Genomic DNA, 71294 nt, shown 5'->3' on the forward strand with positions numbered 1-71294 from the left:
AAAAATATTTAAAGTTTGTTAAAATAATTTTAAAATAATTATAAAAGCTTGTCTGATAATAGTGTTTAAATATGTTAAATCTTAAATTCTAAATTTTAAATTCATACTAAGTTATATTAACTAGCTAATAACTTCTACATGGTGTAACAGAACCTTCTTTTAGTGTTCCATTTAGTCACGCTTCTTTGAATATGATAATATTTTATTTATAATACAGATATTTAATTTTTTGAACCAACTAATTTTGAAAGTAAATAATTTGACTCTATAAAAATTTTCATCGAAGCACTCATAGAGACTAGCTAAATAACTAACATTCTTAGAATTATCACGCATAGAGACTAGCTAAATAACTAACATTCTTATAATTATCGTCTGAAAATTACTATAGTATAATGCTACTCAAATTCAACCTTTAACTATTTATTTAAATATTTAAAAATTTAACCATTGCACCATTATCCTATAATATGATAATATAGAATGGGCCTATTATCAGCCCAACTCATTTATATTTTGAAAATTAAACGATCTTTGCATCATTGTTATAGAAAAAAATATTCCATTTTTTAAAACAAATAATCAAAAAAGGATATTTTATTTTTTTAATCTTGAAAATATATTTATTTCTGTCTACAGCATAGAATAAAATTATTTTATTTTATTCAAAATTATTGCATTAAATATTATAATATTAAAAAAATTATTGAATTAAAATTGATCGAACTTAATCAAATAGTTTCAATTTGATTAAAATTATTTCAACACTTTTGTAGTAGATATGACAATAGCTATTACAGCACACTTAAAATAATTTGATAAAAATTTACTGGTATATATTATAATAGTTATCATCTTAAAATAACTGTTCCACGAAACCTGTACAATGTGAACAATTTGATCAAAATTATTGCAGTAGATATATTTACAACAATGCTAAAATTGAATGCTTTTATCATGAAAAATACGATAAAAGCACTATTTTCATTTTTTTTAAAAAAATAAATAAAAGATGTCCTTTTTTTTTCCCAAATTAGAGTAATTAACAAATAAATATATATATATATATATATTAGTTTTAAAGCATGCCAGAGTTCTTTTTCCTGATTTTTTTTCTATTTTAAATAAGATTCCTATACATATAATATTCTTTTGTGTTTTTATTTCTGCATCATATTATTAATTCTTATTAAATCAATTGTTTAATTAATTTCTAAAGTATACATTTAAATTCTTAAGAGTAATAAGTTTTTAATTTATATCTGCTTTTCATAAAACAAAACTGCATAAACTCATATAATTTTTTTTTAAAAAAATGTTTATTTACAATAAAAAAAGTTCAGAATATATCGAATTTAGTTATTGTAACCGTGAAAAATAAAAATTCATCACCATTCAAATCAGACGGTGGGAGTTCGTCCTGGACCGATCGCCTTGATCATCATCAACATCATCATCATCCGCATCAGAAGGCATCATCGTCATCGCTTCCCAATCACGCGCTTCCTGTGTCTCGCATCCATCAAGCCCCAAATCAGCGGCGGTGATCGCCGCCACTCCCTCACCATCGCCCGCTAACCGATTAGGGTTTCCGTCCACCGTCGTTTCCCGCCGGCCGCCGTCTCTCCCTCCGCCTTCACCCCTCGATGTCGTCGGACGCGAACCCCGACAACCTCGTGATGTACGGAAACGACGCCGACCCCGGCCCCGGCCCCGGCCCCGGCCAAGGAGCCATGGAGGACGCCGCGGGTGCGGAGAAGATGGAAGCGGCTCTTGCCGTTTCGTCCGATCAGGATCACCTCACGGATGCGATGGATGCTGCCGCGCCGCTCATGAGCGTGGCCTCAAACCAGCTCACGCTCTTGTTTCAGGGAGAGATTTACGTCTTCGACTCAGTCTCGCCCGAGAAGGTCTGTTCCTTATCTCCCATTTCTGTTCTTCCATGGTGTCTGTGTTCTAAAGCTGGCTCGAACGATAACTTATGTTGGTGCTAGAGAACAACGCTAATGCCGTAGTTTGTGCCGGTGAGCCGCTCCTTGTTACAGTGAATAGTAGGAATGCCGAACTCTTTTGTTGCCTTCTTCTCATGACAGTGCTTCAAGATTTCATATTAATTGTCTCTGATAGAAATGTTGCAGGTACAAGCCGTCCTGTTATTACTTGGGGGAAGTGAAGTACCTACTGGCACGGCTGGTGTGCAATTACCCACTCAGCAGGATGATAAGGTCTTCCCATATTGATTCACTCAGTATTCTTGATGCTAAGGGTTTTCTCTATCCACTGATATTAACCAATGCTTCAGCAGGCTTATGACTATATACTTCGTCGGACAGATATTCCTGCAAAAAGGATTGCTTCATTGATAAGGTTCCGTGAGAAGCGGAAAGAAAGGAATTTTGATAAGAAGATCCGGTATACTGTACGCAAAGAGGTTGCTCTCAGGTATTTGTTTTGTTTGTGATTTTAAGCGAGATCACTTTGGTATAAAATGTAATTGGTTGCAAATCCTGTACCATACCATTGTTTTGGCTCCTTTTGGCTTCTTTATTGTGGTCTTTTGTATGCTGATGTTAGAGGATCTACCACCGCCTACCAATGGCGGATTAAAATTTCAGTTGAATTGGAAATTAGTATGTTTGAATAGATTTTAATCAGCCCTAAATGGAGTGACATTTGGACCTAGGATTGATTAATTAGATCAGAAGAACCTTTCTCATTTTAACTTTGTTTTTCTTTTCCAGTTATTAGAATCTGTTCTAAACAGCTTGGAGTCTTGTTGTCAAGGATGAACTGATGGAACACTGATGTGCTAGGAATGTTCTGCTTTGGGAAGAAGTAAACTATTAGGAGAATGGCACCACACGTTAAATGAAATTTATGTTTTGCATTTTTCATGCATCGTATGACACAATGGAATTACATTATTGCTCTTTAACACTTCCGCAGAAGCCCGAAGGAAAAGTTAAAGTCAAGGAGAAGTAAATATATCTTGTTATGAAAAGGGTCATTTGTCTATATTATAGAACAACAATGGGTTATCTTCAATACCTATTTCTAAGAGTATCTCCATCTTACTTTTTCTCAATATTATGTTATGTTCTTCCTTACCACATCAACAGCCAGTTCAACCACAGATGTGTCAATCAGATTGGGATCTGATCAGTAACGAAGAATGAGTAACACCACAGTTGCATCCTTAAGAATTGAGCCTTAATTCTATTTGATTTTTTTTTTGAAAACATTACTGTGTCATAATTGTTATTTATTTTAATTGAAAGAGTTCTTATAGAGGGTTCATCCACCATGTATCAAGTATTAGGAATGCGTATATTTTATTAGACCATTTTTGTAGGAGTTTAAAAAGAAATGTAAACCCTGTATATGAAATATTTCCACATTAATAATGAAGCAAGTTTAGTCCCCAACAGTTAGTTCTCCCTTGTCTTCTTCCAAAAATATCAGGATTCTCATCTCTCAATGGATCTAGGAATTGTGCATCTCTCATCTACCAACATCCAAGATATCTCCTCCCATAGTATTCAATACTGTTTTTCTGGCCTTCATGTAGATTAATGTAGCGGCCATGGAAATATGTTTGGCCACTCTGTGATTTCGATTTTTTGTTGTTGATGATTGAACATATTGGCATAAGTGATTTGGAAAGATATTATTTTTTTGGGCATATATAGTGCTTTGATGGAGTGGTTTGTCAAGTATTCAGTACTACTTAAAGTATGATAATTGCAATAATTGAAGTTATTCTCCATGCAAAATGACCTGGCAGGATGCAGCGAAGAAAAGGTCAGTTTGCAGGCAAAGCTAATCCAACGGATGGAGCATCAGCTTCATCATTTGTTGACCCAGATCAAAGCTCAATTCATGAAGATCCTCCTAGAGAATCAAAGTAAGTTGCAGATGAATCTTTCTTTCTTTTCATAGTGATTTTAAAATTTCATTCTAAGTACTTCAAAAAAGTAGATAAATTTGCATTTCTATCATCTTGATTTCCTGGGCTGTTCAGATGCCAAAACTGTGGGATTAGTGAAAAGATGACTCCAGCCATGCGTCGTGGGCCGGCTGGACCAAGGTCGCTTTGCAATGCTTGTGGATTAATGTGGGCAAACAAGGTCTCATTGAACATTAATTTTCTCTATTTGTCAAAAAAAAAAGATTTAGTCTTCTTCAAAAATTACTAAAGGGAGAAAATGTGAACCACACAACTCCTTATCTAGAATGTGTGACTTTCCATTGATTCACTTAGTGAAGGATGCATGAGTTGCTACACTTCAATACTTATTCCTTTTAAAGACATTTTGATAAGGTCCTCTTATATCTGCACATTTTGAACCTTTTAGTAACAGGATCGTCTGAAATTATCCACTTGACTTCATCTTGATTCTTGTATCTCAGTCACATGTGGCTCAAATATATATATTTTTTATATGGCTACTGTTATCTTGCTACACAATATTGTTCATTGTGATCTAATTAATAAAATTGACTAAATCATGCTAACTTTCATCTATATGAATAGTATGGGATGAATAATATTACCATTAATGCCATGTTTGTTGCTAAACTGTAGTTCTGGCGGTTCTTTTTTGGATTTTCTGCCATTTCAAACTTGCATCATTTTCTGTAAGTGTTTGTTTTGATGTGACTCGTGCAAATGTCACCCATATGAGCATCGATCTTAACTCTATCTGTAATAGTACTTTCTAATTCTTATTAATTAATGTTAAGAATATTTAAGGACATTAATTCAAAAATATTAAAACTTTGTTACGTATCAATCTGACCCTACAGAGTTTGGACTTCTGACTTATAATATATCTTTTAATATTACATTCTGTCATAGTTGATTAGTATTCTGATATTGTTTATTTTACTATGTATCTTATGGCATATCAATGTTGTATTTGAATATCGATATGAAATTTAAGCTTTGTTGTCTCCCAAGTACCTATGTCAAGGATCAGATACTTTTGTGTTAAGTCCTCGATCCCCACTTGTTGAAATGCTGTTTTTTTTTTTCTTGAATACACTTTATAATTTCAACTGGTCCTCTATGAATTTATTACCTGGAAGATTTTTCCTTCTAATTCCCGAGGATACAACATATAAGGCCTTGTTTCAGATGCTAACCTTGATCTTATTCTCTGCAGGGGACTCTGAGAAGTCCACGAGCCAAAATAGGTACTGCAAGCACTGCCATTCCCACTGAGCTTGTAAGCCCTTATTTGAATTGAGTAGCTAAAAGATGTGAAGGTGGCCGATGCTACACTGTAAATTATGCTCTGTCCTTATCTCTTTTTTTTAAATTGTTTTTCAGGGTCAAACAATTGACTCAGAATTGGTTATTATCAACAATCAACATGCTGATGCATCTAATACTCATAGTTCTGCGATCTCCAATACTGAGATGTGAGTATAAAGTGTGTTGAAACAACTATAACTAAATGCTAATCACTAGTTACTTTTGCCTGTCCTTTTTATGGTCGAAGAGTATCAAATTTGATTGTGTTCCTACCAAATTATTATGCAGAATAGGAGATGGTGTAGAGTTAGATGCAGAGCAGGCAGACATGGTAGACGAGCTAAAGGCTGAATTATGATGATATAAATGTTATGTCCAAATAACAAAGTTGATCTCTGCACCTCTAGCTTTTAGATTTGTTATGAGCTTATAAATCAGTGACATAGGAAGCTGGTCATATACGCAGATGAACTAGTATGGATGAACATCCTGCTTCTTTCAGACCTCTTCTAAAGATTCGAGAGTTAACATCATTCGCATCAGGAGTTCTATTCATTCCAGCTGAGCCTTAATCTTTATAGTTGTAGTTCGACTAAAACTTAATTGAAAATTCTCTTGTATCCTCTTTTTGAGTAATATAATCATCATGTTTAATGTTAATCGAATAATTGTCAGATTTTAATGACTCTTGGTTTATAGGTTGTAGCAATCTCAGAATTGAAAATGTTTCATTCATTGTTTGATCAACGACAACTCGGAAGTTTTAGTTCTGGTTTTATTTGTCACTCGTTGTTTGGATTGAGATTTGTAATGAATAAAAGGAACGGTGACGACCCTTTGTATTATCCATATTATTTTTCTCCTCAAGGTAAGAGATATTTATTAGTATGACTAATAGTTTGCTTTATAATGGGAATTGCTGTTTTTTATTTATTTATAATGAAAAAGTGTTTTCAAGAACTTGATCTATCTACTTCTATTTCCAACAGCGTAGTCCAATATTTACGCTTGATACCGGTGTACATAATTTATCTATGGAATCGGTTAGAATTGAGTTTTGATTTCTGATTTAGCCTTATTCAATGTTAAAACTCCGATTGAAACTTATGATTTTTTTTTCCATGTAACATTTTCTGATTACGTTTTCTCTTCCAATAAATCATTTCCCATCTTTTATTCTGTTATTGAAGTCAAAAACCCCAATGGACAAACAACTCTCCAACAAAACTTATCAATCAAGTGGCAAAACCAATGACCAAGCACGTCCAAAATACTCCAGATGCTTTCCCCCCTTAAATAGGATTTTCCAATGATAATAACTACACATGTAGGTGAAGAGCTATTAAACCAAAATATATTCATTCATATAATTGGTTCGAATTGATTATCATCTAATGATCAAACTTTAATGTTCATAAGTTGGAGGTTTACACTGGTAATTTTCATGAAATCAAATCAATTACCCCCCAAAATTAATTGATATAAGTAACAATTAAAAAAAAAGTTGGAGGTTGTTTGCTGCAATAAGATGGAGGTTGTTGCCCAGGGGTAATGATGTAGTGACAAAACACCTTCTTAATTCAAACATATAAAGATGAAGTTTTAATTTTGACAAATTACTAAATGAATTTGTTTTAATAGACGATTAACATAAGAATGTTAGTTGATGGGATATCCGCTATGAGTACTTTTCTATTTATCCTGATGATCAATATAAACTTTCGTGGGTTCAAACCAATCACCCTAAGAATTAGTCGGCAAAAGCTAGATACCTGATGCTAACTAAAACAAAAGTTGGAGGTTGTTACTCCCACCGATGTAGCTAAGTTGGTATTCGAGTGAGGAGTTGTCACAATAAGTCTTGGGTTCAAATCGTAAGATTTACCTCGTGCTAGGCCCTCTCACCTAGGAGGTCACTCAACTGGCTGAATGAGCCATCGTGATTTACTCCCTTCCAATGTGGTTGGAGCTATCTTAGAGGGGTTTCAGGGCAGGGGTTAGCATATTTTTCACCACAATAAGTCGGAGGTTGTTGCTCTCGGATTATGGTGCAGTAGTAAGACACTAAATCAGTTTTTCAAGTATCCACAATTTGATTCCCAACTATGATATATTGTAGGATATTTTCCTCAAGTGAGATGACAAACTTAAGATATTAAGTTACTAGACCGCCCATTACGAATACTTTCAGATTTACTCTAATAGTAGATAAAAATTTTTCGTGAAGCTAAATCAGTAATTCCCATGCTTAACCGGTAAGAGCTAGATACCCGATGTTAACTTTAAAAAAATTAGAGATTGTCCAATGCGGTCAATGGCTGAATGAGCCATCGTGATTTACTCCCTTCCAATGTGGTTGGAGCTATCTTAGAGGGGTTTCAGGGCAGGGGTTAGCATATTTTTCACCACAATAAGTCGGAGGTTGTTGCTCTCGGATTATGGTGCAGTAGTAAGACACTAAATCAGTTTTTCAAGTATCCACAATTTGATTCCCAACTATGATATATTGTAGGATATTTTCCTCAAGTGAGATGACAAACTTAAGATATTAAGTTACTAGACCGCCCATTACGAATACTTTCAGATTTACTCTAATAGTAGATAAAAATTTTTCGTGAAGCTAAATCAGTAATTCCCATGCTTAACCGGTAAGAGCTAGATACCCGATGTTAACTTTAAAAAAATTAGAGATTGTCCAATGCGGTCAATGGTTTGATTTGATCGGTCAATGGTTAATGTTCATAATTTGGGTAGACAAGTCATGAGTGAGTTAGACAAACCTAGTTCGTTTTGATTTATTTTATTATTATTATTTTTTTTAATACAAGTCTGTTATATTCAACAAATCTGCCGTAATTGCTGCTGATGCCTTCCTCATACTCATCTTTTGTCTTCTTTTTCCAAGTCAACCCTGTGAACCTCTTCCCCAGACCCACGCCACGATTCTGTTAATAACCAGTCGTCTTCCTCCTCAGTCAACTGTGCATACATTCGAACTGCCTGATCGAATCGAGCACCTGCCTCGGATATTCCCCTCATTTCTCGCTCACTCTTCCCTTATTTATTAACACTCGTCCTCCAATCCAATTTGTCTCCCCCCATCGCCAAAAAAATCAGGCATGGGGCAGAAGAGGGGAAGAGGAGCTGCACACGTAATTACAGCTTTCCTCTCGCTGGTGGTGACGGCGGCGATGATGGCGGCCGGCCGCAGTGAAGCGGGGGCGACCAGTTCTTACGTGAGGACGCCAGGGAAATCCGAGGACATGCCGGCCGACGCCGATGTCTTCGCCGTGCCTCCGGGTTACAATGCTCCTCAGCAGGTGCGCTGCTTAATTTTAATGAAAGACATGGTAATAATTTTCAGCCGCCATTTAAAAAACGAAAGAGAAAAAAAAAATCAGACAGGAGATTGAATTTGATTGATTTGTTCTTGTTTTAACATCATTTTCTCCCTATAACTATGTTCATGACAATCTACAGATTGTTTGCTGTTCATAATGTGAAAAATATGATACTTTTTTGCATTCAGTTTCATTGAAACTTCCCTTGCCGTGAACTTGCACCACAAGTCCACAAGTCTAAATCTTCATCAGTTAGCTATCTTCTTTGTCTTTTTCTTTTTATTTTCGAAGGTGCACATCACCAGGGGAGTCTGAAGGGAGATGCAGTGATCATTTCATGGATCACAGTGGATGAGCCTGGATCGAGTGTGGTTCATTATGGCACTTCTCAACAAACCCTCAACTACACTGCCAAGGGCAAGTACACTACCTACAAGTACTACAACTATACATCAGGATACATCCACCACACTACTATCAGGAAACTGAAGGTAGTAAGTAATTCAATAAAAAATGTTTAAATTGGTACTAAGTTCTTCTTTACTCTGCAGTATGATACAAAATATTACTATGCTGTTGGAGTCGATCACACAGTGAGGACATTTTGGTTCACAACTCCTCCTGAAGTGGGTCCAGATGTACCCTATACCTTTGGCCTTATAGGTTATTGATCATTTTTTTTTTAATTTGCTTTGGTATCACAAGAGTATTGTGAATATGGCTGTTCAATGGTAATACATCTAGTTATATGCCTTAAAACTTAGTTGATGTGCAGGGGATCTAGGCCAGACTTTTGATTCAAACACCACACTCTCGCATTATGATTCGAATCCAAACGCGCAGACTGTGCTCTACTTGGGTGACTTGTCCTATGCCGATAACTTCCAGGATCAAGTCAAGTGGGATAGATGGGGTCAGTTCATCGAGCGAAATGCAGCCTACCAGCCCTGGATTTGGACTGCAGGGAATCACGAGATAGAATTTCTTCCTAAATGGGTATAATCAATTGTTTTTTTTTTTTTTGAGATTTAGAGAATTATAAGGAATGATGTTGATTTGTAGGGTGAAATCGAACCTTTCAAGTCATACTCCCACAGGTTTCATGTACCCTACAAGGCCTCTAATAGCACAGCTCCATTTTGGTACTCCATTAAGAGAGCCTCTGCCTACATTATTGTCTTGGCTTCTTATTCAGCATACGGTATGATTTTTCTTTGTAATATATGACAATTTATGTCCAATAATTATAATATCTCAGTTATCAATAAATGACTTTCACCCTCCGCTATGATTGGAACTTGGCCGGGGTCGTCAACCTTATGGAGGTCAACTTCTTGACTCTAGGGCCCTATGGAGGTCAACTTCTGCAAGTCACTCATCCCTTTCTTAGACCTAGACTATTCCCTAGGGAGAAAAGAATCTAGCAAATAGGGATAATTTTCTAGTTTTATCCTTGAATTTCCATAACAAAAAGATTATGCATCTTACTAGGAAAGCAAACATATCAATCAATTTACCTATAACAACAACAACAACAACAACAACAAACTACTTCCTACCACAGCAAAGACAAAGAAGACTACCAAGCCAACATTTTTATCTACCATGTATTCAAGCGATTCTAAATAGAATGATAAAACATTATAATAGAGCAAAATGAAACATGGCAAATAGTTTATATTTGATAATCTTCGATAATTATTTATTATGGTTAACATACTATTGCACTCTCTGCCCTGATAGGAAAATACACTCCTCAGTATCAGTGGCTTTCAGATGAGCTAAAGAAGGTGAACAAGAGTGAGACGCCTTGGCTGATAGTGCTGATGCATGCACCATTTTACAACAGCTACAACTACCACTACATGGAAGGAGAGAGCATGAGAGTCATGTTTGAGCAATGGTTTGTGGAAAGCAAAGTTGACCTTGTCTTTGCTGGCCATGTCCATGCCTATGAGAGAAGCGTAAGACTCTCATTCATTAGTTTTTGGCCTTTCAAAAATTTTTAAAACAAAAACTTACCAGTATTTAAGAATATTAAGTGTCGAGTCTGTTGCAGTTTAGCGTATCGAACATAGCATACAACATCACAAATGGAGAGTGCTCACCCATTGCAGACCAATCAGCTCCTGTTTACATCACCGTGGGTGATGGAGGAAATATTGAAGGCCTTGCCAACAAGTAAGAGAATAATAACTACATGCATTTAGTGACTAAATGATCAAGAAACTCTTATGTATTATTATTATTATTATTTTCTATGTGCAGCATGACAGAGCCACAGCCAAGCTACTCTGCTTTCAGAGAAGCCAGTTTTGGGCATGCCATCTTGGAGATCAAGAACCGAACCCATGCCTACTACACTTGGCACAGGAACCAGGACGGCAATGCAGTGGCCGCTGACTCAACATGGTTTTACAGCAGAACCTAACATTAAAAAGATGGCAAGGATCGGGAGCTATGAACCAATATGCTGGTGTTTTCTTCAAAAATAAATAAATAAATATGATGGTGTTTCATTGGCCATTTGTTTGTTTTTTTTTTTTTTTACATTTTTATTCTGTTTTGTGATTTCTTCCCTATCAGCTGGGTGCATTTTGTGGTTGTCTTTTGCTATCATATCCTAGTTGTTTGTCTTATAATTTGGTTGATCGTATGTTCAGTTGATTACATAAATTACACTCATTCAAATAGGTACTAGAACTAGTAGTCATCCTATTATCATGGGCATAATGTTATAAAAGGATACCAACTCAAATATTCTAAACATGTTCATACGATGCCTTAAAATGTTAGAAGGGAGAACAAGATGCAACACAACAAGAAAGTGAACGAGAAAGAAGAGACCCACCAATTAATTTAGGTTGATAACTTATTGCATAATATCACAAATTCATGTGCATGAATGAACAAAACAAAAGACGATCCAAACTCCATATAACGTTTGAGTTTCTCTGAGTCTAAAGATTGAAATGTTGCTAACTTTTTTGCAAATTTTTCAGAGATTTACTTCATTACACCAAAGACATACATCCATATCATCTAAAACACAAACTGAACTTTACAGTGGAGGGACCTCGAGATTTTGAACAGTTTGGAGAACTCAGTAACTTTTTTTAAAAAAAAAAAATGCAGCAATAAATGTGATGAAAACAAACAAGATCCAGCCATACACAATAACTTATTTAATTATTGTTTACGATCAAAACTTAAGCAGATAGTTATGACATAGGCCCCGATCAACAAGGGGCCTCAGTATGAATTTGTTCATGAAATTAAAACAGGAATATAACTCTCAGCTTCCATATCTCTAGCAATTTTTTCCTATTGATATTTACTAGACATCACTGATATAATTTCTGAGATCATGTGGGGAGAAGCATTGCACTATCAACAATATCAGAATTGAATCACTTGTACCGGCATTGTACTTGTCAACAGAAAATGTAGATACTACAACAAAGAGCAGGTACAAGGATCCAACCGAAAATTGCATGGTCCATTGCTTGAAGCAGTACTTGTATTGTCAAACTAAATGGTCAAAGACAGAATGACTGTCATAAAGCATGTGAGAACAATGTTGTATGTTGCTAATGAACCTTGCACATGGATATCCTGCAACAATTGCAAAGCAAAGGAAGAAAATTAGCAAGTCCAAGTAATGAAACCAGAGTTCTTGATAATGCAAATAAATATTAGTAATTCACATGTCTCAATAGTGACACTTCGAACCTCTAAATTAAGATTCACAAATATGTAATGAAATTCTCAACCTCTACATTATGCCTCAAGGCCTAGTGATTGAAAATGGTGACAAAGTTGATCAACTGTGTTGTCTCAGTTGCTGCTCCAAGTAATTTTCCTCAACAATCAACTGGAACTGTGACATTTAAGTCTTCCACATGTTAAAGATTATTGTCAAATAGAGCACTATAAATACAATAACATGTGAATTTCCATATTGTTTGGGTAGAGTATGAATGATGGATTAAAGATCCAAGAGAACAACACTAATTGTTTGTCACAGTGTTGACATTGTTCTAACGTAGATGTGGCTATTTAGATAATGCGCCAGAACTTTCAGATTCCAGACTGGCTCACCTCATCTTGGTAATCTAAAGACACTATCAGGCGTACCACTTTTTTTGGTTGGTATAGTAAGTTCCTAGTCAAATGGTAAATTATATCCTCTAAAGTTATAACTTGATTCATCAATTATGCTTGAAGTATTATTGAAGTGTCTGATTATAGATTGCATTGGTTTTGTTTTAACATATCTTCAGCATTGCAACTTCTTCAGTGTTTAGCAAGGCATTCGGGATTCTCAGTTCCCAGAGACAATCTTGTTATAATTTTCTTTTAAAAAATATAAATAATTTATGAAACATTGAACACATGCTACCTTCAAAGTTAAGTGAGATGGAGATGCAGATGAAGACTTCAGTCCAGAATAGCCAATATCATACGCTATGCTCCCATTTGGCTCGAATAGCCCATAGTGTTTCTCAGAATTCGCTCCAGTCTTCGAATCCTCATTGAACAAGGCAAAAATATATGCTTTAACCACGATTTTTGGCCTAAGTGGTGTCCCTTTCTTCTTGAAAAGGCGCTTACGAAGATTAAAATTGTAAGTCCTTGCATTCTGGAGGTTAGCTCCTGTTTCATTGTCAGTACTTGCAGAAGCCCATCCGGTCTCTGATATCCTGACTTCCATCTTGTCATATCCAGCAGCTTCCAGAGCAGCATAAGCTGCATCTATTTGAGCATCAAGCATGTTGTCATAGTGTAGATCAGTCTTTGGATCATGCACTCCATTATTGGACAGGAAAAGAGCATAATTGATATCGATATTCTGAGGGTCATATGTGTAAGCCAAGAATGGATATGCGTTAAGATAAAATGGACTACCAATCTGGGAAAAGAATTCCAGGATGGGCTTCATGTAAACAAGGACATCATCTTTAAAAATGCACGATGAGGGAGGAAAGGAATTAGCAAAAACAGCCTGTGAATGTGGTGTTGACAACTCAATACTGTCTGCTAATTGTAGACTCTTGAGAGCATTATAAACATTCTTTATGGCACCAACAAGAGCTTGAGCAAGTTCCTGATCAGTACTTCCCAACACTTCATTCCCCACTACAATCCCTCGGATACGGGTATCAGGCAAAAATGATTGCACATTAACCTTGATCCAGCTAACAGCATGTTCTTCATTGACACTCATTTCTCTCAGATACCCATTATTAATTGCTACAGTCAAATCAAGCCCAGACCCTTTGAATGCATTGAGCACACTGGGATCTGCATCATAGATTCTCACATTCTTTATCTTTGCTGCTTTAAGAAGTGTGACCACTCTTTCGGGTGATGGTAAATTGTCTGCAATCCTGCCATAGTTTATCCCGTAGGTTCCAGTAAATGCCAGAACCTTAGCTGAACCTTTATAACAACAGAGACAAACAACTTTTTACTAAGACAAGTTTGCGCTTATGTTTAGAGAAAAATGACATGAGTAGCAAACCATCTAGTACTAAAAAATATAAGTTAGTTTATATGCTACTTTCATCCAAAGAATCAAAGTCAAGAACTGCTAGCACAATATGAATTGTAAGATTTGACTGCTGAATTAACAATATCAATCACCATATCCTAATTAGAGTTCAATACTTCTTGAGTTGAATGCCAACTATTCCTTACTATTTGTCTGATGCAAAGTTAGGATCCACGTTCCCATGAATAAAAACTCATCAAAGGAAGAAGGAGAAGAAGTGATAAGAAGAGTCTTTCTGCTCATCTCAATAAAAAAAATGAGAATCTAACAGAAAGAAGAGGGAAAACGAATCATAATCGAGGCCGTGTAAAGTTACATTGAAGCAGCAAGAAAACGAATCATAATTGAGGCTGTGTCAAGGAACATTGAAGCAGCAAGAAACTAGTGTCATCTCAAGGCGAACTGGCGCCGCCCCTAAAAGTCGAAATCAAGTGACGAAATTGAGATAATTTGCAAGCAAATGAGAAAGTTGAAGGAGAAGAAACCAACCACAAAGAAGAGATACGCACAGGACGCAGCAGAAGAAGAGCATCGGAATCCTCATCGCTTCTTTATTCACAACAAAACGCAGGAAGGGGGCGACAACGCCGGCGAAAACTCCAAGCGCGGAGGTAGAGGCCGATAGTACCCTAAGCAGCGACAGGAGTCAAAATAATAAAAGCTAGGTTCTTGCCTCATCCGGAGGCATGCCATAGACCAGATTCCCGTACTCCTCAGCCAAATCGCGGTCGCTGCCACCAGAAAAACCACCGGAGCACCACGAATCGAAACAATAGTTAAAAAGAGAGAAAGAGGGAGAGATCGGACGCGTTCGAATAAGCAAATCGAACTTCAGATCCACCGCGACGTCTTAACTTCTTGGTTTCTTGGGTTGGGTCATGCAGTGGCGGCCGTTACTTCGTAGACAAGTAGCAGGCGGCGGAGGCGTCGTGGATTGAAGGCGGCGAGTGAGAGAGCGATGGTGGAGAAATAGGCAGAGGAGGAGGAGGAGAGGAAAGGAGGGAGGAGGAAACGACCGCGTACCCACCACCTCCCTCTCAAAGTTCCACCTCACACATCGCCGCTTTCGCGATCATCCGGTCCGCGTCGTGACTCACCACCAGCACCAGTCGAAACCGATTGGAGGATCGTGAATCCATAGCGGCACCAGCAAGCTTCACTTTATACATTATTCACCCTGGACATTGAAGAATATCAAAACTCCTCCCCAGAAATTTGAAATCTCTGTCATTCCGAGTCCTACCGGGCACCGGCTACCGCCTACCGTAGGAGAACATATTTCACTCAACCCCAATTTTTTTCAAAAAAATCACTTCACCTGCTGCAGTGCAGTCCAGCAGTCGCAACTTCATTTATACAAATTCACCCGATAATTTAAAGAATATCAATTCCACCCCTGAGATTTTGAAATCGGTTCCCTTTTACCGCTGAGGAAACATATTTCAAATATCACCAATTTTTATCCCCCCCCCCCCCCCCCCAAAAAAAAATCAGCATCGCAAAGGAATATATTAACTGTGATTATTTAAAGTCAACTATATAAATTTTGTTTCACCATTAAATAACAAAGAAAACGTATCAGACGAGCACATCTCCATTGAATTGCAAGTAAACATTAGAACTTGCCAATAGCTTCTAAGGCATGATACCAAAAGGCCGAGGACTTGTTATGGGAATCAGATGATGTGCTACATCCAAAAGATTTTCCAGGTCAACTTTAGGGTAGTGCTGAAGGAGCTTCAAGTTCGATATGAAATCGCCGGACAAGAGATCGCCTCTGACGCATAGCAACATAGCGCAACACACTCGCAGTAGCATATCCTGCATCGTGCTAGTTAAAGTTAAAATGTTGCAAAACTTCAATGATGCTTTTGAGGTCAATGGTACTATGGAAGTGTAGTTAAAGCATCGAAGGGCACCTACTTGCACCCCGGAAGGATGGCTGAGAAGACAATCCCATATCCTCATGATAGATGAGAGTTCAAATTCCTGGGTTAGTAGCAAGGTAATCCACCTGAATGCATAGAACTGAGGATTCATCTGCACATGAAAAATGGAAGATAAAATACTATGCTATGTGCATTAAAATAGTTAAGCAGTGCACATGAACAAGACACAAAATAACCTTTTCTTTTCTTATGAGCATATATGGAAAAAGAAGGCCTTCTATTTCGGCGAAGGTGAATTTCTAACCCAAGGCAAGCTTGGCAACAACAATTAATGTTTTTTTTTAACTCTCAACCAATCAATAAGTAGTCTGCACGAGCTACCAATAACATGTGCTAAAGAGAAATGGACAAATGAAGGATTGGATCATTATCAAAATCTTTAACTGCTAATTACTGCCAGCATATTTTACATGTTTGATTTAAAGCACCTCAACGTGCTCATTATGTCTTTGCTCTTTCTAGACAGCGGCGCCTTATAATTTGATAGCTTTGTTACTTTTCGACAATACACCAACACCTTGATATCCTCCATTTGCTCTCAACTTTCCAACTCTTTAAATCCACATAGATACATATTGTCTCAATCATCCTTTAATCTGAGTATATTGTTGACTTCTTGTTGTGATACATGGCATACATGAATTAAACTAAAATGCTGCAGCCGATGGATGTGTTTTGAATCTTACCATCCGAGCAACAATGTCTGACTTCTTGACGATTGAGACACAAACATTATAGAATCTCCACATGACAGCACGGAAAATAGAAGAATGTGATTTATCAAATACCTTGGAGTTATCAAGATGTCGCCAAAGTTCTTCATCATTGGCTTTAAGAAGTTGAGAAAAATGCAGGAGAGTAGAATGGATTCCAACAGAGCTATTATCTAGTTGTTGACAGAAATGGTCCACAGAGCCACTCAATAGTCGAACAAAGCATTCGAAACTATCTGCTTCAACAGCTGACTGAAAAAAAATGCACAAGAAACACCCAGTCAGCTTCTTGAGCTCGCAGAAGAAATATCAACTATGCACCCATCAAAAATCAAAAAAGAAAGTAGTTTCATATGTGGTTCCAACAAATTGCAATTCACTATGTCAATTCAAGTTCTCTTAAAACCCTAACCAATAAAGGTACCAACGTCTAACATAAAGTGGCATGATTTCATTGTTTTAAAATCAATGTTCATAATCTAGACATGAAAAACTCATACAATGATATCAAGGTGACAAGGTCTTAGTTGAGCAATAGTTTTCTAATTTTTGACTGATTAGAACCAAGCATCGACAGTAAAGCTGAAAAAAAAACAGAATTAAATTATGTAGTATGTAGTGTACTAGCAGCTTTCTGAACGAAGAACCAAGCAAGAGGAAGGTTCACCTACAGCATCTTCGCCTTCTGGGTTCATACGAAATACATAGTATAGCAGGGCTAAGACCTCATTCATTCCTTGCACATAACCAATTGCTGGATTCATTTTAGCAAATAGAAGAAGAATATTCCTCATAGCCTCCTGTCATTGAAACATGATATCCAATCATCTAGTTGATGAATTAGTTGCTAAAATCATAGATCATAAAAATAGCTACTAGGTTCTTCCTGCTAAAGGAGGAATTGCCAGAGAAAAAGTTCAAATCTTGATGTGTTCGGTGGAGATCGCGATCAATTTGCTCAACAATCTCTGCGTCCTAGGTAGCATAAAAAGCTTAGCTTCGATTGGCAGTCAGCTTAAATTACTGACAAAACAGGATAATAACCTGGGCAAATCAAAGTACCTTGAAATATTGATTCCAGAAGCTACCATTTGCAAGGCATAATGGATGATCCCCATTTGAGATTTCACGCCGGCAAAGCAATCCACCAGTATCATTATCTTGACAATGTCTAGTTGAATTTACCAACTCATCCTCAGTGGAATGTTCGGACTGGCTAATGAAACTTATAGTTAATAAAAAATTATAAGCTAAAGTTTTCCCACAGATAAAAGCACAAAGATGATCAGGAGAACTAGTGATAAGGTCGACATGTAAAAAGGTCAAACACTCACAGGATTTACTAAATGTTCTCTTTTCAGTTCAGAAAATCTTAATCTGTTCTTGACAAGTTCTTCTTCCCATAAATGTTTCTGAGTGGGTAAATAGCCCAACAATAACTGCTTCACCAAGATAACGAAACATACGTCAGTCTAAAAAAAAGCAAATTTACAAATTAGACAGAAACTATCAACAAAGACAATGGATTTCTTCTGTTGTAGTATTGATGGGTAACAGATTTGAATCACAGCATGGATTATGAGCATTCTAAATATGGGAAAGATGCATCTTGTTCTGCAAATCATAGAGCTGCCCTTTGTGTTACTAGATAAACTGTGATTTAAAGGATGAACTTCTAGTTGGACAAGCCTATTGCCTCATAATGGGAAAGGAAATAAGGAATTAACCCTGTCTAGATGGCTAAAGTCTCGGAGGGCAAAAAATCCCATTGAAATGTAGGTTTTCTCCTAGCTCCTCATTCAAGACAAACTTCCTTGCAGGATGTTACATGCTTCATGGGTTCTGTTTGTGATTTTTGTAGCATGGGTAGGCACTTGACCATTTTCTAAAGGTTACCCTATCATATAAGAGGTTTCACACTCTTCTCTATTTGTCAAACAGCTGGAATTTCATTCACTCCCTCCGACTTGAGCCAGAACAATGTTCAAACCCAGTGGTTTCATCATTAGCAGTCACACCAAAGTGGTGGCCACCCATGTAGACTTCTTCCTTAGCTGTGCAGATGTTGTATGGTCTCATCATCAGAACTGCATGGTCGATTTGGACTAAACGGAAGAAAGGACTGAACGTGTATCCAGGCATTCTGCCACAGATCATAATTTGTTGATTTGTTCTTAATGCAAGTGTGCGCCCCCCATGAAATAGTTTTGCACCTTCACCTTAGACATAGTTCCAAAATACCTTCAAAACATTGTTTATAAGAATGGTTATAAATCTGCTAGGTGTCTAATTGTCCAATTCAATCTTCATTTGAGGTATTCTGACTTTCATCTACAGAGATTGCTGAAATTATATCTAAAGCAGTTGGACCATATCATCGGATGTATGCACAAGAATTGCAAATCGTATATATACATGAAGACCTACATTTATGCATATATTGTAAGAAAATATTAAATTGAATAGAAATAATAGGGTAAAACCTTCCAAACAATTGAGCGGAAATCTCTATCAAGGTCACCACAGCAGGCAATTGATTGCAACACTTCCAAATTTATGACATTCTGGGAAAGCTGTCAAAAAAATATTGTTTTATGGAAATAATCAATAATGTCCCTGTATCCAAATAACAATATATCCTTAACCTGGATATACTAATATTCATGTGTTCATTCAAATCCTACGCAAGCAACAACAATAGTTTGGAAAGATTTCTGACAATGAACACTTGATATTGGAAAACTTACAAAATAAAACATATGTTTCTAAGCTATCAAAAAGCAAGCAAGATAGCAAAGAAAATGATATGTTACAGCTTTAGTATGTTAGGTTGTATGTATTTGAAGTTAGCACATAAGAAACTGTTGATTCAGGCTAACCAGATATCTAAAGCATTCTCAAATAAACTTGAAACTAAATAAGTGATGAGTGATCCTGAATACAAATATAGATACGAGTCATCATGTGTTGGTATTATTTTTGTGAATAAACATCTATGTTAAAACTATCACGAAAACCAAGTTGGAAATTTACATGGATTAATATGAAAATATGATTTTATTTCCCATCATGTTGTATGCACATCTCACTAATTTAAACGGTTTAATGAAGTGGCAAGTTTACTGCAGAAACGCAATGTTGGATGGGTAGTAAAGAAAGTTGGAACTTTCATGTAAAAATAAAATTGAGTTATTGCTACTTTCCCATGTTGTATAATAAATTCATATAAAACATGTCCAGAATCATCATGCCAAATCACCGAGAATATTGATGTACCAAAGTGGAAGAGTACCTGAAGCCATAATCCTGTAATTCGTGAGAACGAGTGGTTGATCTTTCAGATCTATGCGTTATTCCTCGAGAGCCCTTTCAATTATCTCTGGATCTTATTCTAGTAATGGGATTTAGAATATGGGAACATGATACGCAAGATCCGGAGACCATCACCCTTAAATAGATAATTCAGCAATTACCTCATATTATTTCTGTTTTAGCCCATCATTAAAATAGAAATTATACTTTTGGCCTCTATCCATAAAAGGTCCATATCCTATTAGATACATTAAAGCCCAATAACCAAAACTTTAGATGATAACTTTAATTCGAGCTTAACTTTACTGAACAACCCACAACATGTAATCTCTCACATATAAGCCCATACAATTAATTGATCCAACAATCTCTGACTTGGACTATATGTGTACCTTATGATTATGTGTTGTGAAAATAACCATACAAGCTCAAACATGTTGTATTACTGAAATGTATCTATTACCAATCCTGTCCATCAATCATGTCAATACAGGATCAAAGCAGACTTTGTTACACTCATGGTAACTCGACCCATCAATGGTCCCATGTGCCAAAACAATTGAACCACATGGACTATGATATGGATGTGTAGAAAGGAAACTTCACGCAATATGATCATAACGTGCCTATTTCCAACTGGTCCAACCTTAAATCTTATTGAGATTAAACTTTCACCATAATCAGAATGTAAATAAACTGAAACTTTATTTCTGCAGAAAGTAACTATAAATATATATAAATGAAACTATCTATTACATAAAAGCATTTAGAATAACAAACTCCCACTTAAGTTTGAAAATTCTCAAATGACAAAACACTCATACAAGTAGTGTGCTCATGAAACAGTTTGGGTGGAAGTCCCTTTGTTAGTAGATCTGCAACCATGGAGTTTGTACCAATATGCTCAATAGACAACTAACCATTCTGAATTCTTTCTTTAACAACTAGAAACTTAATGTCAATATGCTTTGACCTTGTTGAGACCTATTGTTATTGGAATATAAAACTGCTGACTTATTGTCACAATGTAACTTCAGTGGTCTTTCAATACCATCAACAATGCGTAGTCCTGTGACAAAATTTTGCAGCCATACCCAATGATTGGATGCCTCATAACACACTATAAACTCAACTTCCATGGTAGAAGATGCTACAAGAGACTGTTTAGCACTCTTCCAAGAAATGACACCTCCAGCAAGGAGATAAATATAGCCCAATGTAGATTTTATACTATCTTGGCATCCAACAAAATCGAGGTCAGTATAACCAATGATCTCAAGTTGATCCAACCTCTGATACATGAGCATGTAGTCTTTTGTTCTCTGTAAATGCCATAAAACTCTCTTGGCTGCTTTCCAATGCTCTATTCCTGGTTTGCTTAAATATCTTCCCAACATCTCTGTCACGTATGCAATATCTAGTCGTGTACAGACTTGAGCATACATTAGACTCCCCACTGCTAAGACATAGGGAATCTTCTCCATTTCCTTTTGCTCAAAATCATTTTTAGGGCACTGATCGAGACTAAACTTATCTCCCTTAGCTACAGGGTATCACCTGGTTTACAGTCTAGCATCCCATAATGCTTGAGAACCTTTTTGATATATCTTTTATGTAATAAAACAAGAGTACCTCGAGAGTGATCCCGATGTATCTAGATACCCAGTACCAAAGATGCATCACCAAGATCTTTCATCTCAAAATTCTTAGCTAGAAATCTCTTGGTTTCCTGCAATAGTTCTATATCGTTACTAGCAAAAAGTATATCACCAACATATAAAACCAGAAAAATATGTTTACTCCCACTGAACTTATGGTATACACAATCATCGACCATATTCATCTAAAAATCAAACGAGATGATCATGTGATGAAACTTAAAATACCATTGTTGAAACACCTGTTTAAGTCCCTAGATGATTTCTTAAGTTTGCAAACCATGTTGTCTAGATTTCCAGACACAAAACTTTCTGCATCATATAAATTGTTTCATCAATGTCACCATTGGGAAATACTGTCTTTACATCCATCTGGTGTAACTCAAGGTCGAAATGTGCCACTAATGCCATTATAATTCTAAAAGAGTCTTTCGAAGAAATCGGAGAGAAAGTCTCTTTATAGTCAATGTCTTCTCTTTGAGTAAAATCTTTTGTGACAAGACGAACTTTATACCTTTCCACATTGCCTTTCGAATCCCTCTTAGTTTTAAATATCCATTTGGAACCAATGGGCTTCACACCTTTAGACAATAGGACAAGATCCCACACGTCATTGTCGTCCATGGACTTTATTTTCTCATTCATGGCATCAGTCCACTTGAGAGAGTTAGAACTTCCCATGGCTTGACGGAAGTTGATAGGATCATCCTCCATCAATCCAATGTCTACCTCATGTTCCTAAAGAAAAATAATGTAATCGTCTTACACTACATTTCTTCTCTCTAATGGATCTCCTTAATGGCATAGGTTCTGGAGGTGCTTGAGTTTGTTCATTTTGGATATTGTCTTGAATAGGAAGATTTCCAACATTGTCTTGATGTATTGTGTCTTGGTCAGGGTCAAGAACGAGATCCTGATCAATGCCCAAAACACATGTGGGAATATTGACAAATTCCTCATCAAAGACAATATCTCTAACCGTATCTCCTCCCGCAAACTTAGCATCCTCAAAGAACCGGGCATTTCCTAACTCAAAAATCGACTTAGTTGTGGGATCATAAAATTTGTACCCCCGGATCTTTTGAAGTATCCAATAAAATAACAACTAACTGTCCTTGAGTCTAGTTTCTTTTAAGAGGATTTATAAGGTCTTGCCTTAGCTGGACATCCCCAAACTTGCAAATGCTTAGGACTGGATTTTTTTCATGTCCAAAGTTCATAAGGGGTTTTGGTAGTTGCTTTAGTGGGAATCCTGTTAAGGATATATGCTACAGTCTTTAGTGCTTCTCCCCAAAGCGATTTAAGTAAGGTAGAATCAGTGATCATACTCCTCACCATGTCCTTAAGCATTCTATTTTGTCTTTCAGCAACACCATTCATAGTGGGCGAACCTGGCATGGTGTACTGTAGGATGATACCACATTCCTCTAGGAATTTAGTAAAAGGTTCTGGACGTTGTTTACCTGAACCGTCATATCTATCATAGTATTCACCACCACGGCAAGATCTGACGCTTTTAATTCTTTTGCCGAGTTGATCTTCAACTTCAGCTTTATAATTTTTAAACGCATCTAATGATTGTGCCTTTTTATGAATGAGATAAATGAAGTCATATATTGAAAAATCATTTGTTAACGTTATAACATACAATACTGTTGACCATTCCATGAAGCCGAAGGGAATGACCCACAAATATCAGCATGTATAAGTTTTAAGATGTCCGAAGTCCTGTTAGCTTCAAATCTCCTCTTATTAGTTTGTTTTCCTTATATGCAATTAACACAAATATTAAAATCTATGAAATCTAAAGGATTGAGAATTTCGGTTGACACAAGTCTCTGCATTCTCCTTTCGGAGATATGTCCCAATCTCTTGTGTCATAATGCAGCTGAATTCTCGTTCATTAATTTTCTTTTAGTGTCTTTACTAGTTTGCAGGGATTCATTAAATGAGGTAATAGTATCTAATGAAAAAAGATTATCATTATTTAATAAAGAACCAGAACCAACTAAATTTGAATCATGAAACAAACTAAATATCCCATTTCCAAAAGAACAAGTAAGACCGAATTTGTCCAAAGTAGAAATAGAAATCAAATTCCGTCGAAATGACGGGACAATAAATGTTTCAAATAGATCCAAATAAATTCCAGTTTTTAACAATAATCTAAATTTCCCAATTGCCTCAACTTGAACTTTGTTGTCATCACCAACATAAATAAATCTTTCAGCATTATTTGATTTTCGGCAATTCAGACAACAACCCTGCACAGACACACTGATGTGAGTTGTTGCACCAAAATCTATCCACAATATATGTCTAGGCACTGAAATTAAATTAACCTAAGAACAAACCATATTGAGAAGCATACCTTTCTTAGCACGCCAAGCGTGATAATTACTGCATTGCTTCTTCATATGCTCGTCACCACCACAAAAGAAACAACAAGAGCTTTGAGGATCAATTAGACCCTTTTGTGGATCACTTGGACCCTTTAGCTGTTTCTTCGGAGACGGTGTATATGCAGCTTCCTTAGCCTTCCTTTTTTGTATTGGTCCCTTTTGTTTTGAAGTAAGGCAAAATGAGCACTTTCTATTTTATCTTGCTTTGTCCTTTCCTCTTCCTGAACGCAGTGTGATATGAGCTTATTCAGAGACTAGATCTCTTTTTGACAATTGTAGCTCACTTTAAACTGATTAAATTGTGGTGGATGAGATATCAAAACCAGATGCACTAGCAAGTCCTCAGAGAGGTCAAGCTTGAGTGCTTTCAATCTAGAAGCAAGATGAGATATTTCCATAATGTACTCTCGTATGTTGTCTTTACCCGTATATCTCATTGAAACTAGATTCGCCAGGAGTGAACCAATAACAGACTTTTCACCCTTGGCAAACCTCATTTCAATATTTTGAAGGAACTCTTTTCCTGTAGTAATGTTCGTAGACATTGTGCCCCTGAAAGTTTCTGAAATGGCTTTCTTCATGATCATGAGACACAAGCGATTTGACCTCTCCCATTTTTCAAACTCCCTCTTTTCATCAAAGGTACTCTTATCAGTAATGGCAGGAGGACAGTTAACCTTGATCGCAAGGTCCAAGTCCATGACTCCAAACTATAAGTGGGTTTTCTTTCCATGATTTAAAGTTTGATCCATTTAACATTGGAATTGAATTGATGTTGGAACTGATATTAGCAAGAATTATATCTAAACAAAGAACAAATAGCCAAAACGATATACATGTTCAATAATTATCCATAAAATTTAATAATTAATAAATTCAAATAATGTAAATCCCATAATAGAATACCGGAAGCTCCATTAATAATCTATCCTTGGATAGAAATTATTAACTTGCAAGTGATATCCTGGTGTAGCAACTAAACACTGATAGTAAATAACATGTCAAATAATAACCTTCCTTTGGGCCGATGAATTATTCACATGTAAATAACTGAATAACCATCACATGCTTATCACCACAAGTGTACATCTAATCCTATTAAATATTCATCTTCCTTTGGGCTGACTAGTATTCATATAAATTACATACATATGACCTATTATATTTTTAAAATAAATTAACATCTACAAAAGAGGTCACTTTGGTGACATTTTGTTTCAACTAATTCATTTTAAAAATATATATAAAGTAACTGTTAGGACCCTTGGCGGTCGGCTAGAGGGGGGGTGAATAGCCCCTGCACAAAAACAAAACAAAAAGAACCTTTCTCGGACTTGTAACTTAATTAAAGCACTTGCATAAGACTAATAAAGAAACTAAAAGGAAAGAGGCACTGAGAATTTACTTGGTTACAACCAGGGAGGTTGTTAATCCAAGGCAAATGAAAAAACGCACTAAAAATCTCCTCTGGGCGGAGAAGCCTCTTACAACATTCACAGCTCACAAAACAAAGATAAACTTAGACAAACTCAAGCACAAGTGTTGTTACTCTGTAATTCTTGTTGTTGTTAGCTTCTAGGAGCAGGATTACTTATATAGTCCTATTTGGGGCGCCTGGAAGGGTTCCAGGCGCATGAAATGGGATAAAATTTTATCCCTGACACAACGTTCAAACGCCACGTCAAATTAGCTAAGAATTGGGTTTTGGGCGCCTCGGAATGGTCCGAGTGCCCTGGGTCCAAAAATCAGCTTTTGCTAATTTTTGGTCCCGGTCTCCTACTCCGGTTCCGCTCGCATCGGTCCGGGTCTTCCGCTCTGGCTCCGCTCACTTAGGTGATTTCGGCCATCTGAAATAGGGATCACCCGAACCCAACTTCCGACCTTCTCGAGCAAACTTCCGCTCTGGCTTCTCATCCCTCGGAATCGCTGCTTGCTTCCTTCTCGTCCGCCAGCGTACTCTTTCACAGCTTTTCATCCCTTGGTCAACTGCGTCTTTTGCTCCTCGAGCAATCTTCCGCTCTGACTTCTCGTCCCTTGGAAACACCGCACGCTTCCTTCTCATCCGCCGGTGTACTCTTCCGCAGTATCTCGTCCCTCAGACGCACAGAACCTGCCGACTCTCTCCTATGCCGTCCTTCTCGCTAGCTGTGTCTTTCGTTCAGCTTCCTGCTCCTAAGTTCCTGCACACTTAGACATAGGGTTAAACACAACAGGACCTAACTTAACTTGTTTGATCACATCAAAACTACCTTGGGATATCAACAATAACCATGTCATTATTTAAAGAAATTGGAAATTCAAATTTTAGATTGTACCAAAATTATGCGATGGGCTAGGAAGTTGAACAGACAAAACCTTTGAATTTCTAAAGTCAAAACCATGAAACTGATTGGAATTCGAAACAACAAAACCTTTGGAATTCTAAAGCCATGATGTGAAAATTAAAATTATGGTAAGAAATCATAAATTAAATATAGCATACAAGACTGAATGTCACCAATGGGCAATATTTCCCTCCAACCACTAACGCCGGGCAGTAGCCGAACGGCAGCCAATTTGCCCGATTTCCAGCGGCTCCAAATCCCAAAGCCATAATTGATCTAGAAAATCCGATATCGAATAATATGTACCGATTTTTTGTGATTTAACATGAATACAAGCTCTGATACTAATTGTTGTATAATAAATTCATATAAAACATGTCGAGAATCATCATGCCAAATCACCGAGAATATTGATGTACCAAAGTGGAAGCATACCTAAAGCCACAATCCTGTAATACGTGAGAACGAGTGGTTGATCTTCCAGATTTATACTTTCTTCCTCGAGAGCCCCTTCAGTTCTCTCTGTATCTTATTCTAGTAATGAGATTTAGAATATGGGACATGATACGCAAGATCCGGAGACCATCACCCTTAAATAGATAATTCAGCAATTACCTCCTATTATTTCTGTTTTAGCCTATCATTGTCCCCGGGGCCATGGTGCCGAGGTAGGACATCCAGGTTGTCTCTCAGGCACCCGCGGTTCGAACCCCAGCTACGGCGTATTTGTAGGAATTTTTCCTCCAAATGGAGGGCGTAATCAAAGGATGCTCGGCTTCTGGGCTGGCTGCCGCGTGCGCTTCCCGATTTACCCTAATGGCCGATGGGAAACTTTCGTGGGACCGGGTCAGTCACCCTCAGAGATAGTTAATGAGGCTAACTGGGATTATCATTTTTTTTTTTTGTTTTAGCCTATCATTAAAAAAGAAATTATACTTTTGGCCTCTACCCATAAAAGGCCAATATCCTATTAGATACATTAAAGCCCAATAACCAAAACTTTAGATGATCACTTTAATTCAAGCTTAACTTTACATAACAGCCCACAACATGTAATCTCTCACATATAAGCCCATACAATTAATTGATCCAACATCCCATACTTGTTCTGACAGCCATATAGGATCAGGATGAAAGCTTTCAGCAATCATTCGCTTCCCACTTATCAATCTTCTTTTTGTGTGAAAAAAAAGACTGTGGATAACAACCACTCACGCCAATTCCTTGATGAGGTAGAACATGATAAACAAGAGGCTCCGAAAAAGTATAGAACCTAAAGCTTGCCCATCAGAAGTTACCCGAGACTGAGAAACTAACGACCAGCAGCTGGTAGTCCGACCCAACCACCCCTACCCTATCAATCTACTTTGTTAGGCACTGTAATTTAGCTTTGCACGAGACCTCAGTAGCATAATACTTAAGTTCCACTTCTCATTAGCGAAATCATCATCAAACCTACATTACACTAGGGCGTTACTTATTAAGCAGGTAATTCCTATTTCAGATGGAACAAACGATCACTTTTTCGAGTGGTTGGCTTCCCCTTGGATTATTATCCCTTTACCATCAAGAAATTAAAACCCAAATTCTAAAAAAAATAAAAATAACTAAACAAACGCATCAAATTTCCCTGCAAATCACATTGACGTTCTTGCTGAGATTAGGAGGGCAAACAAAAAATCCTTCCTAAACACCAAACTAATAACTAGGACCGAAAGCAGGAAGGAAGCTACCTGGAATTCCAACTCGGATCGTTTCTCCAAAGAAACCTCCTTGCCCTCGATCCTGAAGAGTGTTCTCAACCTAGACGATCCCTCGGAAAAAAACCCGTTCTCCTCACCATCGTCTGGCCATCTTTCCCCATCAGATCTACCTATTCCTAAGCAAAAATGGAAAGTGAGGAGCTCCTCATCCTCTATTTCACCTCCATCGCCGTCGGCATCCTTCTTCTTCTGCATGGTTGTTTTGGATCGATCGGGAAGGCGAGGCATGAAGCTATCGGGGATCTTGAGCTTGCCCTTGAGCGACATGATCGGTTGAGAAGCAGAACCCCAGGAGAAGAGGAGAAGGGAAGACGATGTGAGGTTTTTGGCTCCGCCATGGAGGTGACGGAGAAGGGAGGTAATAAAGAGCGACGATGAGGGAGGAGACGAGTAGGTTCGACCGTTAAGTGTAAGAGCAAATTTATAGAATGGAAAAATATAAAAATAAAAATAAAAATAAAAAATAAAAAAATCGAAAGGGCGGCTTGATATCGTTAAAGGGCTTTTATTTATTTAGTTAGTAGTCATTTTACAATATCCAATTCACATATGAAAGTCTTAAAATTATTAAAATTACGTATTCCGTATCTATTTTATCCTTCTATATTGAATTTATCTCACACGATTGCTATAATATAATAATTAATTTGAGATATTGTTTATCAACGTATTAAGATTCCTAATTGATAGTACACTAAAACAATCGATTCAAAAAATTCTATTTTATATTTAAAAAATTTTATTATCAAAATAATATATTAAATTGATGTTTAAGAATATAAATATAATAAGAAGAACTAAACGAATACATATGATCTAATTTCATGTTATTCTGAACTCTCTATGTCCATCAATTGATTTTAACTAAAATAGACTAATGGACCTAAAAATCTCGGAATGACATATAATCAAGTCTTATATGTTTATCTAATTCTTATACTATATTGAAAACAATGAATTTTTTTTAACATATACATGTTCAAAAAATCACCACTCTTAATATAATATGTCAAATTGATAGATGAACATATAAAATCTAATTTTAAGTCATTCTAAATTCTTGAGATTCATCTGTTGATTTTGACCAAAACCTACTAATGGACGTAGAAAGCTCGGAATGATATAGAACTAGGTCATATGTGTTCATCTAGTTCTCTATATTATATTCATGTTCTCAAATATCAATTTGACACGTTATATTGAGAGTAATGATTTTTTAAATACGAATCAAATTTTTTGAATACATTGATGTTCAAAAATCATTGCTCTTAATATAGTTGGTCAAATTGATGTTTGAGAGAATGAATATAATTAGAAGAATTAGATAAACATATAGAACCTAGTTCTATATCATTTCGAGTTCTCTAAGCTTATCAGCCAATCGAAATCAGTTGATTGACTTAGAAAACTTGGAATGACATAAAACCAAATTATATATATTTGTCTAGTTCTCTTTATTATATTCATTTCCTTAAATATTAATTTAACATACTATATTAAAAGTAATAATTTTTTAAACATAAAATAATTTTTTAAATCTATTGATACAGCAATGGATTAGGAATCTCATTACGCTGATGAACAATATTTCTATGTAGCAATCAATTAAGAGATGAAATCAGTTGATTGACTTAGAAAATTTGGAATGATATAAAATCAGATTATATATCTTCATCTAGTTCTCTTTATTATATTTATTTCATTAAATATCAATTTAACATATTATATTGAGAGTAATAATTTTTTAAATATAAAATAATTTTTTTAATCTATTGATACAGCAATGGATTAGGAATCTTATTGTGCTGATGAACAATATTTCCATGTAGCAATCAATTAGGATAAAATGTGGAGAAGTAGAATGGTATAAAGTATATGATTTGATAATTTTAAATACATGATTTAAATATTTCAAAATTTCATCTATGTGGCGTGATAATTTATTATTATTTTTATACTAGTGTAGCAACTACTAATATTATAATATAAATATTTTTTTGTGATCCTAACAAACTATATTATAACCGTACTTCATCTTATTAATATTATATTATAATAATATTTTAATTTTGATCAATATTAATAAGAACGACCATCTTGTAATATAGATATTCTATTTTTTGAAACAAGTCAGATATCATATTATAACAACTTTAAATCATAACTATTACAATATAAATAATTTATTTTTATAAATATTAATTAGTGTTATATTGTAATATCCAGGCATCATTAACTACTACAATTATATGTATGATCCTGCCTAAAACTATGAAGATAATAATTGGGGATGTAATTTTAGAGTTAACGTGGTGAAAATTTCACGTAATCCTACAACACAAAAGCATCAGTGTCAGGTCGAGAAGGGGTTCTCGATGTTAGCCCTCCCATATTCAAGTCAGTCTCTAATGATCTCAAGAAATGAAGAATTGTAGCTAAGAGATGTAGAAAATAAAGTTGTCCATACCTCTCTTGTAGATGTGAACCTACCTTTTATAGTGGCATTGTAGTATTCATGCACATATCTTAAAGTGTAAACACATTTTTCTAGGTATCCTAGAAAAATATAAGTCGAAAAAGTGTCTCTGACACTATTCCTTAAGCAGCCATGCAACCTTCTGATGTGACAGTCTGGAAGCTTCTAAAGTACGAATTGCCTGCTGGACATGCCTTGCTGTCAATGACACAAACTCCCCGAAAAATATATGCTAAGATATTTGGTGTAGCTACGCGCGGTCGACCGAAGTCCGTCCGGTTGCGTTGCCCCCGCTCGGCGTTGTCACTCGGACCTGCCAGCTCGTCATTCTCCTTGCTTTCTGATCGTAATCTGTTATCTCCGTCTGACCGAACGTGGAGCTCGATCAGTGAGACTAGTCGCTACTTAACTTTCTTTGTGGTTCGAAGGACTATCTTTACTCGGCCGGGAAGTGTGTGTTGGAGCAATCTAGGTGCCCTAGGTTTTGATGTTTGGGCAAAGGTTTAAGTTAGGTTTATTGTTGTATTTGATATGCATTGTGAGTGTGCAGGATACAAGTACAACAAGAAAAGTCCAAGTGTGATCTTGGCAAAGGAGGAAAGTCCAAGAATGAGTCTTGGCGGTGTAAGTCCAAGCATGTAGTCTTGGCAACGTAAGTCCAAGTGTGACTTGGCAATGGATGAAGCCCCGGAGGTGAGGAGCCTCTTGGCAAAGGAAGACCCGACAATATGGACAAGGCCGAAGGAAGCTCCAGAAGGCAAGACGTGAAGGATGGGGAGACATCCGAGGGACGCGAGGCTGATGGAGGAGGCTAGAAGGCTAAGTCTAGGTTGGTCGGGCGAGAACGAGTGCTGAGTGAATGTACTCGAGGCAAAATCCTAAAATTAGGGTTTACTGTAGCGTTACTGTAGCAGTACTGTAGCGTTACTGTAGCAGTACTGTATCTGTCGACTGATGATTGTAGCAGTCGACTGATGCACTGGACTGGTAACGGGCAAATCAGGTTCTGATTTGTTCCAAGCTCTATAAGAAGGAGCTTGGTATGGCCGGCCAAGGTGACGAAATTAGACTTGGTTAAAGCCTAATTAGTAGTCACCAAAGTGCTTAAGAGATCTTTGTGTGCCAAGAGGTCTTGGTTGGAGTTGTGGTGAGGTTTCTCCACCCACAAGGAGGTTGAGCTAGCCGGAGTTTGCCGGGGACTAATCCACCGACGGATTGAGGGATCGTCCACCTTACGGACACGCCGTGGAGTAGGAGTAAGTTATCTTCGAACCACGTACACGCCTTGTGTTAGGGTTTGTGTTTGGTTTGTTGTCTTCTTCCTCCTTGTTTTAGGTTAACTTTCGTATTTGTTAGTTTACTTTTGTATTCCGCTGTGCACTAACATTATAGGAAGTAAAGTTTTGGGTGAGACGCTATTCACCCCCCCTCTAGCGGACGTCAAGGTCCCAACAGTGTGTGCAAGTCGCTCGGCCATACTCGGTCAGCTCGACCATACTCGTTCCGCTCGACTATGCTTGGTTATCTCACTTGACCTTGTCTTCCATGTCAGCTGGTTTTCCATACTTTGACCTATCCTTGGTGGGACCCCTCGTCAACCGTGCTTCAATCCTTTGTGAATACCCTTTTCTAGGGTTCACTCAATGCCTTCAATCGATTCAGCTTTCCCTTCAATCAATTGTCATGTCAGCTGACCGTTCAAATACCTACAAAATGACTCTTTTTGAACCCTTAATTGATTGGTGAGTCATCCCAATCGATTTAGAAGTGTTTAATCAATTGCCCTCGATTCCTTAAGATTCTGTTCTCCGCAAGAAACTTCCCAATCAATTGCTCAATCAATCTGGGAAGCTACTGTTCGCTCATATTTTCTCCCAATCAATCACCTGATCAATTGGCCTCTTCGCGAACAAGCAACTTTTAATCAATTAGAAATTTGCCTAATTGATTAAGATGTCATTAATCTATTACTCCAATCGATTTCCCTCTATTTGCGACAAATCATTGCCTAATCGATTGACCCAATTAATTGGCAAGGTCTCGTGATTTGCCTAATCGATTAGGCCAATCGATTTATCACCTATTCTCGTTATTTGCTCTGCGAAGCTTCTAATCAATTAGGAATTCATCCTAATTGAGCTTGACTTAATCGATTTCCCTAATCAATTTGGATTTGCCCCAATCGATTAGGTTAATCGATTTCTAACCCTAACACCCGGAATATGAGTTTAGGGTTCTCCTTGCCCAACATTCGGTCAATCATGACTTGTTAGCTTTTCCCAACCAAGTGTCTAGTTAATCCTTGACCCACTTGGACTTTATCTTTGTAAACCTCTCGTTGGACTTTTGATTGCCAAGTGCGGTCCTCTTTGATCCACTTGAATTTTCCTTTACTTAACAACAGTTAGGACTAATCATTCGGTAGACTTCCATCATGTTTAACCTCAGTTAGAACTTTCCTTTGGCTAACCGTAGTTTGGGCTTTACTCTTGCCAACGTCTGATCCTTTTTGATCAACTTGGACTTCCCTTTACCTAACCCTCGAGTTAAGACTAGTCACCTGGTAGACTCCACCCTGCCTATCCTCAGTTGGGTTTTTCCTTGCCTAATTGTAATTAGGACTTTCCTTTGCCAACGTGCGATCCTCCTTGACCTAGTTGGACTTTTCTTTGTCTAATCATAGTTAGGACTTATCTTTGCATAACTTCCCGTTAGAACTTCCCAGTTAAGTATCTGGTCCTCCACAACCTACTTTACTGCTCTTTCACATATTATCAAACATCCGGTCAACTTGGATCTACTTGACATCTTCTCATATATTGTCCAAAAATTGAAACTCAAGCTCAAATCCACTCAAGCTTAGTCAAACTGGTCAACCTTGGCCCGAGGGCGATTGCACCAATAATCTTCCAATAATCTCTCCCTTTTTGATGTTTAACAATATATTTAAGTTACACCAACCCATATTAGCCCAACTCCGTTCTTCATCTTATGCTAAAGCATGAATGAGGGTTTCTAATTTAAACCTTACATTTTTCTCTCCCTTTGACATGTTAGTGCGTGCACTTATGTGCCAAGACACTCTTTATGTATTTTATGGATAATTATTTTATAAAGACAAGTATTTATCATTAATTATTTATTTTTCTGTATGTATATGATTAATGATATAATTTCACAGATTAATAGGTATGTTAATATGAAAATAGTCCTTGATCAAATAGATATCTAAAGGGGACATGAATATCTAGATCAACGCTGAGTATGACTAGGTCGAGATAGACCGAGGGATGGATATCCAAGTTATACTTAGGGGTGCCTTGAGTTTAGAGGTACACTGGACATGACCCACTTAAGAGGAAACCATATATTAAGTATCATTGGTCATTCCTCTTATGAACGAGTGCAAGTGATCTTTTGACTTGATACCTTCATTTATTCTATGCATGGAGTTATATGCTTTGATGCCGTTAAAAGTAATCTTTAATTGGATTGTGATTAATATAATAGTTTGGTGTATGACAAAGCTTAGAGAGAATAGTGTTGAGTTAATAGAGGATTCATCGCTCTCTTAGATTAGGAGTTAACATCCTAACCGCTTGATAGAAATATTAGTGACTCGAAATCCATGGTCATGGGAGGAATGATTTATCATTCAAGAGAAGTCTATTATATCTTGGAAATCAAGTAAAATAATTAATTTGGTAATGATGTATAATGTATTGAATTAATTGGGATGTAGGCTTAGATGAAGAGATTGAATTACACAACTCATAGTGATTTATAGTTTATGACTGATATTAATTTTATTACGTTGGATAGCTAAAAACTGTTGCTAGATGGTTACCTTAATCTGTATATGGATTTACACTGCCTCCGTGTATAAAACCTAGAGGGTCGCACACATAGCACGTAGACATGAACAATAGTATTGGAAGCTAGTTGAGATCAAGATCAAATATGGATTTATTTGATACAAAGAAGAGAGAATTCAAATAGTTATAATCATGATGATTAATGGAGAATTCAAAGAGTCACCATAATGAAGAATTTATGGAGACTATAACTCTTCATCTTCCTAATTAATGAAGATCATAAATGATGAATTTATTGAGAACTTAACACTTCGTATTCCTTGGAGGCTATAAGTAGTCATCCTCGGAAAGATTCAAGAGAGGAATTCCTTCTCTCCATTTCTCTCTCGTTAACTTCTTCTTCACTTTCTTCCATTGGAAGAGATCGGTAGCGCTTCCAAGGTTTTGTCGATCCAAGAGGCTAGCATCTAATGGATTGTATTAAGTTCATGATTTAGTGCGCGTGGATACCGCTAGAGGAGTCACACTTGGGGCTCTTATCTGTCTGTGATATCATTCACGCCTATCAAAGACTCGAGGCATATTTTTATGCTATTTTGTATAAAACTATATGTACTACGAAAAGATCCATGATTTAATATATGACTTCCGCTGCGCTTCGAACCCAACAATGGTATTAGAGTCAATTCATGGTTGGATCATATAGTACGAAACTTCTTCCTCAAAATTTATTTGAGAAATCCGTGTTTCAAGAGATTTCAAAGAAATCTAAATTTCTTTATTTCAAGTTATATGTCTTAACATTTCATGATAGAAATAAATTTTGTCTAAAAACTTGTAAAGTAATACATGTTGTAGTTTAGATAAATTCCTTATGGCATAAGTATATTAACATGTTAAAAATCTCTGAGATCTACTTGTCTTAAAAGACTATAAGGATTAATGAAGATAAATCTCGTAATGAAATTGTGCAAATACACAAGAAGTTAATTATGGTGAGACATTTTAACAAAATCCCTTAAATATATTAAAGTCAAGATTTGTTAAATGCCCTCCACTAATAACTATGATGATAGTTAGAGTTTTTACATAAGTCGGTACAGCTCAGCCATGAGCTTGTGTTAAAACATCTATAATTTATCATAATTATTAGTGGGTTGACTTAACTCAAATTTGTTGATTTGTTTAGCTCAGTTAAGGTTAATTGATTTAAGGGGCAAGTGTTGAACATATAAGGCTCAACAAGAATATATCAAAAGTCACATAGATTTGTGACTGGTAAGTTAAGGCCTATTTGATGAATGTAGCATGTAGGTACAACTCAGTTGTGTGCATTCTATATGATTCAGGGTTTCGGTCCTATTAGGAATTGTTACCAACAAATTTCCAATTCTAACAATGGAGGTTGTTGGACTTGAATAAAATAATAGGAGTTATAAAAGACCTTTATTAAATATATTTCACAAATACTAAAACTCTGCATTAAATTTTAGATGACAAATACAAATACCTTATCACTGCGAAGCATTCTCGAGAAAGAGAATATCCTCCTCGGTTCCAATTACCTAGATTGGTATAGGAAACTGAAAATTATCTTAAGACATGAGATAAAAATTTACGTGCTCAAAGATGAACCACTGAAAGAGTCTACACCTAATGCTTCAGATGAAGATTAGTCATATTATTTTCAGTATATGGAAGATACACTAGATGTGTAATGCATCATGTTGTCTTCTATGTCCCCCGAGTTGCAGAGACAACATGAGAACATGAGTGCTAGAGAGATTGATCAGTACTTGCGTGAGCTCTTCTAAGAGAGTGCGAGAGTACAGAGGTATGAAACCTCTCGAGCACTATTTCGTACTATACTGGAGGAAAGAAACCAAGTTGAGTCTCATGTACTCAAAATGATCGGGTACATAGAGAGGCTCGAGAGCTTAGGTTTTAAGTTGGACCAAGACTTGGCTGTTGACCTAATCTTGTCATCACTACCTCCATCATTTTCCCAGTTTGTGTTGAACTTCAACATGAATACCATGGACAAGAGTTTGATTGATCTGATGGTAATGCTGAAAACTGTTGAGAAGGATATGAAGGTAAATACTTCACTGCATGCAATGATGGTCAGAAAGACCAACAAGTGCCCTACCACCGAGAAGTTTAATCTCAGGACTAATGTAGTGAAGAATCCTAGATATTAAGCTCAAAAGAAGCTTAAGAAAGGGATGCAGGTATCCCAATCTGATGAGAAGAAGGCCATGTGCTTCCATTGTGGCAAGAAAGGTCACTGGAAGAAAAACTACTATATTTTCATAAAGAAGAATGCTAGTGGAGCGGATGCTTCAGGTATCTTTATGATAGAGTGCAATCTTTCTGTTTCTTCATCACGGGTCATAGATTCTGGAAGTAGTTCTCACATTTGTGCAAACATGCAGGGTCTAAGTTGTTAGGATCTTTCGTACGGCTAGAGAGGGGGGTGTGAATAGCCGCCCCAAATCGCTCTCGTTTCTTCCTACAATTAGGTTAGTCGCAGCGGAAAATACAAAGAAACGAAAGAGAAGAAAACCAAACCTTAACACGAGGATGTAACGAGGTTCGGAGATTAGGGCTCCTACTCCTCGGCGTGTCCGTAAGGTGGACGAGTCCGGTCAATCCGTCGGTGGATGAGTCCCCGGAGAACCGGCTAATACAATATACTCCTTGTGGGTGGAGAAACCTCGCCACAAACGTTTGCAACAGCAAACAAAGTGTACAAGAGCAGTAAGAAAAGCAATACAATATGAACACAATCGCACTCTACCAATTGCTTGCTTTCTTGTCGACTGGAGGTGAAGCAGCAACTTCACGCGACGCCTACAACAGCAGGAACCCAGCCGGAAGCTCACGCGAGCTCAACAAAGCTCAAGCACAGCAGCACTTAGAACAGCAAGAAGGAAGAAGAGTTATCGCGCAGCAGCAGCCTTCGACCCCTTTATACCTGCGAAGAAGACAGCGAAGAAACTACAGAAGAAATCTAGCCGTTGCGACGCAACGTTAGTGCTCGATCGGTCGTGGGACCGATCAGACCTATTTCGACGGCCCCATCGATCGCTTTCTTCACGAGCGCCCACCTTCGCGGGTTCGATCGGCCTGCGGACCGATCAGAAATGGATCGGTCCACGGACCGATCCCAACCCTTGCTTTCTCAGCGACATCGTCTCCGATCGGTCCCAGACCGATCGGGACATAACCTGATCGATCCGTGGACCGATCACCGCCTCTTTACCTCTGTTGCTGCCGATCGGTCACTGATCGATCAAGAACCAACAGAGCTTCAGATCCGATCGGTCACCGGACCGATCGAGCAACAGACACCGATCGGTCGGTGACCGATCCGAGCTTGGTTTGGCCCAAACCAAGTCCCAAGACTTCAAACCAATATCCGTCAACCTTGACCTATTGGTACTTCATCCCTAGCATCGGTCACTCCCTGACTGCTAGAACTCCTGCCAAGTGTCGAATCCTTTCGACCTACTTGGACTTTCTCAACACCGGATGTCCGATCATCCCCGATCCATCTGGATTTTCCTTGCCCGGCTTCACTTACAGGGACTTTCACCTGGCTTCACTCACCAGATTTCCACTGCCTAACATCATTAGGACTTTTCCACCGCTCGGCTTCACTCACGGGACTTTCACCGCTTCACTCACCGGGACTTTCCCTTTCACCTAGCTTCACTCACTAGGATTTTCACCAGCTTCACTCACCGGATTTCACACCGCCTAGCTTCACTCACTAGGTCTTTCCCTCGGCTTCACTCACCGGGACTTTCTCCAAGCCCGGCTTCACTCACGGGACTTTCATGCTGGCTTCACTCACTGGGACTTTCCTCTGCCAAACCTGTTTGGACTTTCCCCGTGCCAAGTCTCCATACTTGGACTTTCCGCGTGCCAAGCTACCTGCTTGGACTTTTCCCCGTGCCAAGTCTCCGTGCTTGGACTTTTCCATGCCAAGTCTCCATACTTGGACTTTTCGCGTGCCAAGCTCCCTGCTTGGACTTTGCCAAGTCTCCATACTTGGACTTTTCAGGTCAACCAGGTCAACCTTGACCTAGGGTTGCACCAATAATCTCCCAACCATCTATTCTTGTCTCACATCAAGAATACAACTCTTCCACGAGTGTCAAACATCAACATGCAACTCAACTAGGTCAATCTTGACCTAAGGTTGCATCAACAATCTTCCCAAGTCAAACATCAAAATACAACTCGAGTCAAGTCAACTCGAGTCGGGTCAACCTCGACCTGGGTTGCACCAACAATCTCCCCCTTTTTGATGTTTGACAAAATCATAATCAAGTTAGGTTAACCCGATAACCTAACTTAGGTTTTCCAACCATCTTCCAATGTCCAATGTTCTTTCCTTGAACATTCTCTGGACATTTTCCCCTTAGGTTAACCCGATAACCTAACTTGGGTTCTCCAATAATTCTCCCCCTTTTTGACACACATCAAAAGGTATTCCAATGTTCTTCCTCGAACATTCCTTGACATTCTTTCCCTAGCTTAGGTTAAACCGATAACCTAACTTGGGTTCTCTAATAATTCTCCAATGAACACTCTCCCCTTTTTGACACACATCAAAAAGAAAAAGGAGAGTATCAAGGTCAAGAGTTTCTTCCTAATGAAAGTCCCATACCTTTCATTGAAACTCTTATTTTCCCTTTGATACTAAGCTCAACAATCCACTTAATGATAATCCCATATCACTAATCCTCAAGGAGTAAAAACTCCCCCTAAAAGCCAACTCCCCCTTGACCATTGCACCAACAATGTCTTGGAGAGTTTCAAACCTTTATAAATCTAAAAACCAACTGTCAGCCGAAATTTCAGACATGCAGTCGAATTTCAGCACATTGGCACGCTATCAGACCTCACTGGATCGGTCACCAGACCGATCCACAGCACTCTGGATCGGTCCAGTGACCGATCCAGACACTGATCACAGGGATTTCTGATTTTTCTTCTCCCGAAATTCAGAAACCCCTAATAAATTCCAGAAAATTCGAAAAATTGTGAAATTTTGAGGATACATTCCTCATAACATACATTATCATGGAAAAATAGTTTTCTATGAAAATAGTTTCCATTTTCAAATCTTGATACAAAATTCGAAAACTTTGAAATAGTTCAAAGTTAAGTCATCTTTGTATCATCTTGCTCAATGAAGAATGCTATCACTAGGAAAGCTTCATCAAGGTTTTTCAAATCAATTTTAAAATGCTTTTAAAACCATTTGAATTTAGGACCATAATCTTAGGGCTAAATGTACATGACTTGTACACAAGCTTTCCCTATGATCCCTATTTTCTTGAATTAGGCTCATCTAGGTACAAAACCTATGCACCTTGATCCTAACTCATGATCCTAATATCTCACACACATCTAAAGTGTATCAAACACATCCAAGTCAATTTTGATGTGAGATATGGGTTAAGGTCAACTTAGGCTAAGTTCTCATGCATTTTCTAAACACCAATTTGATCTCAATATCAAATTATATGTTTGTCCTTAAATCAATTCAATTGATTATTAATGCAAGAGATGATGACATGGCATAAATTAGTAACATAAATGAAAACATGTGCCAATGTCATGATGTCATGGCATAAAGTTTGAAACTAAACTAACACATGACATATAAACTAGCCTAAGCATTATCATGACATTTCAAATGATAATAAAATAAATATGATGTCATGGCATGGCATATGGCAACCAATCATGGCAAGTTAGCACAAATAAAATACCTAAATTCCCTATCTAAGTATCCTTAATCACTTAGCTAACTTAAGTCCTAATCCTAGATTGCCCAAAGTGCTCCAAGAAAATGTCAAAACCCAAATTGGCATTTCTTGATCTCTTGTTTGATTTATACCATTTAAAATTCTACAAGAGTAGCACTTCTAATTTAAGGCCCGGATTGCCTTGATTACCTAAGAGAATATCAAAATCCCAATTTGATATTTCTCTAGGTTTTTCAAAATTGTGTCAACTTAAAGTGAGATTAATATATTCTCACTTTGGCACACTTTACTCTTCCAAGGAGTGAATGATAAAGATTATTCCATTTCATTTTCAAAGGTTCCCAAAAACCTTGAAAATGCTCCTTGAGTGTCAATTTCCTCAAAGTTGGGTTAACTACCCTTCTTATTGGAGTTGACACTCTCTAACCCATCTATGGGGTAGAGAAAATGCTCCTAGGAACCCAATACCTACTTGAGCTCATTGGGTTCACTAAAAATTCACTAGGGATGACTTCCCTAGCAACCCTCCTAATGACCCTCTTAGGCTTTAAAGCCTTGGTCATTTGGGTCTCATCAAGGTCAACTATAGGGGTGACTCCCCTTGTGACCTTGGTAATGGTCTTCCTAGCCCTAGGTCTTGTTCCATAATCAAATGGAACATTATGATATGTGGGCTTGACCATTTGGGGCTTAGGTTTGTGACTCAAACCTTTCTTGTCCTTGGACTTGGGTTTTTGACTCTTAAACCCTAGAGATGGCTTCTCCATGTTTTTAAGAGCCTTTTCTAAATTATCAAGTCTTGACCTCAAGACTTGATTTTCCTCTCTAATACCTCAAGTTTTAATTTGTCATTTTCTCTTGAGATATTCCTAGGCATGTGTCTAGTTGATTTAGGGTTTCTACCTTGGTTTTCCTTAACCTTAGAAGTGTTAATCCTAGGGTTAGCATTCCTAGTAGTATCCCTATCTAGGTTGACATGTTTAGCACCTAAGCACATGTATTGATTTCTAAGGTTATCATGCTTGTCATTATCGACAAGTGCAATAAAATTCCTAGCATGCATTTTATTAGAATTGCAAAAATGAACCTTAGAGGTTACCTTAGGGTTTGCCCTAGCTCCCCCTATCGATGTGCCCGGTCTCTTGCCCTTGTGAGGTTGCCTCCCCCTCGGACAATGGCTCCTATAGTGTCCCCTTTGCTTGCATTGGAAGCACACGATGTGTTCCTTGCCCTTGCGTTTCGGGACTCCGGCTTCCTTGACCTTTGGCGCCGGTGGAGTCTTTCTTACCCTCTTTGGACACTTACTCTTGTAATGTCCATGTTCCCTACACTCAAAGCACATAATATGTAATTTAATTGAACTTAAATTGCTTGAGTTACCTAGGGTTGAGGGTGGATGCGAGCTCTCTTCTTCATCCCTCCCGGAGGTAGAAGCTTCTTCTTCTTGCTCCGAACTTGAAGAAGAACTCTCCTCCTCTTCTTCCTTGGATGTTGAGTAGCCCTCAACTCCCAATTCGCTTCTTCCATGATGTGAGCTACTTGACTCACTAGGCTCCTCTTCATGGCTTGAAGTGGAGCTCTCCTCATGGAGTTTGTCCAAGTTGTTCCACAACTCCTTGGCATTGTTGTACCTATCTATCTTGCACAAAACATTATTAGGTAAAGCAAATTCAATAATTTTTGTTACCTCGTCATTGATTTCGGATTGTCGGATTTGCTCTTTCGTCCACTCCTTCTTCTTGATAGGTTTTCCTTCCTCATCCATCGGAGGGGAAAACCCTTCTTGTACACAAAACCAATTTAACATATTAGTTCTAAGAAAATACATCATCCTTACCTTCCAATATGTGAAGTTGTCGTGAGACTCGAGAAGGGTTGAATGGTGATGTCTTCTCCATAGAGATCCATCTCTAGCCCGTGCTCCCCCGGGTGTTGATCCGTCGAAGAGCGGCCTCGCCTGATACCACTTGTTAGGATCTTTCATGCGGCTAGAGGGGTGAATAGTCGCCCCAAATTCTCGTTTCTTCCTACAATTAGGTTAGTCGCAGCGGAAATACAAAGAAACGAAAGAGAAGAAAACCAAACCTTAACACGAGGATGTAACGAGGTTCGGAGATTAGTCCTACTCCTCGGCGTGTCCGTAAGGTGGACGAGTCCGGTCAATCCGTCGGTGGATGAGTCCCCGGAGAACCGGCTAATACAATATACTCCTTGTGGGTGGAGAAACCTCGCCACAAACGTTTGCAACAGCAAACAAAGAGTACAAGAGCAGTAAGAAAAGCAATACAATATGAACACAATCGCACTCTACCAATTGCTTGCTTTCTTGTCGACTGGAGGTGAAGCAGCAACTTCACGCGACGCCTACAACAGCAGGAACCCAGCCGGAAGCTCACGCGAGCTCAACAAAGCTCAAGCACAGCAGCACTTAGAACAGCAAGAAGGAAGAAGAGTTATCGCGCAGCAGCAGCCTTCGACCCCTTTATACCTGCGAAGAAGACAGCGAAGAAACTACAGAAGAAATCTAGCCGTTGCGACGCAACGGCTAGTGCCTGGATCGGTCAGGGGACCGATCAGGACCTATTCTGATCGGTCCCCAGACCGATCAGCTTTCTTCACAGAAAGCTGCCCACCTTCTGTGCGGGTTCTGATCGGGGACCGATCAAACATACCTGATCGGTCCACGCATCGATCCCAACCCTGCTTTCTCAGCGACGTCGTCTCTGATCGGTCAGATGGCCTGATCGGTCCGGACCGATCACCGCCTCTCTTGCCTCGTTGCGGCCGACGGCCACCGATCGACCAAGAATCAACAGAGCTTGTTGATCTCGATCGGTCACCGCACCGATCGAGCAACAGATCACCGGATCGGTCCGGTGACCGATCCAGGGTTTGGCCCAAACCAAGTCCCAAGACTTCCAAACCAATATCCGTCAACCTTGACCTATTGGTACTTCATCCCTAGCATCGGTCACCCTTGACCTGCTAGAACTCCTCGCCAGTGTCCGTCAATCCTTTGACCTACTTGGACTTTCTCAACACCGGATGTCCGATCATCCCCGATCCATCTGGATTTTCCTGCTGGCTTCACTTACGGGACTTTCACCGGCTTCACTCACCAGATTTCCACTGCCTAACATCCCGTTAGGACTTTCCCACCGCCTCGCTTCACTCACGGGACTTTCACAGCTTCACTCACCAGGACTTTCCTTTCACCTAGCTTCACTCACTAGGATTTTCACCGCTTCACTCAGATTTCCACACTGCCAGCTTCACTCACTAGGTCTTTCCCTCTGGCTTCACTCACGGGACTTTCTCCAACCGCCTGGCTTCACTCACCGGACTTTCCCATTGCCTGGCTTCACTCACTGGGACTTTCTCCGTGCCAAACTCCCTGTTGGACTTTTCCCCGCCAAGTCTCCATACTTGGACTTTTCCGCGCCAAGCTCCCTCTGGACTTTTCCCCGTGCCAAGTCTCCGTACTTGGACTTTTCCAGTGCCAAGTCTCCATACTTGGACTTTTCGCGTGCCAAGCTCCCTGCTTGGACTTTTCCGTTTGCCAAGTCTCCATACTTGGACTTTTCAGGTCAACCAGGTCAACCTTGACCTAGGGTTGCACCAATAATCTCCCAACCATCTATTCTTGTCTCACATCAAGAATACAACTCTTCCACGAGTGTCAAACATCAACATGCAACTCAACTAGGTCAATCTTGACCTAAGGTTGCATCAACAATCTTCCCAAGTCAAACATCAAAATACAACTCGAGTCAAGTCAACTCGAGTCGGGTCAACCTTGACCTAAGGTTGCACCAACATAAGTAACTGCAAGCGGATGTCCAAGGACGAAATGTGTTGGATCGAGATCGCGCTAGAGGGGGGTGAATAGCACTCGTGGCTTTCACGCGTTTCAGATTCGTAAAACTAACGAGTTAAGGCAGCGAAAATAATAAAAAGACAATCATCCACAAGAAGACCAAGATTTACTTGGTTTGGAGCCTGTGACGACTCCTACTCCAAGGCCCGCGATTGTTGATCGCTTTCGGTGGGCAACAACTATAATATCAATAAATATTACAACTAAAGTACAATAAGGTTTACAATAAGCTGAAAACTAATACCGACAACAAAGGATTGAAGAATCGCAGCTCCGGGTCGTCGATGACTTGTCGTAGCAGTTTTGGATCGTCTTGTTAGCAACACACAGGAGAAAGGACACTTGCCAATGGATGCCTTTGATCCTGCCTCGAGATTGCCTTTTATTGGGCGTTAAGGGCGCCTCCAATGCCCCATGGAGGCGCCTTGGACCCAAAAATTATCACGAGTTGTCCGCTGTGATAAGCTCTCATCGTTGCCTCTTATCCGCCTAAGGGAGCCTCCAATGCCCTATAGAGGCGCCTCCAAGAAGCAGTCCAAGGCGCCTCTAATACTTATGGAGGTGCCTCCAGCTTCTCTTCGCATCCAGCTTCTGCCTTGTACTCGAGGCGCCTCCAAGCTCCATGGAGGGCGCCTCGGGTACTGTTCATCCGAGGCAAACTTTGTGTTTTAGTCCCTGCAAGATATGTTAGTCCCAAAATATCCTGTAGCACAAAGTTAGTACATAGTAAATATAATAAATGAAATATTTGACAGCCTTTGGGTTGTCCGGTTCTGACTCGGGTTTCCTACCGGAAACCCTAGGTCGAACCGACGCCTACTGTTCCCTCTTCCGGAGAACGCATCCTCACCTACTCCACTCAAAAGAGTTTACCTTTTGCCAGTTCGGTCCTCCAGACCGACTTGACTTTTTCTCGGCACTTGAGTCTTCCGGTCTTCATGCTGGACGTCCGGTCCACGACCCGTCCAGTCTTATACCCGGTTCGCGACACCAGGATTTCAACCTAGGGTTACCCCCCTAGGATTTTTGCCCCAAGAACTCGACCCGCCAAGGCTTTCCGCATAGGGTTACCACCCCCTATGACCTAGGGTTACCGCCCCCTAGGGTTTTCCACTTGCCTCACCGCAGCTAGGACTTTTGCCTAAGTACACTTAGGACTTTTCCTACAATGCTCATTCAACATATTAGTAAACAAAACACTTTAACTTTGAACCCTTTGACATAATCAAAACATAGGTTCGATCGTCAGATGCTTCCCTCACCAACAATCTCCCCCTTTTTGTGTAATGCCCGAAAATTCTCAAAATAATTATTAGAAATATCCTAGTAATTTTCTGGAATTTTAGGATATTTTTACAGAATTTTTAGAGTAGCAGAAGTAGCAAAAATAAATAAAATCGTAAAATAACCTACGCGGGAATTGAACCCGAGACATATTGGGTCCTACGCCTTATGATGAACTCTAGTAACCAAGTGAACCCAGCAGGGCCGTGCTGAAAAAAAGAGGGAACCAATTATATTTATATTTAAGTTGGCCGAATTAAGCACTTAATATAAATAGGAGACTTAAGTGGGGACTAATTAATTTTAGTCGTTAAATTCTTTTCCTCAAACCCTCACCCGCCGACCCCTCTTCTCTCCCTCATCCTCTCGGCGCCCAAGCCAAGGAAGACTAGGGTTCCGTTCCAAGGGTTCCAAGAGCACCTTCCGGCGATAACTCCGGTACGAGGACGCTCTCCACTACAAGAGGAACACGTAGACGTAAGGAGATCGCCGAAGGGATTTTCTCCACCGGAAAACTAGCGACTAGAATCGTAAGAAATCTAGCGCAGGAGGTAAGAAACCCCTCACCTGCAGTATAAGTAGTTCTCGTGTGATTTCATGCCTTAGTTTATTAGTATATGGCCTTTTGGCGCATAGGGTGTGCAATAGCGCACGCCAAGTGCCCAATAGTATGTTCAGCACAATTAAAATGCGACTTAGGCATTTTAATAGTTAAGCTAAATGAGGTAGAGCATTTAATTAGCATATGCAGTGTTACTATAGCTTATATGGGACTACGGCCCAATGGGTGGGCTCCCACAGTCCCCTCTAGGTTCAGACAACCTAGCTCTTGTTAGAGTGTATACTAAAAGCCTAGCTTTTGGTATAAACATTTATCTAGAAATAAGAATCACATTGGTCAAATGTCTACATTTATGATAAATGAAGTTGTTCAATTAATTTATATTGTAGATAACATGGTGTGTGGTGTCACACACAGAGGATCATGTTATCAGTACCTTATAAATTATAAACAGTAGCTCACGACCATAATGGAAAGGAACAAACCATTGGAAGGTCGTAGTGTAATTAGGTATTAGTTTGTCTTAACTATATAATTACACTAGTACACTTAGAGTGTATTGAGTAGGACCATTAGAGGTCGTTTCTTTTATACTGACTTTATAAAGAAACAAAGACCTCAGTTATTATGGAAGTGTGTGCTCTTAATCCTAATATAATAACAAACACATATATTTGATATTTATTTCTTTAATTTATCAATGGGTGAGATTTAGTTCGATGAATCAATAAACCCGATAAGTTGGGAAATGATATCACTTATAGTGTGTGTTGTTGATTATAGAAGGAAACTGTGTCCTAGTGATCTAGGTTGAGAATGTCCCCAAGAGGAGCTCATAAGGATTGTCATGTTAAACCCTACAGGTGGACTTAGTCTGACATGACGATGGTACTACTCTTGGAGCTAGATATTAATTAAGCGAGTTATTAGTAACTTACTTAATTAGTGGACATTTGTTATCTTAAACACAGGGAGACTAACACACTCATAATAAGAAGGAGCCCAAAATATAATTTGGGATTGGTGCGGTAGTTCAATAATAGTTCTTTAGTGGAATGAATTATTATTGATGAAATTAAGTTGTGTGTTCGGGGCGAACACAGGATGCTTAATTTCATCGGGAGACCAAAACCAATTCTTCCTCTCGGTCCCTATCGTAGCCTCTAGTATATAGAGATTTATACCCACCGCATACCCACCTTCTTACCCATCCAATGGGGCCGGCCAAGCTAGCTTGGAACCCAAGCTAGGGCCGGCCAAGACCAAGTGGATGAGCCATGTAGGTGGCCGGCCAAAGCTTGGGTCCCAAGCTTAGGTGGCTGGCCACTAGAATATTAAAAGGATTTTTATTAAAATTATTTCTTATGTGGATATCATGATTTTAAAAGAGAGTTTAAAAATTAAAAATTTCCTTTTATAGTTTTCTACAAAAGATTAAGAGAAGAGATTAATCTCTTTCCTTATTTGTAGTTTAAAAGGATGGTTTTAATTTTTGGTAAAAACTTTCCTTATTTGTAAATCATCTACATGTTTAAAAGAGAGTTTAAAATTTGAAATCTTTCCTTATTTGTTGATTAAAGGAGAATTTTAAATTTTAAGAAAACTTTCCTTTTTAACCATGTTCATGATTTAAAAGAAAGTTTAAAAATTAATAATTCTCTTTTATTAGTTTCTACAAAAGATTGAGAAAAGATTTGATATCTTTCCTTATTTGTAGATTAAAAGAGATTTTAATTTTTAGAGATAACTTTCTTTTTATCCACATGTTTAAAAGAAAGATTTTAATTTATTAAATTTCCTTTTTATAAACCAATCATGAAGGGATTAAATTATTGGAGAAATTTTTATAAATTTCCGGAAGCAAATAAGGAAGTTTTAATTGGTGTTTAAAATTTTATTTGCTTGGAGATTTCTTGGTGTGGCCGGCCATTGCAAAATTGAAAAGAAAAATTATTTTTAATTAAATAAATTTTCCTTTTCAATGGCAAAAGAATTAAGGAAGGTTTTATTAAATTTTCCTTATTTGCCAAGACCAAGGATTATAAAAGAGGGGGTAGATGAGGCTTCAAGGCTAAGAACTCTATTCTATTTTTCCTCTCTTTTCTCCTTGGGTGTGGCCGGCCCTTTCTTTTCTCTCCTCTCTTTTGTGTGGCCGAAACCTTCTCATGGTGGAGATAGCTTTGGTGGCCGGATCTAAGAAGGAGAAGAAGGAGAGAAAAGAAGCCTCTTTTCTAGCATCCCTTGGAGCATGGTGGTGGTGGCCAAACCTCTTCATCCTAGGAGAAGTTTTGATGGCCGAAACTTGCAAGGAAGAAGAAGGTGATTGGTGGTTTCTCATCTCGGAAGAACGTTGCCCACACAACGTCCGAGGTTAGAAGAGGAATACGGTAGAAGATCAAGAGGTCTTTCTAGAAGGTATAACTAGTAATTTTTCCTTTCCGCATCATGCTAGTTATTTTTGGAAATAATACTAAATACAAGAGGCATACGATTCTAGAGTTTCGAATTTGTTTTCGATATAGTGTTCTTTTGTTTTTCTTTTCCTTGTGATTTGATTGTTCTTTTCGGTAAACCTAAAGTTATTTTAGGAAATTAAATATTAGCTTTCCATAAAAGGTTTTGTCTAGTTGGTGGTGGTTGCTCCCATATCCAAGAAGGCCATGTGCCTCGCCACGTCAGTACTGGGAACCAATTATGGAAATTAATATTTAATGGAATTAATAACTTAAGGTGACTTGGGTCAAACGTGTTAAGTTCTGCAGGAGATCCAAGTCAAAACCTAAAAGAACAAATAGATTAAGTTTTGGATCAAACGTGTTAAGTTCCGCAGGCGATCCAAAATTTAATTTAAAAGAACACATGGTAGCTAGGAAAATGTTCAGACCTTTGTACAAAATTTTTGTACAGTGGAACCTCTAGGTTTTCCGAGTAGCAACCAGCAGCTCTAGGTTCAGATAACCTAGAAATAGTAATATAAGAAGAACTCAGCTATATTTAGTATTTTATTTTAGCAGTGGCACTGTACTGGATTAGATATCCATTGGGTTGGGCTCCCACAACCGTCCCTAGGTTTAGATAACCTAGTAAACCCTACTAAATTCAGGACTTGCAAACCCGGGTCTAGTTAGGGATGCGCGCATAGCAAGTACAGTTGTTGGGCCCAAACAGCAGCATGATTATTATTTTTATCTAGTATGATAATAGCTTTCAAACTCACAAATCAGTCAGGTGATTATATTTTTAAAATTAGTTCTAGTTCAGCTTCAGTTTAGCTCAACATGTTTCAGTTTAGTCTTTTCCTATTGACATTTCAGTTATAGCCAAGATTAGCTTTTGGTTTCTATGTTTTGTATGATAGTATGCCATGTTTTAGTATATATGTTCAGCACATATTTCAAATAGCATGTTTTAAAAGCATAAATTGCATCGTATGCATGTTTTTGTGAGGTAGATGGTTTCTTACTAAGCGAAAGCTTACAGATACTTCTTTTCCTTATACTGCAGATAAAGGTAAAGGAAAGATGGACTAGTGGAGGCTGGAGGACAATGCGATGAAGATGTGTGTGTGAAGAAGGAGTTTGGAATGAAGATCCCAGGGATTTAGCAAGTCTAACTATTAGAACCTTGTTATTTTTAGTTTTCGCATTTCAGTTTGCTTAAAAGTCATGAACTAGTGAAATATGCACCATGCCATGTTTAGAATGCTAGGTAATTGATGTTAGAATGCATTTCAGTTAGTTTAGAACTTGTGTATGTGAGTTTGGCACGAAATAGTGCTGAAATCAGAGTTTGTTGCAAAATCAGAAACCCCAATCGATCAGTGGATCGATTGGGGGCCCTCAATCGATCAGTGGATCGATTAGGAGCCTGGTTCCACGAACAGTAAGCTTCTGGATCAATCAGCCGATCGATCCAGTCGCATTCTGTCGCGAACAGAAGGTTTGTGGATTGATCAGCCGATCTATCCGAGCTGAACCCGCGTACAGCGCGTCGTTGAATCGATCACTAGATCGATTAGACATACTGGATCGATCAACCGATCGATCCATACGCTAGTTCCCACATACAGTAGGGTCCGGAATCGATCACTGGATCGATTGCCCAACCTGGATCGATCAGCCGATCGATTCAAATTAGTCCCGTGCACAGTAGCACGCTGGATCAATCCGTGGATCGATCAGAAGCTCAGTACTAGTTGAAAACACCTTAGTTCAGCCCCGGATAATAGCAAAAACCTAGAACACCCCTCCTAGCATAGCCATATCAATTCAAGGGGTAGATTAAACATTAAGTTCAGATAGTATAGCGATTAACAGAAGCATATTCATTAGTTCAGCAAAAATTTTAAATTAGTTTAGCTTTTTCGCGCCTTAAAAATAGCTAGCACAGCATAATGTGACGGTCCGGCCTTACAGCCTAGTTAGTAGAAGGCGGGTCATTACATTTTGATTATGGCAACACAGTTCAAAGTTAAGTAAAACATAACAATAATTAAGAAAATTTCTAACAAGAAATAGGAGCATAATTAAGCTAAAAATATCAAACACTTACTCCAAAGCTCCCCCTGGATTAAATGTTATATATTTTAAACATATTTAAATTAACTTTGACTTTTCTCTCCCCCTCTGACATAAATCAAAAAGAACCCAAGTAGAAAGAGGTTTGTTAAAAAAAATATTAACTTTGTTTAGTTTTAAGCTCCCCCTGAAGGGTAGCTAAAATTTGAATAAAAAATTCTTAAAATTTTAACAACAAATGTTTTGAAAAAACACTTAGCTAATTTTGAAAGTGCTTTGAAAAGACTTAGTTTTTTCAACAAAAACTTAGCTTCTTTAAATAATTTTTAAAAGAATTTTTTAATAATTTTTCAAAAGATTTTTCAAAATAATTTTTAAATGATTTTCAAAAGGATTTTTGAAATAATTTTTAAATTGATTTTCAAATAGTTTTTAAAAGATTTTTAAAAGAGTTTTTTAAAATGATTTTTAAAAGAGTTTTTAAAAGATTTAAAATGATTTTTTGAAGAGTTTTTAAAAGATTTTTAAAAGAGTTTTAAAAAGAGTTTTTTAAAATGATTTTTAAAAGAGTTTTTAAAATGATTTTTAAAAGAGTTTAAAAAGAGTTTTTAAAATGATTTTTAAAAAAAATTTAAGATGATTTTTAAAAGAGTTTTAAAAATGATTTTCAAAAGAGTTTTAAAGAGTTTTTAAAATGATTTTTAAAAGAGCTTTTAAAATAATTTTAAAAATAATTTTTAAAATGATTTTCAAAAGAATTTTTAAAATGATTTTAAAAGAGTTTTTAAAATATTTTTAAAAGATTTTTTAAAAGATTTTTTTTAATTAATTAAGTTGATTCATTTAATTAAATTGAATTTATTTAATTAACTTAAATTTATTTGAAGATTAATACTATTGATTCAACCTAGATCTATCTCACTCAATTCTAAGTTATCAATCAGGTAATTTTAAGTAATTTTATGAGATGATTATCTTGAATTTAGATTATTTCTAAGGATTAATTTACATTTGAATTAAAGTTAAGTTTTTCAACTAGTCAATTAAATACACATTTCTAAGATTGGTTCCCAGGTCGTGGCGAGGTACTCGACCTTCTTGGGTATGAGATCATCCACCACTTCCTAGACAGAGCAACTCAAAGAAATTATATATTTAATTTTCTTTTTGAAACTCTTAGGTTTAATTGGACAAGTGTAAATTATGCCTACATCCTTAAACTATCCTGAATCTAAACATGTATAATAAAAAAATCAAACATCAAACAATTCTATCTATTGGTAAAGATGATCTTTCTATTGGCTCCCCCTGGATCATAACCTCGATATGGTCTATCAAGGTAGTAGATCTGATCCTTGGGGACCCAATATAGTCCAAGTCCAACTTGATTAACCAAGTTCGACTTGGGGACCCATGCTTGGACTATGTTTCTATTTTTTCTATTAACTAAGGATAGATATGCTTTGTATTTTCTTTTGATTTTAAATCCAAGTCCGAATTTGTTGAAAACAGCTCGTTGTTTTCCAAGAATCAGATCAAGATTCTTAGAATCCAGGGTGAACCGTTCCAACATGTCCTTGAGTTCTTTAATTTGAGTTTTCAAATTAGAATTTTCTTCCTCAAGTTGTTGGACTTGAGTTGAACTTCCAATTTTAACTGGCTCAGTTAAAGAACTCGAGTCAGTCGTTTCCTTAAGGGTTGCTACCTCCTTTTGGAGTGACTTGACCTGGACGTTGGATTTAGCCAACTTTTTAATAAATAAGGAACTAAATTCTTTAAATCATCTAATTGAGTTTCGGCGAGTAGAGAACTTACAATGGGGTTTGGTCCTTCGGAAATGGATGTGGATTTGTGGCTTCACTCAGGCTCGGTTTCTGACTCGCTCTCGCTTTCCGACTCGAACTCGGTTTCGATGATGTTTGCTTGCACTGGTAACGCGAGGAAGCTTGCCGGTTCTTCTTCGTCTGACTTGGATTCATCTGATTACTCGAACCAAGTTGCCTTTAATGCTTTCTTTCTGTGTTGCTTCTTATTTGGACAGTCTGACCTGTAGTGTCTCTTCTGGTTACAGTCGTAGCAGGTGAGTACAGTCTTGTCCTTCGTGTTTGTTTGAGTCACCTTTTTCAATTCGCACGTCGTCTTCTGCGTCTGATTCGTCTTTGGACTCGAGTTTGGTTTTACGCTTTGATTTAGTTTCCTGGGTTCTGCTTGTACCTGCAATTAAGGCAATACCCTTCTCGGCTGGGTGTGCATTAGTCTGCTCATGTAATTCGAATTCAGAGAACAATTCATCTAACTTAATTGAAGATAAGTCCTTAGATACTTTGTAAGCATCAACAATGGATGCCCACAAAGTGTTCCTCGGAAAAGCGTTAAGCGTATACCTTATGACGTCACGATTTTCTATTCTTTGGCCAATTGCGTAGAGGCCGTTAAGAAGATCCTAGATGCGTGCATGAAGCTGGCTTGCCGTCTCACTTTCCTGCATTTTGATGTTATATAATTTATTTAAAATTAAGTCGTGTTTGCTTACCTTAGCATCGGGAGTGCCCTCGTGCAGCTTGATCAGCTTTTCCCATAGCTCTTTGGCGCTTGAGAAGAGTCCTACTTTGTTGAGTTCCTCCTTTGTCAGCCCACATTGTAGCATGCAGGTTGCTTTGGCATTAGCTTCAACCTTCTTCCTTATGCTGGTGTCCCAGTTGATGCATGAAACTAGTTCTCCGGTGTCATCACGTGGAAGCTCGAGACCGGTCTGGATAATGATCCACATCTTGACTTGCGTCTTAAGGTGGTATTCCATCCGGTTCTTCCAATAGCTAAAATCGTCTCCGGTGAAAAGTGGGGGTCAGGCTGTACTGTAGTCTTCTTGGAGAGCCATGAAAGCAGAATCTCGCACACAAAGAAAAAAAATAGAAAGAATGTCCCAGGACTTAATCCTGGATTAGTAGTGCGGGAAAAAAAGATAGAAATGGAAATTCACAAATTTTGAAAAAAATAATAAAATAATAAAATATTATTAAAAAAATATTATTTTAAATTTTTCTAAATGTGAGATTTTATCAATACTAATAAGTGGTGAAGAGATAAAAGTGAGTTTTTTGAAAATAATTTTGGAGGGAAAAAAATGAAAGGCGTAAGGTTTTATTTTTACCCTAAACGAATGAAAAAGCGACAAAAAAATGCTCGAACGGTAGTTGTACCAATCCAGAGCAACCCCGCTCTGATACCAATTATTGGATCGAGATCACGCTAGAGGGGGGGTGAATAGCGCTCGTGGCTTTCACGCGTTTCAGATTCGTAAAACTAACAAGTTAAGGCAACGGAAATAATAAAAAGACAATCACCCACAAGAAGACCAAGATTTACTTGGTTCGAAGCTTGTGGCGACTCCTACTCCAAGGCCCGTGATTGTTGATCGCTTTCGGTGGACAATAACTATAATATCGAGAAATATTACAACTAAAGTGCAATAAGGTTTACAATAAGCTGAAAACTAATACCGACAACAAAGGATTGAAGAATCGCAGCTCTGGGTCGTCGATGACTTGTCGTAACACTTTTGGATCATCTTGTTAGCAGCACACAGGAGAAAGGACATTTGCCAATGGATGCCTTTGATGCTGCCTCAAGACTGCCTTTTCTTGGGAGTTGAGGGCGCCTCCATTGCCCCATGGAGGCGCCTGGGGCCCAAAAAATTATCCCGAGTTGACCGCTGTGATAAGCTCTCGTCGCTGTCTCTTATCCGCCTGAGGGCGCCTCCAATGCCCCATGGAGGCGCCTCTAAGAAGCAGTCCAAGGCGCCTCTAATACCTATGGAGGCGCCTCCAACTTCTCTTCGCAGCCAGCTTCTGCCTTGTACTCGAGGCGCCTCCAAGTTCCATGGAGGGCGCCTCGGGTACTGTTCATCCGAGACAAACTTTGTGTTTTAGTCCTTGCAAGATATGTTAGTCCCAAAATATCCTGTAGCACAAAGTTAGTACATAGTAAATATAATAAATGAAATGTTTGACAGCCTTCGGGTTGTCCGGTTTTGACTTTGGGTTTCCTACCGGAAACCCTAGGTCGAACCGACGTCTACTGTTCCCTCTTCCAAGGAACGTGCCCTCACCTACTCCACTTAGGAGAGTTTACCTTTTGCCAGTTCGGTCCTCCAGACCGACTGGACTTTTGCTTGACGCTCGAGTCTTTCGGTCTTCATGTTGGACGTCCGGTCCACGACCCGTCCAGTCTTCTACCCGGTTGACGACACCAAGATTTCAACCTAGGGTTACCACCCCCAAGGATTTTTGCCCGAAGACCTCGACCTGCCAAGACTTTCCGCATAGGGTTACCACCCCCTATGACCTAGGGTTATTGCCCCTAGGGTTTTCCACTTGCCTCATCGCTGCTAGGACTTTTGCCTAAGTACATTTAGGACTTTTCCTACAATGCTCATTCAACATATTAGTAAACAAAACACCTTAACTTTGAACCCTTTGACATAATCAAAACATAGATTCGATCGTCGGATGCTTCCCGCACTAACAAAATGGACTTACAAGTAGCTAATGGAGCGAGAGTTGCTACATTAGCTATAAGAACTTATTCAATAAATTTACCTAGTGGACTTGTTTTGAATTTAGAAAATTGTAATTTTGTTCCTAGTTTCTCAAATAATATCATTTCAGTGTCGAGTTTGGATACCAAGGGATTTGTATTTCAATTGAAGAACAAGTTATGTTCCTTTTATTTGAACAATATATTCTATGGGAATGGTTCATTGAATAATGATGTTTATGTTCTTAACTTAGATGAATCGATTTATTGTATTGAAAGTAAGAAACAGAAATTGCATGACTCAAACTTGACATATCTCTAGCACTGTAGACTTGGTCATATAACCCAGAAACGCATCTCTAGATTACTTAGTAATGAGTATGATCCTGTCCGAATGCTGAATCAACGGACGCTGGGAACGTGGCGCTCTCCGGGTTGCTGATGTAGATCTCCGGCTAGTCTCACGAAACTCCGGCGAACCTGCACAGAAGTCGGGCCGGGAAGGGGTTCCCGGCGGCGACCCTCCGACGCTCAAGTCAGGTAAGCAAGTGGTGGAAAAAGTAGCTCCAAAGCTTGTAGAACGCGTACCTCCGGCGAAGTCTGCGGCTCTTTATATAGAGCGGTGAAAGAGCTTCTACACGCCCACCGAGGCACGTACTTGTCCGCAGCCCATACCTCGGTATGGGTTTGTCAGAAAGCTTACCTGACGCCATACTGCAACAGTCCCATCGCGCCTTCGATGGGACAACAAGACACCCCGTTGTCAGACTAGGAGTATGGCCTAGCCATACGACTTGACGGCTGTCAGCAGATGTTCCTGTCCCTATTTACCCACCGCCGGCCAGGACGTCCGTCCGGCCGGCTAAACGAAGAGCGCCGTCCGGACGGCCCTAATTCCCTGCGCCGGCAGGGCGGGGCACCCATTACGTCCTGCCTTCTCTTAGGCCTTCCGCTCGGTCATTATTTACTGTTTCATTGAGCGTCGGAACCCCGATCCCTGTCAGGGCGCCTTTTACTATCAGATGTTTACTGGCAGACCGATCGGCCTGCCCTTTTCTCATGAGTCCGGTCGGCTCATCCTTCTTCGACGGACCACCTGGCCCTTTGACCTCCACGGGGCGTTGACCCCTCGTTAGGGGGTCCCGGGCTCTTACCACCGGATCAGAGTATTTGAACTCTTTTGAATTAGAGCTCATAGATACATGCAAAGCGTGTTTACAAGGGAAAATGACCAAGAAACCTTTCACCAAAATAGGTGAATGGGCAAATGAACCACTAGAATTCATACATAGTGATGTTTGTGGGTCATTGCAAGTTTAGGCTAGAGGAGTGTATACCTGCTTCATGAGTTTTACTGACAACTTAAGTAGATATGGATATATCTACTTAATGAAACATAAGTCTGAAACTCTAGATAAGTTTAAGGAGTTCAAGAATGAGGTAGAAAATCAACATGGTAAAAAGATTAAGGCCCTTCGGAGTGATCGAGGTGGTGAGTATTTAAGCCAAGAGTTCATTGATTACCTAAAAGAGTGTGGAATAATTTCTCAACTTACATCTCTTAGAACACCGGAGTGGAATGACGTTTTAAAAAGGAGAAATCGCACACTCATGGATATGGTTAGATCAATTTTGAGTCATACAAGTCTTCCAATATCATTTTGGGACTATGCCTTAGAAACAACATCATACATACTTAACCGAGTTCCAACTAAGACAGTAGATAAGACTCCTTATGAATTATGATTTGTAAATAAAGGTGGAGATCAGAGGGCTGGAGCAACGCATCAAGGATCTGGATGCTCTTCTGACCACCGAGAAGGAGAGCCGCTCGGCTGATTTGCTCAAATTCGAAGGGGATTTAAAGGATCTCCAGGCTGCCAACGATGCTGCCCAGGCCACGCTTAAAGAGTATCAGGACGGGGAGTCGGCTCGATCTGACGAAGTGAGGAAGGCGTTTGTCCGCTCGGACGAATTCGGAGAGAAATTTACCGACAAAATTTCCCTCACTTTCGAAGAGGCGATTAAGGCAGCTGTGGATTACTTGAAGACCAAAGGCCACCTTCCCGCCGAGCTGACCATCCCATCAGAGGACTTGGCAACCGTGATGGGCGCCATTCCTGATGCTCTTTTTGAATTTGATGCGTGAGGAGAGTTTTTTACCAACTTTTTTTTTGTATCTTCGTCGCTCGGCTAAACTTATTTTTGCTGTAACTTTTTTCGTTTGCCCAGTGCTTGGCGTAAATAGATCATCTTCCCTTCCTTGCAATTTTCGTTTTGGCAAGACCTTTTTCTTTCTCCATGTGATTGCGCAGCCGCTCGGCGCACGAATGTCACTCGTTCACGTGCTCACGTCTTTAATTCTAATTAACCATCTTTTGCTTTGCGCTTTGCCTCAAAGGGGTTTTCCACAGATTTTGCTATGCGAGCCGCTCGGCTGCTCAGGGGTCTTAAAGAACGAGCTTTGTCGTCGATCGACCTCCGCCAGAATATATTACATGGATGGCTCTTCTGCTCGGACGTTTATAGACGCCGGCTCGTCTCTCGATATTTAACGTCGGAGCTCGACGGTCTTTCGCTCGGACGTTTATAGACGCCAGCTCGTCTATCGATATTTAACGTCGGAGCTCGACGACCTTCCGCTCGGACGTTTATAGACGCCGGCTCGTCTCTCGATATTTAACGTCGGAGCTCGACGGCCTTCTGCTCGGACGTTTATAGACGCCGGCTCGTCTCTCGATATTTAACGTCGGAGCTCGACGGCGCGGACGTTTATAGACGGCTCGTCTCTCGATATTTAGCGTCGGAGCTCGGCGGTCTTCCGCCGGACGTTTATAGGACGGCTCATCTCGATATTTAACGCGTCGGAGCTCGGCGGTCGCCGGAGCTTCGGCGGTCGTGAGCTCGACGGTCTTCCGCTCGGACGTTTATAGACGCCGGCTCGTCTCGATATTTAACGCGTCGGAGCTCGATGGCCTTCCGCTCGGGCGTTTAGACGCCGGCTCGTCTATCGATATTTAACGTCGGAGCTCGGTCTTCGCTTGGGCGTTTATAGACGCCGGCTCGTCTCGATATTTAACGTCTGAGCTCGACGGCCTTCTTCGCCGGAGCGTTTATAGACGCCGCTTCGCTCTCGATATTTAACGTCGGAGCTCGGCGGTCTTCCGCTCGGAGCGTTACGCCGGCTCGTCTCGATATTTAACGTCGAGCTCGGCGGTCTTCTCGGATGTTTATAGACGGCGGCTCGTCTCTCGATATTTAACGTCGGAGCTCGGCCGTCTTCCGACACCGCCGATCGGCGGAACCCTTGGCCATCCTTTGAATTAATTTCGCTTCCTGCATTACAAGGACACGGGCGACTAGCATATACACAAAAATGAGTTACATTCGTGCACCTTTCATCCAGCTCGATAAGGCTGGAGATGATTTGCACTCCACGGTCGATCCAGCTGCCGCCCGTCTTCATCCTCCAAATAATATGCGCCCGAGCGGAGCTTTTCAATCACCTTAAAAGGGCCCGCCCACAGTGCCTCCAGTTTGCCGACGTCGCCGACCGGCTTGACTTTCTTCCAGACAAGATCTCCGACCTGGAATGATCTGGGGATTACGCGGCGATTGTAATTTTGCTTCATCCGTTGCCGGTACGCCATCAACCGGACGGACGCCTTGGCTCTTTCTTCTTCGACCAAATCTAGCTCCATGTTCCTCCGCTCGGCGTTGCCCTCATCATAGCTTTGGATCCGAGCGGATTCGACTTCAACTTCAACAGGAATGACCGCTTCGCCGCCATACACCAGGTGGAAAGGCGTGAAGCCCGTCCCTTCCTTTGGAGCCGTTCGGATGGCCCATAAGACGCCCGGCACTTCATCTACCCAACTCCCTCCCAAATGGTCGAGCCGAATGCGTAGAATGCGAAGAATTTCCCGATTGGCTACTTCGACTTAACCGTTGCTCTGGGGATAAGCCACGGACGTGAAGTGTTGCTCGATGCCGTAGCTTTTGCACCAATCCTCTAGCATCTTCCCTGTGAGCTGCCGCCCGTTGTCGGAAACCAATCGGCGAGGGATGCCGAACCGACAGATGATGTTTTGCCAGATAAATTTTTTGACTATCTGTTCGGTGATCTTGGCTAGCGGCTCGACCTCCACCCACTTGGAAAAATAATCAACCGCCACTAGCAAAAATTTCCGCTGCCCGGTCGTCATTGGAAATGGACCAACAATATCCATTCCCCATTGATCGAACAGACATGAAACTGCTGATGCCTTCATTTCCTCTGCCGGTCGGTGGTTGAAGTTATGGTACTTCTGGCATGAAAGGCACGTCGACACGGTCCGAGCGGCGTCTGCTTGTAAAGTCGGCCAAAAGTATCCAGCTAGCAGGATCTTCTTAGCTAGTGCTCGTCCGCCCGGATGTCCTTCGCACGATCCTTGATGCACTTCTTGGAGGATGTAATCCGAGTCCTCCGAGCTCACACATTTCAACAACGGGCGTGAGAAAGCCTTTTTGTAAAGCTGATCGCCGATGAGTGTGAACCGACCGGCTCTCCTCCTTAGCAGCTGGGCTTCATACTCCTTGGATGGTGTGGCGCCCGAGCGGAGGAACTCTATGATGGGTGTTCGTCAATCGCTTGGAAATGTGAGGCCTTCCATCCGGTCGACGTGCGCCACCAACAGTACTTTTTCAATTGGCTGCAGAATGGCGACCGGCGTTATTGAGCTTGCGAGTTTGGCTAACTCATCAGCTGCCTGATTTTCTTCTCTGGGTACCTTCTGGACAATAACTTCTCTAAAATCGGCTTTGAGCTTCTCGAAGGCTTCAGCATAGAGCTTGAGCCGAGCACTATTGATTTCGAAGGTACCAGAGAGCTGCTGAGCAGCCAACTGCGAATCCGAGTGGAGCGTCACCCGACTGGCTCCCACATGCCGGGCAGCCTGCAAGCCAGCTATGAGGGCCTCATACTCTGCTTCATTGTTGGTAGCTTTATAATCCAGCCGGACGGACAAGTGCATCTTTTCTTCTTGAGGGGAGAGCAACAATATTCCAATCCCGCTTCCGAGCCGAGTGGACGACCCATCCACATATATTCTCCACATAGCTTCCGGCTCCGGCCTTTGCACCTCAGTCACAAAATCGGCCAAGGATTGCGCTTTGATCGCCGAGCGGGGATGGTATTGGATGTCGAATTCACTTAACTCTGTCGTCCACTTGATGAGCCGCCGGACGCTTCTGGGTTTAGTAACACACGACCGAGCGGGCTATTTGTTTTGACAATGATGGTATGCGCCAGGAAGTATGGACGAAGGCGCCGAGCTGCAAGGACCAGAGCGAAAGCCAGCTTCTCGAGCCCAGTGTAGCGAGATTCAGCATCTTTTAAAATGTGACTAAGGAAATACACAGGCTCTTCTCCACTCACCCTCACTAAAGCCGAGCCGATTGCATGCTCGGTTGAAGACAAGTACATATAAAGTGGCTCACCCGCAGTCTGCTTGGCCAATACCGAGAGAGAGTTCAGATATGCCTTCAAGTCTTCGAACGCCCGATCGCATTCTTCATCCCAGTGAAACTTAGTGGCCTTGCGCAAGATTTTGAAAAAAGGGAGGCTCCGATCGGCAGTTTTGGAGATGAATCTGGACAAAGCAGTTATCCGACCGGTCAAACGCTGCACTTCCCTTGTATTTCTTGGAGGCGGCATGTCTTGGAGAGCTTTCACCTTGCTGGAATTTGCTTCGATTCCCCGCTCGGTCACTATGTACCCCAGAAAACCCCCTTCTTTCGCTCCGAACAAGCACTTCTGGGGATTTAGCTTGACTCCATATTTGCGCAGTGTTCGGAAGGTTTCCTCCATGTCTTTGAAGAGATTGGCCGCTCGGACAGATTTGATGAGAATGTCGTCCACATACACTTCCATATTTCGCCCAATCTGATCTCTGAATAATTTATTCATCAAGCGCTGATATGTGGCTCCTGCATTCTTCAATCCGAACGGCATCACATTATAGCAATAGGTGCCATCGGCCGTGACGAAACTGACTTTTTCTTGATCTTCACGGGCGAGCGACACTTGATGATAGCCTTGGTAAGCGTCGAGCATACATATTAATTCGCAGCCGACCGTAGAGTCCACCAGCTGATCTATCCGGGGCAGGGGATAAAAGTCTTTCGGGCAAGCTTTGTTGAGATCCCTGAAATCTATGCATACTCTCCATTTGTTGTCCGGCTTGGAGACTAATACTACGTTCGCCAGCCAGCTTGGGAATTGCACTTCGCGTATATGGCCGGCTTTCAGAAGCTTCTCCACCTCCACCCGGATGATGGCATTCTGCTCGGCGCTGAAATCTCTTTTTCTCTGCTTTACCGGCTGAGCGTCCGGTCGGACATGCAACTCGTGCTGCGCTATGCTCGGCGAAATTTCGGACAGCTCATGTGTCGACCAGACGAAGACATCATGATTTCTTCGAAGGCATTGGATCAGCTCCTCTTTCTGCTTCTCCTCTAGATCGGACGCAATAAAAGTCGTGGCCTCCGATCGGGTTGGGTGAATCTGCACTTCCTCTTTTTCTTCATAAATTAAAGAGGGTGGCTTTTCAGTGATGGCGTTTACATCGATCCGGGGCGCCTTCCGAGCAGAATTGGCTTCTACTCGGACCATCTCGATGTAGCATCACCGAGCTGCTAGCTGATCTCCCCGTACTTCTCCCACTTTGTCCTCCACGGGGAACTTGATCTTCTGATGGAAGGTTGAGACGACCGCTCGGAATTCGCTGAGCGCCGGTCGTCCCAAAATGACGTTGTAGGACGAGGGAGAGTCGACCACCACAAAGTTTATTGTCCTTGTTCTCCTGAGCGGCTCTTCTCCCAACGAGGTAGCCAGCCGGATCTGTCCGACCGGCTGAACTTCGTTACCCGTAAACCCGTAGAGCGGAGTTATCATGGGTAACAGCTCGGCTCGATCAATTTGCAGCTGATCGAACGTCTTCTTGAATATGATGTTGACTGAGCTCCCTGTGTCAACAAATACGCGGTGAATAGTATAATTGGCTATTACCGCTTTGATGAGCAGAGCATCGTCGTGGGGTACTTCAACTCCTTCCAAGTCCCCGGGCCCGAAACTAATTTCGGGTCCTTCCGCTCGTTCTCGGCTACAGCCGACTGCATGAATCTGGAGCTGCCGGACGCTCGCCTTTCTAGCTCGGTTGGAGTCTCCTCCGGTCGGCACGCCAGCAATAACGTTGATCTCGCCTCGGGAAGTATTGCTTCTATTTTCCTCTTCCCGAGCGGACGGTCGGGACCGTTCTCTGGACTCTCGGTGATTCTCCTGCCTTGGAGAACGATGCCGATCAGGAGTCTGTTGCTGTTGTGGCCTATCAGCTCGCGTCCGATTGGCTTCATGAGTTCTCTGTCGCCTGTCGACTGAGGGAGACCGTCGTCCGGCATTCCGGGGCACAGGATGAGTCACGAAGGGAAGACTTCGACAATCCCTTGTGTTGTGCGTATCCGTCCGGTGGAAGGAGCAGAACATCGGGGTCCATCTCTTCTTTGGCTTGGGCCGGGCGGCAGCTACCTCTTGCACATGGGACCTGGCGTGGGGGGATCGGATTGCTTCGGCCCTTGGTCCTCTAGGCGGCTGATGAGCGGAGTGCTGTTTCCGCTCGGCAGGGGGAGCCCGCTCGGTTGGAGTTTCTTTTTTCCTGGCCGCTTGCGCTTCTTCCACGTTGATGTATTCGTTAGCCCGGTGTAGCATGTGATCATAATCTCGGGGCGGCTTTCGGATGAGTGATCGGAAAAAATCCCCATCCACTAGGCCTTGTGTGAAGGCGTTCATCATGGTTTCCGAAGTGGCCGTTGGAATATCCATTGCCACTTTGTTGAATCGCTGGATGTAAGCTCGGAGCGATTCACGGGCTTCTTGCTTGATGGCGAACAGACTCACGCTCGTTTTCTGATAACGTCGACTGCTTGCAAAATGGTGGAAGAAGGCCGTTCGGAAGTCCTTGAAGATTGTGATGGATCCGTCCGGCAACCTCCGAAACCACCGTTGAGTCGATCCCGAGAGAGTGGTAAGAAAAACTCGGCACTTTACTCCATCTGTGTATTGATGGAGAGTAGCTGTGTTATCGAACTTACCCAGATGATCATCTGGGTCGGTTGTCCCATTATACTCGCCGATCGTCGGAGGCACGTAGTGCTTTGGCAGAGGATCTCGCAGAATAGCCTCTGAAAATTGGCGATTAATCCTCTCGGGTGATGCGTCCGCTCGGGGGGCTTTCCCCTTTCTGTCATCTCGTCTAGGCATTTCATCCGAAGAAGATCCCCTATCTCTATGAGCTGGTACGGCTTCAGGGGTGCGGAATAGGGCTCGATGAAATGCAACGGTGGCCGGTGGTGCTTCCGCTCGACCACCAGACGCTGATGTTGCTTGCTGCTCCGGCCGCTCGGCTGTGGCTTTCTATTTTTGCTCCACGAGCTTGGTGGCCCTTATCTCGATCAGAGCGTCGAGTTCCTCGTTCGAAAGCGTCACCATGTGTTGTCGTCCAGCCTCGTCCATTGTTTCCGATCGGATGCAGGAGCGTTCCCACAGACGGCGCCAAATTGATCCTGTCCGAATGCTGAATCAACGGACGCTGGGCACGTGGCGCTCTCCGGGTTGCTGATGTAGATCTCCGGCTAGTCTCACGAAACTCCGGCGAACCTGCACATAAGTCAGGCCGGGAAGGGGTACCCGGCGACGACCCTCCGACGCTCAAGTCAGGTAAGTAAGTGGTGGAAAAGTAGCTCCAAAGCTTGTAGAACGCGTACCTCCGGCGAAGTCTGCGGCTCTTTATATAGAGCGGTGAAAGAGCTTCTACACGCCCACCGAGGCGCGTACGTGTCCGCAGCCCATACCTCGGTATGGGTTTGTCAGAAAGCTTACCTGACGCCATACTGCAACAGTCCCATCGCGCCTTCGATGGGACAACAGGACACCCCGTTGTCAGACTAGGAGTATGGCCTAGCCATACGACTTGACGGCTGTCAGCAGATGTTCCTGTCCCTATTTACCCACCGCCGGCCAGGACGTCCGTCCGGCCGGCTAGACGAAGAGCGCCGTCCGGACGGCCCTAATTCCCTGCGCCGGCCGGGCGGCGCACCCATTACGTCCTGCCTTCTCTTAGGCCTTCCGCTCGGTCATTATTTACTGTTTCATTGAGCGTCGGAACCCCGATCCCTGTCAGGGCGCCTTTTACTATCAGATGTTTACTGGCAGACCGATCGGCTTGCCCTTTTCTCATGAGTCCGGTCGGCTCATCCTTCTTCGACGGACCACCTGGCCCTTTGACCTCCACGGGGCGTTGACCCCTCGTTAGGGGGTCCCGGGCTCTTACCACCGGATCAGAGTATTTGAACTCTTTTGAATTAGAGCTCATAGATACATGCAAAGCGTGTTTACAAGGGAAAATGACCAAGAAACCTTTCACCAAAATAGGTGAATGGGCAAAGGAACCACTAGAATTCATACATAGTGATGTTTGTGGGTCATTGCAAGTTTAGGCTAGAGGAGTGTATACCTGCTTCATGAGTTTTACTGACAACTTAAGTAGATATGGATATATCTACTTAATGAAACATAAGTCTGAAACTCTAGATAAGTTTAAGGAGTTCAAGAATGAGGTAGAAAATCAACATGGTAAAAAGATTAAGGCCCTTCAGAGTGATCGAGGTGGTGAGTATTTAAGCCAAGAGTTCATTGATTACCTAAAAGAGTGTGGAATAATTTCTCAACTTACATCTCCTAGAACATCGGAGTGGAATGACGTTTTAAAAAGGAGAAATCGCACACTCATGGATATGGTTAGATCAATTTTGAGTCATACAAGTCTTCCAATATCATTTTGGGACTATGCCTTAGAAACAACATCATACATACTTAACCGAGTTCCAACTAAGACAGTAGATAAGACTCCTTATGAATTATGATTTGTAAATAAACTAAATTTGTCTTACTTTAAGATATAGGGTTGTGATGCTTATGTGAAGAATGAAAATTCTAATAAGATTGCAGCAAGATCCATAAAATATACGTTTGTAGGTTATTCCAAAGCTACAATGAGATATTATTTTTATCTCCTAAGTGAGCACAAAGTTATTATTGCTCGATATGTTACTTTCTTGGAAAATGAATTTATTTCTAAAGAAAATAGTGGGAGTAAAGTAAGGTTTGAATAAATTATAGACTCTACAAACAGGTTGGAAGATGAACAGTTGGATAATGAGACAGTGCCATAAGTACAAGTATCTCCTTCATCCGAAACTGCTCAAGAAACACGAGATCAATGTAAGCCTACAAGAATACACTAAGAGTCAAACAGATATGGTTGGCTGGTAACCCAAGATGAGGAAGTGCTATTCATCGAAGAAGATGAACCGTTGACTTACAAGGAAGCAGTTGCTTCAAATAATTCTGAGAAATGGCTGAAAGGCTGATGGAGGAGGCTAGAAGGCAAGGTCAAGGTTGTGCGGGTGAGGGTGAGTGTATAAGAGATTGCACTCAGGATATAACCCTAGGTTTAGGGGTTCCTAGTCGATTGGTGACTTTACCAGTCGACTGGTGACTTTACCAATCGACTGGTGGGAGTGAACAAAATGTTTTTGTTCTCTGAATTGAAGTGGACTAGTCAACTGATCTTGACATCAGTCGATTGGTATCAAACTGTTGGGGTGTAACGGTCGATTTCCACATAGGCCAGTTGATTGATGAATTTTACCAGTCGACTGGTGACGGGAAAACAGCCTGGATATTTTTCCCCAAGCTTTATATAATGGAGCTTGGGATGATTGACTTGATTAAAGACTATTAGAGTCTTCAAAACTCTTAGTATAATCCTTTTGTGTGATCAAGAGATTGTGGTGAGGTTTCTCCATCGAGAAAGATGATCGAATTAGCTGGAGTTCCGAGGATTAATCCACCGACGAATTAAGGGATCATCCACTTTATGGATAGCCGTGGAGTAAGAGCCCTAATTTTTTAACCATGTAAATTAACATGTTAATTTTGTTTATTGCCTCTAGATTTTAGTTTTCCTTTGTTTATTTTGGTATTCTGCTGCGCTAATAAATGTAGAAAGTGATTGAAGAGGATGATTGTCTATTCATCCCCTCTAGCCGACATCAGGTCCCAACAATAATAGGCAAAATTGTCAAGAGTATACTAAATACTATAAAAATAAAAATTATTAAAAATAATAAAATAAATATTTAGAGTTCCGATCTGAAATTTAATTTAATGGTTACAATTCCATCCGATAATAAGGTGGCGTTTGATTCTCTCCTAGGAATCGGAATGAGAATGAGTATCATAGTATTGTGGAATGAGAATGTGTATGAGCTTATATATCATTCCTAGAAATAATGTTTGGTTAGTTAAATATTTTCAATCGAAATGAACTTAAATTTCCTTTTTTACCCTTAGAGGAAAATAAGAGAAAAAATTAGATGGAAGATAAAGTTGAATGTGAGAGAAACATATGATAAGAGAGAAAGTGTGATGGGAAAAAATGAAGAGAGGGAAAGTGTGATGAGAGAAAATGAGGAGAGAGAGCGTGATAGGAGAGATTGAGAAGAGAAAAAGTATGATGAGAGAGAAAGTGTATTGAGAGAAAAAGAGTGATGGGAAAAAATGAAACGAGAGAAAGTGTGATGAGAGAAAATGAGAAATTGAGAAGAGAAAGTATGATGAGAAAATGTGATGAGAGAAAAAATGTAATGGGAAAAATGAAGAGAGGGAAGTGTGATGAGAGAAAATAAGGAGAGAGAGTGTGATGGAAGAGAATGAAGAGAGAGAAAGTGTGATGAGGGAAAATATGGAGAGAGGGAGTATGATAAGAGAGATTGAGGCGAGAGAAAGTATGATGAAAAAATGAGGAGAGAATGAAGAGAGAGAAAATAATGAGGAGAGAATGAAGAGAGAGAAAATAATGAGAGAGTGTGTGTGTGATGAGAGAGAATATAGAGAGAAAATAGTAGAGAATGTGTGATGAAAGAGAATGAGGAGAGAGTGTGTGATGGAAGAGAATGAAGAGAGAAAAAGTGTGATGAGATAAAATATGGAGAGAGAGTATGGTAAGAGAGATTGAAAAGAGAGAGAATGATGAGAGGGAAAGTATGATGACAAAATGAGGAGAGAATGAAGAGAGAAAATATGAGAGAGTGTGTGTGATGAGAGAGAATGAGGAGAGAGAAAGTATGTTGAGAGAGAAAATGTGATGATAAAATGAGGAGCGAGAAAGTATGATGATAGAGAATAAGGAGAGAGAGTGAAATGAAAGAAAAATTGAACAAATATACTAAGAGTATTTTCGTCTAAAACTTAATTTTTATTCTCATTCCATCAAAACCCAATGGAGGGGTGGGTTTCATCCATATTCAAATTTTTGGATTTCATTCCAAAATCTTGATTTCATTCCCATCAACCAAACACAAAATTTGAGAATGAATCCATTCTTTCATTCCCAAACCTCTAAACCAAACGTTAACTAAATCTAAATAACTAAATGAACTGTATTTTAAACAAAACATCATCTTATTCTCGTATCCGAATATAACTTTTTAAAAATGGTAGAAGATCGGTTTAGATCGAACCTTTAAATATTGCTCCCTTTTTACTAATAACAAGGGATTGAATCCACTAAGGATTTATGCCTTCTTTTCTGTTTACATGAGTCATGACAAATAGCAACTGTGTTCTTTAACCTTATTATCATCATCCTTACAAAGTCATCATTATTTAATGTGCATTCTTTTTCAAAAAAAATACTTTAAATAAATCTTCATCATTGTCCGTATTGTTATCCTTTGATTTTTTTATGTAAATAACTAGATCACTTTGCGGGTGGATTACATTCATTATAAAAAGGACAAGTGCGTGTCAAGATTTGAATGATGAAATGATTACATTTTCACAAATATTTTATCTTCCTCTCAATTTAACTTTTTCTCACAATTTTTTTTATAAAACTTAGCTGCTACACATTTCTATCAAGAACGAGAATAAAAGTTATTAATTTAATGACTGAAAAAAAAATTGATAAATTTTCTCTGTGAAATGAAAAATAAAATTAAAGTTTATAAAAAAAATAGGAGAAAAATAAGAAAGAAGGTTCCAGTTCCACACAGTTACACTTTGCACATTGATCCAACGAAAACTGAAAACAAGAACATCGACAAAAAGAAACCCCGAGAAACTGTGACTTTAATTCATTTGCCCCCCGAATTTTATACATATTTACGGAAAGCACTCACTCTTCTGCCCCGATTCAGCGCCGCCTCGGCTTCGATCGGTGGTGGCGCCTCGCCTTGCCGAAGATGCCGCAGAGCCCGCCGCAGTGGGCGTCCGGAGACGGCGGATCCGCGGCCGCCGGCACCGCGTTGGCGCGGAAAGCCTGCCTGCCTCCGTCTCCGCCGTTGCCGCCGCGGCGGCGATCGGTGGTGGGTCCGACCGTCCGCGAGCGCCTCAGCTCCCCTCCTGCATCTTCGTCTGCGTCGGGGTCCGTGGAAAGGAACCGCTCGTCCCACACCAACCCCGACGAGCCCGATCGCCGGAAGGTTGTGGCAGATCTCTGCAGCTCCGCCATCTTTTTCTCGTTCCTTTCTCTCCTCTCTTTCTTTCCTGTTATGACTTGTTTGGCGATAACTCGAAGAAGAAGAAGAGGATGAATCAAGTAGTGACGCGTCTTATCCTAATGAAAGCGACAGCTGACGACGACATTTTTAGAGGCGTAAAAATTCCTGTTCGATGATGTCCTAATTTGGCATCTTATTAATTTTAATTTTTTTTAAAAAACCCCACTGAAATATTATTATCGTCGAAACACTGGATGCTAACGAATGTGAGCCATTACTTTCAAATGGTGCTGGCTACCGTGGATGAAACTTGAAAGGACATTTTGAATTAATGAAATTATGGAGGGTTTTTTGAAAAGGCAACTAGAGTGAGTCCAGGGTATTTCAAAAATTTCCTCTAATAATTTCTCCCTGTTTATTCTTAATATAACAATAAATAATACCAACTCGATAGAAAATATATTATACATTAATTAAAATATAATAGAGTTATTAGTTCCACAAATTTCATTAAAAGAAATATTAAAATAGATTTTAAAAGCGGCAAGTGAGTTAAACAATTGCCGAAATTTACCAAAGAATTAGGGTGAAAGAATTAACTATATTGAATTAAACTGATAAAACAAACTATTTAGTTAGAATTATCTTTATTCAATTGGAAGAAAAACATCGCCATTTTACCAAAAAAAAAAACAAAAACAAAAACAAAAGTCGAAATTGGAAAGAAGTCAATTGTGAGGATTAATTAGTGAGAAAAGGTCAAATTGCACATGGTTTTGCTTAATTTATATGTTACTTAAATTAATGCAGTAGATTTTGCGTGGACGATTTGAAGTCTTTTTAATGCAGTAGGCAAGTAGTCATCAACATTGTTTTATTATTGGCAGAAGTGCTATTTACGGCTATTAATTCTGGTATGATCAATTTGATCTGAATTTTTCTCTCGACCATTATAATAAATTAAGATGCATTCATAGAGGATGATCTATCCGTCCATCATCATTAACTATTAAATAAAAAAAATTATCCATTAATTCTCAATCCTTAAATATCTAAGAAATTTAATCTCATTGATTATCTCGTTATGATACTACAGTAATATATAAGATTATCATCCAAGTACCTATGATTCGATCCTCAGTTATGATATATTTATAGAATTTTTTTCTCTAAATGAGGAACACAATCAAAGGAAACTTGACTTCTGGACTAATCGTCGTGTGTGCTTATCGATTTAGTCTAATAATCGATGAAAATTTTTTATAGGATCAGATTAATCACCCTAAAAATAATTAATGAGATTAACTAGATTTAAATATCTAAGAAATTGAAAAAGCCTTTCCTACATTATTTGAGATTGGATTAATCATCCTAAAAATAATTAATAAGATTAATTGAATTTAAATATATAAGAAATTGAAAAGGCTCCTTTATACTATTTGGTATCCTAAATATAGTTAATGAGATTAACTGAATTTAAATATATAAGAAACTGAAAAGACTCCTCTATACTATTTGGTATCGAGTTAGTCATCCTATAAATAATTAGTAAGATTAACTGAATTTAAATATCTAAGAAATTGAAAACGCCTCCCCTGCACAATTTTCTCGGCGCACCATGAATTCTTTAAGTCTATCATAAATAATAATTACACATTCATAACAAATTATTATGAGCAGAAATAAGCTCAGTTTTAGTAATGCTTGTTTATTATAAAAAAATACTTAAAATAAATAAACTTAAAACTGCTAAACTCAATTATATATATAAAATTTACGATAATTTACCGTACCATATAATGAAACTTCACAAGTACCCTATTTTATAATTTATTAAAGGGCACATTTAAAAAAAAAAATCCTTAGGCCTATTTCAATCTCAAATCAAAATAAAAAAAAATATTTTTTTTACTTGAAATAAACCAAACTAAAGGAAAAAAATATTAGTTATTTCATCGAGTACTTTTATCTTCTTTAAAATTTTAGATTTATATCAAACAAATAGCACTATATTCCTAATAACCCATCGAGTTGATTTTTTTTTTTTTTTTTTTTTTTTTTTTTTCTGTTCTTTTATATTGAAGGTGATGTTTGGTTCTTTCATATTGAAGGTGGCGTTTGGTTTAGAGCTTTGAGAATGAGAGAATGAATTCATTTCCAAACTTTATATTTGGTTAATGGGAATGGAATTAAGATTTTGGAATGAAACCCAAAAATTTGGATATGGATGAAACTCACCCTCTCCCTTGGTTTTTGATGAAATAGAAATACGAATTAAGTTTTGGACAAAAATACCTTTAGTATATTTGTTCAATTTTTCTTTCATTTCACACACTCTCTCCTTGTTATCTCTCATCATATTTTCTCTTTCCTTATTCTATCATCACACTTTATCTCTCAACATACTTTCTCTCTTCTCATTTTCTCTCATCATACATTTTCTACCATTTTTTCTCTATATTTTCTCCCATCACACACACACTCTCTCTCCTTATTTTCTCTCTCTTCATTCTTTTCCATTACACTTTCTCTCCCATTACACACTCTCTCCTCATTTTTTCATCATACT

At 39.5% G+C, this 71294-nt stretch overlaps 5 protein-coding genes across 8 annotated transcripts; 2 read left to right on the plus strand and 3 right to left on the minus strand.

Moving 5' to 3' along the window:
* Positions 1-1466: 1466 nt before the first annotated feature.
* On the plus strand, positions 1467-5953 carry LOC121997367 (GATA transcription factor 18-like). 2 transcript variants are annotated; one of them, XM_042551738.1, is made up of 9 exons: positions 1467-1910; positions 2139-2225; positions 2303-2442; positions 3785-3904; positions 4022-4127; positions 5166-5228; positions 5333-5424; positions 5546-5644; positions 5724-5953. In XM_042551738.1, exons 1-8 carry the CDS (start codon positions 1647-1649, stop codon positions 5613-5615), a joined length of 942 nt encoding a protein of 313 aa, XP_042407672.1. In that variant the 5' UTR covers positions 1467-1646; the 3' UTR covers positions 5616-5644; positions 5724-5953. The 2 variants fall into 2 exon arrangements, with proteins under 2 accessions (XP_042407672.1, XP_042407673.1); XM_042551739.1 differs by having other exon boundaries at positions 1470-1910; positions 2306-2442; positions 5546-5953.
* Positions 5954-8375: 2422 nt separating this feature from the next.
* Positions 8376-11200, plus strand: LOC121995135 (purple acid phosphatase-like). The gene is made up of 8 exons (XM_042548958.1): positions 8376-8607; positions 8904-9089; positions 9150-9261; positions 9374-9594; positions 9661-9799; positions 10342-10562; positions 10658-10779; positions 10867-11200. Exons 1-8 carry the CDS (start codon positions 8377-8379, stop codon positions 11027-11029), a joined length of 1395 nt encoding a protein of 464 aa, XP_042404892.1. The 5' UTR covers position 8376; the 3' UTR covers positions 11030-11200.
* A 568-nt stretch (positions 11201-11768) lies between these two features.
* Positions 11769-15286, minus strand: LOC121997369 (glucan endo-1,3-beta-glucosidase 14-like). Of its 2 annotated transcripts, XR_006116262.1 has the most exons (4): positions 14642-15286; positions 13001-14040; positions 12372-12478; positions 11769-12213 (listed from the first exon to the last, which is right to left on the minus strand). XR_006116262.1 is itself a non-coding variant. In XM_042551742.1 (3 exons), the coding sequence occupies exons 1-3, from the start codon at positions 14694-14696 to the stop codon at positions 12130-12132; spliced, it is 1179 nt and encodes a 392-aa protein (XP_042407676.1). In that variant the 5' UTR covers positions 14697-15286; the 3' UTR covers positions 11769-12129. The 2 variants fall into 2 exon arrangements, 1 of the variants encoding a protein (XP_042407676.1); XM_042551742.1 differs by lacking the exon at positions 12372-12478.
* Positions 15287-15667: 381 nt separating this feature from the next.
* LOC121997368 (TBC1 domain family member 13-like) lies at positions 15668-28643 on the minus strand. 2 transcript variants are annotated; one of them, XM_042551741.1, is made up of 9 exons: positions 28244-28643; positions 19298-19387; positions 18149-18253; positions 17877-18026; positions 17691-17789; positions 17486-17614; positions 16890-17066; positions 16076-16192; positions 15668-15973 (listed from the first exon to the last, which is right to left on the minus strand). In XM_042551741.1, exons 1-9 carry the CDS (start codon positions 28538-28540, stop codon positions 15788-15790), a joined length of 1350 nt encoding a protein of 449 aa, XP_042407675.1. In that variant the 5' UTR covers positions 28541-28643; the 3' UTR covers positions 15668-15787. The 2 variants fall into 2 exon arrangements, with proteins under 2 accessions (XP_042407675.1, XP_042407674.1); XM_042551740.1 differs by having other exon boundaries at positions 18149-18256.
* A 39619-nt stretch (positions 28644-68262) lies between these two features.
* LOC121994299 (MAPK kinase substrate protein At1g80180-like) lies at positions 68263-68807 on the minus strand. Its single transcript, XM_042548384.1, has one exon. It carries the CDS (start codon positions 68734-68736, stop codon positions 68419-68421), a length of 318 nt encoding a protein of 105 aa, XP_042404318.1. The 5' UTR covers positions 68737-68807; the 3' UTR covers positions 68263-68418.
* Positions 68808-71294: the final 2487 nt, after the last annotated feature.

This window comes from Zingiber officinale, chromosome 6A (assembly GCF_018446385.1).
Source record: "Zingiber officinale cultivar Zhangliang chromosome 6A, Zo_v1.1, whole genome shotgun sequence".
Classification (NCBI taxonomy): domain Eukaryota; kingdom Viridiplantae; phylum Streptophyta; class Magnoliopsida; order Zingiberales; family Zingiberaceae; genus Zingiber; species Zingiber officinale.

Excerpts from the sequence above, each read along its gene's own strand:
- LOC121997368 (XM_042551740.1), bottom strand. The coding sequence starts at position 28,540 with ATGTCGCTCAAGGGCAAGCTCAAGATCCCCGATAGCTTCATGCCTCGC. Across the intron at positions 17,615-17,690 it reads CCTTTAGCAGGAAGAACCTA|GAGGCTATGAGGAATATTCT; the intron begins GTAGCTATTTTT and ends TTTCAATGACAG. Across the intron at positions 16,193-16,889 it reads GACATCTTGATAACTCCAAG|ATGAATCCTCAGTTCTATGC; the intron begins GTATTTGATAAA and ends TTTCATGTGCAG.
- LOC121995135 (XM_042548958.1), top strand. The coding sequence starts at position 8,377 with ATGGGGCAGAAGAGGGGAAGAGGAGCTGCACACGTAATTACAGCTTTC. Across the intron at positions 8,608-8,903 it reads TAATTTTAATGAAAGACATG|GGGAGTCTGAAGGGAGATGC; the intron begins GTAATAATTTTC and ends GCACATCACCAG. Across the intron at positions 9,595-9,660 it reads TAGAATTTCTTCCTAAATGG|GGTGAAATCGAACCTTTCAA; the intron begins GTATAATCAATT and ends GTTGATTTGTAG.
- LOC121997369 (XM_042551742.1), bottom strand. The coding sequence starts at position 14,696 with ATGAGGATTCCGATGCTCTTCTTCTGCTGCGTCCTGTGCGTATCTCTT. Across the intron at positions 14,041-14,641 it reads GTGCGTATCTCTTCTTTGTG|GTTCAGCTAAGGTTCTGGCA; the intron begins GTTGGTTTCTTC and ends GTTGTTATAAAG. Across the intron at positions 12,214-13,000 it reads CATCTCACTTAACTTTGAAG|GATATCCATGTGCAAGGTTC; the intron begins GTAGCATGTGTT and ends CAATTGTTGCAG.
- LOC121994299 (XM_042548384.1), bottom strand. The coding sequence starts at position 68,736 with ATGGCGGAGCTGCAGAGATCTGCCACAACCTTCCGGCGATCGGGCTCG.
- LOC121997367 (XM_042551738.1), top strand. The coding sequence starts at position 1,647 with ATGTCGTCGGACGCGAACCCCGACAACCTCGTGATGTACGGAAACGAC. Across the intron at positions 5,229-5,332 it reads CTGCCATTCCCACTGAGCTT|GGTCAAACAATTGACTCAGA; the intron begins GTAAGCCCTTAT and ends ATTGTTTTTCAG. Across the intron at positions 5,425-5,545 it reads GCGATCTCCAATACTGAGAT|AATAGGAGATGGTGTAGAGT; the intron begins GTGAGTATAAAG and ends ATTATTATGCAG.